Here is a 68,971-nt window from a genome sequence, read left to right on the forward strand (position 1 = left end):
GGGAGCCGCCGGGCGGTGGTGGCTCACGCCTATAATTCCAGCACTCTGGGAGGCAGAGGCAGGCGGATCTCTGAGTTCGAGGTCAGCCTGGTCTACAGAGTGAGTTCCAGGACAGCCAGGGCTACACAGAGAAACCCTGTCTCGAAAAAAAACAAATCCAAACAAACAAACAAACAAAAAAAAAACACAAAAAATGTGGGAGCCTCCCTTGTTAGTCTAATTAGATTCAAAACAACAGAAACAAACCAGGCTGGTGAGAGCACTTAATGGCTGACAGAGTTTTGCATCATGCCTGATGACCTGGGTTCGATCCCTGGGGGCCCATACGCTGGAGGATAGAACTGAGCCTAAGTTGTCTTCTGAGAGCCATGTGGCCCCCATTCCACTTTCATGCTTCTGAGCATACATGCAAGATTTTATATATGTGTGTGCATTATGTATATATTTGTATGTATGTATGTGTGTGTGTATATATATTTCACTGAAGCGGAAAAATTTGTTTTGGGATTCAAAGTCAGATGGCTCCTTTGTTTTGGGATTTGGATGAGGCTGGACCCCTTGGCATTCATGACAGATAAAAAGTAAGAAAAGAGAGTGTGTTGGGATAAGCTACATCCTTCCAAAGGCACTACCTGCTAAAAGCCCATTAAGCTATGATCCCATTTCCCTGTGTAGCTCTGGCTATCCTGGAACTCTCTGTGCACCAGGTTGGCCTCCAACTCAGAGATCCGCTAGCCTCAGCATCGGTGATGTGGATTAACTCTTAAGGACATTAGCACTCTCAATGGCACTACCAACTACGGGCGAAACCTTCCACCCTGGCGCCTCTCGTCAGATCCAAGCCTCACCTGACCAAGATGTCTGGCCTTGAGTCCCGCCTCAGATGGAGTGTCCCTCTTTAGGAAGAAAGGGATATTGGACCTGGAGTGGTGCCCTGGGCTAGAGATAGGGGGCAAGCAGCTTCAGCCAGGCTAGGAGCTGCCACAGAAGGGCTTTGAGAAAGTAGCCACTTCACAGGGTCAGGAGATCAATATTCCTGTCCCAGCAGAAGCTGTCTTCTCTCTTGGACAGTATTGGCAGCCATGCTGACTTTTTACCTATCACTGCGCCCACCGTGGCTAAGTGGTGGATGGCTTGCTGGCGTGTGTGTGTGTGTGTGTGTGTGTGTGTGTGTGTGTGTGTGTGGACCCCCGGTGGGAAGTCCAGTGGGACCCAAAGCTGCACTCTTGGTCTTCCATTCCAGCAGAGCAGGGTCAAAAGACAAGACTCAGCCCTTTCTCCAAAACCTGGAGGTGTGCCGGAGTAAGCCAGCCAGCCGAGACTCTCCTGCCCTGTGAGCCCTGGCCCCTGCTCTGACTCTCACCAGCTGTCTATCTGTCTGATCCTGGTTGTTTATAGGGTACTGCCTAATTCCCAGGCGTCCAGGAAGCCTGGGTGGTAGTAGACATGCAAACAAACCCAGGGACTAATTTCTCAATAAGCTTTTTGCTCTTTCTCCATCACACATTTAACTGTAAGAATTTTTTTTTTTTGCTTTTTTTTTTTTTTTTTTTTTTTTTTTTTTGGATTTGGTTTTTTTGAGACAGGGTTTCTCTGTGTAGCCTTGGCTGTCCTGGAACTCACTCTGTAGACCAGACTGGCCTCGAACTCAGAAATCCACCTGCCTCTTGATTATAAAACTTATTGCAACTTGATTATAAAAATTCTTACAGTTGGCCGGGCGGTGGTGGCGCACTCCTGTAATCCCAGCACTTGGGAGGCAGAGGCAGGCGGGTTTTTGAGTTCGAGGCTAGCCTGATCTACAGAGTGAGTTCCAGGACAGCCAGGACTACACAGAGAAACCCTGTCTCGAAAAAAACAAAAACAAAAACAAAAAACAAACAAACAGAAAGTGGTCACTACGAGATCAGTGACCTAGGTAGTGATGGAGGTCCCTCCCTGTGACCATGAGCCCTGCCTGTGTAGGGGGCACTTTCCCCATTGTGGACTTTCCTCTGAATGTGAAGATCATTGTGGGGAGCTAGGCAACCCCATAGCTCTGAATCGCTGTGAACTCTAAGCTTAGAACCCCTCTGTGGCCAACAGCAGTCAGGTCCAGGTAGCCAGCATGGAGAGGCCACTTGTGTGACGCTGTTTCTAGGGAGACATGAACCAACATTCATTCACCCAAGAGAGTGAAGCAACGATACAACAAAGTTATAATATCACCAAAGTCCAGACTGGTGAACCAATGAGTTTATCAGGATTTCTTACAGGAGTATGGCTACAGGTTGCTTACAAGGTCATAGATGACAAAAAGACAATTGTGTGTGCTGAAAGCCTGCCCTAACACAGAGGACAACTCATGAAAGTTGGAACACTGGAGTTCTGATCACAACTTACAGGCAATTTTATAGATGGGAGAGTCTCCTCCTCTCCTCAGAAGCCCTTACTGTTAATACAATATCGGCAGGGGAGGGGCTTTATGAATCTGGTAAGTTTCAAGGACTTCCTGAGACTTGTGGGTGGTTTCCTTCCTGAGTCTTAAGGAACCTTCCTACAGGATAGATTGTTTTCATGTGGAGGGAATTGCCATACAACTCTCTACCCCTTCTTCTAGTTCTTACATTCTTTCTGCTCCATTTGTCATGATGTTGACTGAACCTCCAAAGGAGTCACATAGTTGTTCACCTAAGACTGAGCATCGTGCCACTAGGCTCCAGCAGCAGCCCATTGTTTCTGGGAACTTCACTCATGGTTAGGAGTCTCTGGGGTACACTTTACAAAAAAAAAGTTTTACAGAGGCCAGTGAAATGATTCAGGAATAATTTATGTTCTTACTAATAATAAATGTTCTTACTACTAAGCATGATGACCTGAATTTCATCCCCAGGACCCACATTGTAGAAAGAGAAGTAACTTACCAGTTTTTCTCTTACCTCCACCACACACACACACCACAATTCATGTAATCTAAAAAATTAGCAAAAGATGTTTCCCTCTGGGGGCTGGTGAGATGGCTCAGCAGTTAAGAGCACTGACTACTCTTCCAGAGGCCCTGAGTTCAAATCCCAGCAACCACATGGTGGTTCACAACCATCTGTAATGAGATCTGACACCCTCTTCTGGTGTATCTGAAGACAGCTACAGTGTATTTACATATAATAATAAATAAATGTTTAAAAAAGAGTTTCTCGGGTCTGGAGAGATGGCTCAGTGGTTAAGAGCACTGACTGCTCTTCTGAAGGTCCTGAGTTCAAGTCCCAGCAACCACATAGTGGCTCACAACCATCTGTAATGAGATCTGACGCCCTCTGCTGGGGTGTCCAAAGACAGCTACAGTGTACTTACATATAATAATAAATACATCTTTTAAAAAAAAGTTTCCCTCTGAGGCTGGCAGCAGCAACGACCCACAGCGAGTAGGCACATGTGTTTACACGGTATTCTGACAGGCACAGTGCATCCATTTAACAAAACAACAGCAGTTCTTTTCCTACTGGAGTCTCTGACCTCTCCAGCCCCAGGATTTTTTATCCTAACACTACCAAACATGAACTCCCTCCAGTAGCACAGGCATAAATGGAATCAGGAATGTTGTTGGCTGCACCGGAAACACTAAGTGCCACTATTGCGTCTGCATCCACACCTTCCTTGGCGTTTTGATCATGTAGCATACAGGGACCACAGCCAAACAGGACTGTGGATGACAAATCTGCCCTCACAGCCTGCACAGCACCTTCTACCTCTTTAGGTATGTGTTGTTTTTAGCAATAGGGTCTTTTCTTCTAGTTATAGCAATGGCCTTATCATTTTGGGGGCTTCTGAGGCTTCCTCTCTGGCCAACAGTTCATAGAGCTGTAGACCACCTCTGCCACTGGGTTTTTCTGGGGTTTTGTTTGTTTTAAGTTTATTACGTATACAGCATTCTGTCTGCATGTATGTCTGCAGGCCAGAAGAGGGCACCAGATCACATTATAAACAGTTATGAGCCACCATGTGGTTGCTGGGAATTGAACTCAGGACCTCTGGAAGAGCAGTCAGTGCTCTTTTATTTTTTTTTTATTTTTTTTTTTAAAGATTTATTTATTGTTATATGTGAGTACACTGTAGCTGTCTTCAGACACACCAGAAGAGGGCATCAGATCTCATTACAGATGGTTGTAAGCCACCATGTGGTTGCTGGGATTTGAACTCAAGACCTTCGGAAGAATAGTCGGTGCTCTTAACCACTGAGCCATCTCTCCAGCCCCCTCTTTTATTTTTTAAAAAGATTTATTTTATTATATGTAAGTACACTAGCTGTCTTCAGGCACACCAGAAGAGTGCATCTGATCTTCTTACAGATGGTTGTGAGCCACCATGTGGTTGCTGGGATTTGAACTCAGGACCTCTGGAAGAGCAGTCAGTGCTCTTAACCTCTGAGCCATCTCTCCAGCCTGGCATCAGGGATGTTTATTTAATAACCTTACTTGGCTGTGGTGGCGCACACCTGTAATCCCAGCACTCTGGGAGGCAGAGGCAGGCGGATTTCTGAGTTCGAGGCCAGCCTGGTCTACAGAGTGAGTTCCAGGACAGCCAGGGCTACACAGAGAAACCCTGTCTCGAAAAAAACCAAATCCAAAAACCAAAAAAAAAAAAAAAAAAAAAAAAAAAGATTGGGCTGGAGAGATGGCTCAAAAGTTAAGAGCACTGACTGCTCCTCCAGAGGTCCTGAGTTCAAATCCCAGCAACCACATGGTGGCTCACAACCATCCATAATGAAATCTGATGTCCTCTTCTGGTGTATCTAAAGACTAAAGACAGCCACAGTGTACTTACATATACTAATGTAAAAAAAAAAAAAAGATTTATTGCCGGGCGGTGGTGGCATGCCTGTAAACCCAGCACTCTGGGAGCAGAGGCAGGTGGATTTCTGAGTTCGAGGCCAGCCTAGTCTACAGAGTGAGTTTCAGTTCCAGTTTCAGAGAAACCCTGTCTCGAAAAAAAACCAAATCCAAAAAAAAAAACCAACAACAACTTAAAAAAAAGGATTTATTTATTTAGTATATCTAAGTACACTGCCGCTGTCCTCAGACACTCCAGAAGAGGGTGTCAGACCTCATTACAGATGGTTGTGAGCCACCGTGTGGCTGCTGGGATTTGTGCTCAGGACCTTCGTCAGAATAGCAGTTGGTGCTCTTAATCGCTGAGCCATCTCTCCAGCCCTCAACCAGTGTTTTAATTCTCCTTTAAACACAGACCCATCAGGCCCAGGGAACTGGGCACCAAGTACCTCCTAATTCTCTTAATAACACCTGTCCTTCCTTCCTTATCTCCCAAGGAACCTGATGTTTATAGGAACCTCAGCAGGCCATAATCAAGTGTCCCAAATGGCTCCCGTGAGCCAGTCCACCAGGGACTGATTTTTCTTAGGTTATACAGATGAAGCTGTCTGCCTCTCTATGCTGGCCGGATTTATGACAAACAACACAAGCTTAAGTCGTCTGAGAGGAGAGAAAATCCATTGAGAAAATGCTCCAAAATGCCGGCAGTAGGCAGGTCTGTAGGATCTCCCTCTCCTCCCTCTCCTCCCTCTCCTCCCTCTCCTCCCTCTCCTCCCTCTCCTCCCTCCTTTCCCTTCCCTCCCTTCCCTTCTCTCCCTTCCCTTCTCCTTCTCCCCCTCCCTCTCCCTCTATGGCCTCCCTCTCCTCTCCCTCCTCTCCTCTCCCTCTCTCTTGTTTTTGTTGTTTTACAAGATAGGCTTCCTTTGTGTAGCTCTGGCTATCTTGGACTGAGCTCTGTTCCAAGCTGTTTGGCTACCCTCAAACTCACAGAGATCCACCTGCCTCTGCCTCCCTAGTGCAGGGATCAAAGTTGTACCCAGCTGCAGCTGCCACCCACTGCCACCAGGGCATCCTGTTAATTAGTGATTGATGGGGTGACAATTAGTCATTGTGGGTGGTGCTCTGTCTGAACTGTCGGTCCTGGAGAGGAATGGGAGGGGTGAGGTGGGAGTGGGTTTGGGAGCACCCTTATAGAAGCAGGGTAAGGGGGGATGGGGTAGCGGGTTTGCAGAGCAGAAACCAGGAAAGGGCATAACATTTGAAATATAGATAAATAATCCAATTAAAAAAAATCAGGATGGCCAGGCGGTGGCGCACTCCTGTAATCCCAGCACTTGGGAGGCAGAGGCAGGTGGATTTCTGAGTTCGAGGCCAGCCTGGTCTACAGAGTGAGTTCCAGGACAGCCAGGGCTACACAGAGAAACCATGTCTCGAAAAAACCAAAAACAAAAAAGCAAACAAACAAACAAATCAGGATGAGCAAGCCACTCCAAGGAAGCCAGTAAGCAGCACCCTCCATGGCTGCTCCCCAGTGCCTGGCTCCTGGTTCCTCCTGCCCTGCTTGAGTTCCTGGCCTGACTTCCTTTGGTGATGAACATTGATATGGAAGTGTAAACCGACTTAACCCTTTCCTCCCCAACTCACTTTAGCCCTGGTGTTCTTTTGGGTGTTGCTGTTGTTGTTGTTGTTTTGTTTTATTTCAAGATAGGGTTTCTCTCTGTAGCCCCAGCTGTCCTAGAACTCACTCTGTAGACCAGGCTGGCCTCGAACTCAGAAATCTGCCTGCCTCTGCCTCCCGAGTGCTGGGATTACAGGCGTGCGCCACAGGCACAGGGGTTCTGGGTGTTCCTGTTGCAGTGACAGAAACCCTAACCGGACACTCCACACCCTACAGCCTCATGAGCCAGGCTGCTACTGAGCTTTCCCCGGTTTGTTTCAGGCTCTTTCCACTCGAGCCTTTGAGAGACCAAGAACTGTTTTGACTCCCACTCCGTCCTGCATTAGGCTACTTCACTGTTGCCTCAGTCGGCGTGCCTAGCCAGGATCTTCCATGCTTTCTGTGTGTTGCAGGTTGACAGGATCTCAATTCATCATCCGATTGGTCCCGTAAGCTCCAACTGTTGGTGTTCTGTCTAAGCTCCACCCCACACCTACCTGGCAACAGCCAGGTATGCCCCGCCCCTAGACCTGGCCCACTATAAAAGGGGCTGCTTGCCCCTCCTCTCTCTCTCTCTTTGCTCTCTCTTAGCTCTCTTCCATCCCACTCTCACCTCTCTGCCCCTTGGGCTCTCCTCCCCTCCCCTCTCTCCACGTGGTCATGGCCGACCTCCACTCCACTTCTCTACTCTCTACTCTCTTTCTCTCTCTGCCTTTCTCTACCACTAGTTCCCATCCTCTACCCTGAATAAACTCTATTCTATACCATGCCTGTGTGTGTGTGGTCCCTCAGGGGGAAGAGGTGCCTGGACAAGGGCCTGCCTGGGCACCCCCTTCCCCCACACTGCCGTGCCACACTCCCTTAACCCCCAATCCTCTCTTTTAAAGCCCCTTCACCAACTTTTTGTTTGTTTGTTTTTGTTTTTTGGATTTGTGTTTTTCCGAGACAGGGTTTCTCTGTGTAGTCCTGGCTGTCCTGGAACTCACTCTGTAGACCAGGCTGGCCTCGAACTCAGAAATCCACCTGCCTCTGCCTCCCAGAGTGCTGGGATCACAGGCGTGCGCCACCACCGCCCGGCTTTTTTTTTTTTTTTTAAGTTCCACCTTTTTGGATCCTAGTAAAGGCTCTTTAGCATAAAGTAATCTTTCTTTCTTTCACCGTTAGTCCTCTGGCTGTAAGCATTAGGCCAACAGCCTAATCTCACTCACCACGACTTCTGGCTTTATTTTTCACACATCTGAAGCCAGTGTAGACGTTAATGACTGCCTGTCCTTCTGCTGTGACTCCCTTCTGGGAAGGCAGCTGAGCCTCAGTTGAATGTCCATAGCAGCGATCACATGACTGCCACCAGGGCCGTCGCCTCTTGTATGTGCTACTTTCAGGGACTTTAATATATTTCTTTAACTCCTTCAGCTGTTTCGGGGACATCTCTGTACTCAAGGAGGCACGCCACCCCGTACCAAGTAGAGGATGGTGGCTGTCTTTGGATTCCCTCCACAGACATCTCATCCTCAGCTCGTGAGGCCTTATTTAAACTTCCTCTCATCATCACGGGGTGTGTGTGACCACCACTACAGCGAGGAGGTACCCCACCCCAGACCACACAGGGAGAGGTGGCCCCGTCAGGATTTCCCCTGGGGATGCTCCGTCTTCACAGGGACCAGACTGGACCGGCTTCAATTGTCTCAGCATCCGGTGCAGGGGCCACACACCAGTCCTCTCAGCTCATATTTGCCCAGGCATGTACTGTCCAGGCCTCATTTTTGTTGTGGGACACTATTCTTGGGGTGACACGAAGAAACATCTACTCCCCCTGAACAGGGAACCCATGACAAGTCAAATTAATACCACCGAAATACATCTTGGAAAACCACTGGGTTTGTAGGAGTCACCGATAACTGTGGCTGACACAGCAGCGTCAATAAAAGCCTGCCCCAGCATGGGCGGTGACTCACAAAAGCTGGAGCCATAGACCTCTTAAAAGCAGTTTGACAGCTCAGAATCTCCTCCTCCCCTCCTCCTCTTCCCCCCTTCCCTCTCCCCCCCCCCCCACTGCTTATTTGATCTTAGGGAGGGAGGGAGTTTTGTGAATCTGATATATCTCTGGGTCTTCCTGTGCCTTAAGGAGCCTTACTGTAAAACTTCCTGAGTTTTAGGGAGCCTCCAGAAAGTTGCAACTCGGGAAATTGTTACACACAATGCTACTTAACTCCTCCCACCCCCCACTTCCCTCCCAGTTCAGTTTCCTCCTTACTGGAATGAGCCCACAACACCCTCGGCACACCCTCCACATGTGAAGTTCAAATAGGATAATGGATATGAAGAAATCTTGTAAAATGGTGTATTAAAAGCAGAGGGGATTTCTTTTTCTTTTTCTTTCTTTCTTCTTTTTTTTTTGTTTTTTTGTTTTTTTGTTTTTTGTTTTTTGTTTTTGTTTTAGGACATCACAGGGCTCCTATGACTAACCTGATGCTCTGTCTCCAAAGCAATGGGAGGGGACCCAGGCAAGGAAGCCAGCCTTCCCAGACTGCAGCAGAGTCACCAGGAGTCCAGAGAGAAGAGAAGGCTGCAAGGATGGAGGAAAGAGGCCAGGAGCTGCCCACACAGGACACCTGCTCAGGTCACAAGCGTAGCCACCTTTCTCCCCCGAGGCCACCTTTCTCCCCTGAGACCTTAACGGCCCCCCAAGAAGGGAGCGGGGTCTCTCTGGAGCGCCAGTGTTGGGGAAGTTGATTAAGCTGAAGAAACTGAGGGTCTGTAGCTTAGTGGGGGATCCTGGGAGCAGTTTGGTACAGAAGGGAAGAAGAGGTTAGAGATCTAGCCATGGTGAAGGAAGCCTCAAAAGGAGACGGGGTCAACCAGTTAGGGAAGAAACCTGTGTCTGTCCACGCATCAGGCTTTCTGCCACCCATCAGGTAGGCTACTGGCTCACCCTATTTTAGTGTTTGTAAAAAGTAGGGTCTTAGCCATATGGGGTGACTTGTGCCTGTAAATCCCAGCACTGGGGAGGCTGAGGCAGGAGGATTAGGAGCTCAAGATAAGTTATACAGAGAGTCTGAGGCCAGCCTTTGACAACCAGGTCTCAAAAGCCAACAAATGAAAACAAACCTCAAACAGCCAAACCAACCAGAACAGCAATTGTGTTCTGCTAATACTGACCGTAATCTTCAGCACAGTAGCCTTGCCAGTAAGCACACCTGGAATCTTTAACACCAACCTTTGTGGTAGGTACAGCCAGTGTCGTCAGTCCCCCCCCCCCACCGCACTTTATTCCAGAGGCCTTGTTTATGGCAAATGAAAGCTCTCAGAACAATGGACTTGCCGTTTCTAGAGCACTGGGCATTGTGGGACAGGGAAGGGCCCTCAGCACTCCAGGCTCCAGAGCCTGCTTTTGGTAATCCCTACATCTAGATCACCTTTAACATTCTGCAGTAAACTGTTAGATGTGGGATCATCTGCCTACAATCCCAGAAATTCAGGGAGGAAGAGGAGGATCAGGAACTCAAGGCCAGTTTCAGCTCCATAGCAAGTTCTGAGCTACCCTGTCTTCCTCTCCCCAACCCCAAAATCAAACCCACAAGAAATTCCTAGGTCCAGCCAGGTGTGGTGGTACACACCTGTAATCCCAGCACTTGGGAGGCAGAGGCAGGTGGATTTCTGAGTTCCAGGCCAGCCTGGTCTACAGAGGGAGTTCCAGGACAGCCAGAGCTACACAGAGAAACCCTGTCTCAAAAAACCTAAGTCCTGTGGACTTGACTTCCTACACATAACACTTAGAAACCAGAACAAAGTTCAAGCTGTAATGTTAAGGAAAAAGATAAAGTTTTCCTAGGGTCCATAGTGGTTTTATTTCTAGAAAATGAAGAGCAATCGTATTTTCATTAAAATTAAAACATTTGTTTTATTTATGCATATCAATCCATAGGTGTACAGTGTTCATGGAGGCCAGAAGGTGTCAGATCCCCTGGGACTGGATTTACAGATGTTGTGAGCTGCCACAGGGAGCTGAGAATTGAACTCTGTTCCTCTGGAAGAGCAGCCAGTGCTCTTAACCCCTGAGCCATCTCTCCAACACTGAAAAAAAATTAATGATGTGGGGGCACTGGAAAGTTGGATCTGCAGTTAAAGTCCTTTTTATTCTTGCAGAAGACCTGGTTTCTGTTCCCAGCAACCATGTGGTGCCTCACATCAGTAGCTTTAGTCCTAGGGAAATCAGAGCCCCCTTCTGACATGTGTGGACACCAGGCATGCATGTAGCACACACACACATGCAGGCAAAATATACATAAGAAATAATATAATCTTTAAAAAAAAAGGATTTGGGAGTAGGGACTGGGGAGATAGCTCAGTTGATAAACTACTATCTTTGCAAGCATGGGTACCTGAGTTTGATCCCCAGTATCCTCCACAGCTGAGCATTGTGGCATACATACCCTCAGTGCGAGGGAGATGGAGACGGCAGGGCCCTGGGCATCACTGGCTAATTAGCCTGGACTACATTGGCAAGTCCCAGATTAGTAAGATAACCTCTCAAAAAACAAAACAAAACAAAAAAAACCATAGACAGTACTTGGGGAACAACATCCTTGTTTGACCCCTGACCTACACACACACACACACACACACACACACTGCACACATACACACTGCACACAAATACACACACCAAAATTTGGGATGAAGTTGTCATCGGCAGCTCATAACTATTAATAAGTTTTTCATGCTTCTAACTGTCCTGAAAAAGGAAAACTTAGCGATGTCAGTTTTTGTTGTTGTTGAAAGTTCATGTAGTATCAGAACTACAGGACATTTCTAAACAGGGCATTTCTGATAATCCAGAGCGGAGCGGCACAAGCCGCTTTCAGAAGTGTCCCCTAGGGGGCGGTGCTGTTCCTGTTAAGAGCCAGTGTCTGGTATGCTGCTGTTCAACTTTCTGGTTTCCATGCTGGGGATGAACGTAGGACTTCGAGTGTGCTTTGAGGCAAGCACCCCATTACTGAGCCATGTTCCCCCAGCAACGTTTTACCTTCCATATTGTTTTATATCAGGATGCAGACTTCAGACTCCCTTTCACTGCGCGTGAGGTTGATTGTCCCGCGTCGTCCCATCATGCTCTTAGCATTCTGGTTCTTTGGCTGATGCAAACAGGCTTTGATGAAGGACAACTCTGTCATTTTGTTCTTGTGAAATCAGTTGGCCAGAAGGGATTAAGTGGCTTGGCTGGGTCAGAGTTTAGACCTTTAGAGTGCTGATAGTTATTGCATGTCTCTAAACGGCCTGGCACAAGACACTCATAAACCCACAGTCTTACAGTCAGCACGCTGGAAGCCACAATAGAAGCCAATTCTGGAAGGTCTTCTTCAGGGCCCTCTGGGGGTGAATCTCTCTGCAGGCCACATTTGAGGTAGGGTCTCTCAAATGAAGCAGTGGGGGATTCAGCCACTCACACCACAGCTACTCAGGCCACCATGTGGGAGGGAGAAAGCCAGGAAAGCCTGTTGCCAGCGGAGCTAAGCTGGATAGTGACATTTTGCTTGCTTGTTTGTTTGTTTGTTTGGTGATGCTGGGGATTGAACCCAGGGCCTTGCTAAGCGCATGCTGTAACACTTAGGTGGACATTTGCCTTACATTTCAAGACAAAGGCATCCTTTGGGGCTGGACATGGTAGAGCACGCCTTTAGTTCCAGCACTAAGAGGAAGCAGCAGCAGACAGACCCTCAGAGAGTTCAGGTCTAGCCTGGTTGGCAAAGTGACTTCTAGGCTAGCCTAGTCTACCTATTGAAATTCCCTCCCCTCTCTCAAAATAAAGCAAGATAAAATAAACAAAAGCAACTTTATACTTTTGTTTGTTTGTTTGTTTGTTTTTTTGTTTTTCAAGACAGGGTTTCTCTGTGTAGCCCTGGCTGTCCGGGAACTCACTCTATAGACCAGGCTGGCCTCGAACTCAGAAATCCACCTGCCTCTGCCTCCCAAGTGCTGGGATCAAAACTGTGTGCTACCACTGCCCGGGAAGAACCTGTCTCAAAACACCAAAACAAACAAATACGTGATTGTGGCCTCTGTTCTAAAAGTCACAGAGCATCACCGTGATTCCGGTCCACTTTTTTCCATTTCTCTCTGGCGTTGCCACCCTTCCCTCCCTGGTTCCACTGGTCAGCCCTTTCTGCCCCTGAAATTCGGATTTCTCTTGGGAGGGTGGGGCAGAACTCCATGGCTGGACAGAAGCTCTGGCTCTTCACCTCTGGAAGGCTCCACCAGATGGTGACAGTGTTGGCCTTGGTCAGTGTTGCTTAGATGGTGACCTCGGACTGAAGTTCTGCCTCCAACCTTTAAAGGCCTCCACAGGCTTGGGGATGTAGGCTGGAGGTGTCCCCTCCTGGCCGGGCATACTAGTTCACTCCATCTGCTGCTACCCTTCTCAGCCACCTCAGTGCCAAGTGATTGCTTGGGTCTTTTCTTCTCAATGATGGCCACATGCTGCCTCCGGGGCCCCTCACCAGACCCAGAGTGGCTCCCAGTCAGCCAGGCAAACAGTCATTGGCTCCTCCAGGCTCGCGGCTCCAGCCAACACCTGGGCTTTGCTAAAGTCTGTCAAGTTTCTTGACTCACCTCGCATTACTCAGGGACAACCCCTGCAGACTGCACACATGGCAAGCCAGTAACTGGAGTCCGGGTGTAGCTGGGGCAGGGTGACCTACCTCGTTGAGAACAGCAGATCCTTTTGAGTGACTTCAGGGAACTCTTTTCTCATCTGTAAACTGGAAGTTGGGGCAACGAGGTGGGGAAAGAATTAATTACTGCTGGTTTATGGTCTTTCGTGCCTGTAATCTCAGCATCTGGGAGGCAGGAGTTCAAGGTAATCCTTGCCTAAACATGGAGTTTGAGGTTAGCCTGGGCTATCTGAGACGCTGTTTCAAAACAAATGGAAAACAAAACCAAACCCCAAATCATAAAAGGGAGGGAGAGGCTCTTTTTGCTCTCCGCCCTCCCACACTCTAACCTTTCTGCCCCTGGGGCTCTTCCCCTCTCCACGTGGTCATGGCCAGCTTCCACTCTCTCACTCTCTCTATTCTCTCTCTCTATTCTCTCTCTCTCTCTACCTCTCTCTACCACTAACTCCCATCCCCTACTCTGAATAAACTCTATTCTATACCTACCAAAAAAAAAGGGAGGGAGAGACAGAGAGACACACAGAGAGAATTGTACACAGGGCCTTCAGTTTTCTCCTCTACAGAACAGAAAAATAATCTCTCTGCTCTGAAACTGAGTAAAACATTTACTTTGAGGTCGAAAGGACCTTAGGAGGCGCTGGGTTCCCAACTTAACCGACAGCTAATGAACCGACTTTTGTGTCACCTTTAAGCCAGGTTTGGGGTGAGAGGATAAGGCATAGTCTACTGTGTAGCCCAGGCCATACTCAGCTCGTGACTCTCCGGCCTCAGCTCGCCGGTTTGCTCTCACTCCGCCCCCAAAGCCGGAGGTTCCGAGCCGTGGAAGTGCGGAAAGGCTTTTCTCAGGGTAAAGTGATGGTTGGCCCCTTGGAATCCACGTGCTAGCCGGCTGGCTGGGCGGCTCCAGCACGGTTCGCAACCAGTTGGGGACCGAGGGGCGGAGAAGGTAGTGACGTCAAAGCCGCGGCCCATTCTTCTTAAAGGAGCCGGCTCACACCGCGTGTTGCAGTTTCCGTTAGTCCAAACACCGAGTTAACGTGGAAGGCTTAGAGGCGAGGCGGGCGATGGGGTGCTGACCTGGGGCCGAAACAGCGCTGCCTGCACGCACTCGGCACCGGGAAAGCCAGCGGCACAAGTTTTAACTTGAGTCCGGTTCATTTTCTGTAAAATGGGGGCACCTACGTCAGTAATAACCTACTATGAAAAGTTTTGGTAGAGGCCATTCTGGCCTCCATTGGGAGCTCTATGCCAGACAAGGTTACAAAGATCGTCTCGAAAAAAAAATAATAAAAACTTTTCAGTTTTAAACGTGGTAACAGTCTAAGATCTGTTGCGAAACACTGGTTTTCTTCCCTGCTCTACGCTCTGTGTTTTCCCGGAGTCCTCGGCCCAAAGAGGTCCTGCATATTTACCCAGCGCCCCACCTCGCCTGGCCCAGGTTGCAAGTTGGGTAACACCGCTGTCCTGCAGTTCATGGAGCGTTCCGGGGTTGCAACCCCGTTTCATCATCCGTAAATGAAGAGGATGGTAGTTCCTCAACACGCTCGCCATAAACTGTAAACTCCCGCCACGAAGCTAAGTGGGTAATGTTTGCTATTGCTGTCCCATAGTCTGACGACCTTGAAAAATAGACCCTCTAGGCGGCTGCCTTGTAAAGGACGCGGGGCAGCAATACCCAAGAGGTCTGGAAAGTTCCAGCGATCGCAGGTCCGGACTCCCCGGGTGGCGCTCCTACGGGGCGCGGGCCGAGAAGAGCTACTGGAGCCAGGAGCAAGCGCCGTCCGGTCGGCGACCTTGACCTGCGGGCTACCAGGAGCGCGGGGCCGCGGGGACCCGCCCACGCGGCCGCGCGGCGCAAGGGCGGGACTCGGGTGGAAGGGGGAGGGCCGCGAGTGGGCGGACCTCGTTGCACTCCGTGCGCGCGGCCGGTCGGCCACGGGGCGGGGCTTAGCCTTCTGGGGGCGGGGCCAGCCCCACCGCTCTCCCGGGCGGCCGCTGTGCGAAGCGGGCACGCGCGGACCCTGCACCGGCCGCGGAGCCGCTATGGGCCCGCCAGGCCCCTGGCGTGGCGCGGCGCAAGAACCGGCTCGGAGCCAGGTGGGCGGGCCGGGACTGGAGTGGGTTCTCCGAGGGTCCCGGCTGGGAGGCGAATCGAGGCTGCGGGAAGGGGTGGGCCTCTCCGTGAACCCCATTGCTGGGCTTGGGCATGGAGTGCGGCCGAGTCTCGGGAAAGGGTTTGTTGCTGGGTCTTTGCTTCCGTTTTCGCGGCTTGTATTTAAGAGAGAGAAAGCAGAGAGAGAATGTCCTCCCATCCAGGCCGCATGGCCTGTCCTGTCTGGCCCCGGGCAGGCAGTGTGGGGGAGGACCAGCAATCTTGGGAAGGAAGATGGACCGTCCTCCCTATCAGCAGATTTGTTTACACGTTTCTCTCTTCGCCCGACCCGACCTCTCCTCGCCCGGGGCGCTCATGTGTCCGCCCAGATGTTGGGTGGAAGGGCTCAGGTGCTTTGGTCTTTCGGCCTCTGTGGTCCGGAGGAACCTAGTAAGCATGTGGCTGAGGAAATAAATGGCCATCACTGTCTTTGGCCAACGGCTATTCTAGCTTCTTTCCAAACGTATGACGTAACCTTGAAGGTCAGGGCAACCCTTGAGCCTTAGTTTCCCCTCGGCAAAGTGAGCACATTTCTAGATTTCAAAGATTATAGAGGCAGCCTCTGGATGAGCCCTGAGTGCGCTGTTGTTGAAGTCCCAGAACACCTCACCTCATGCTTGCCCCCACCACTCCCAGGCCTTTCTTGTCAGGGGTTAATTAAGCTCGCTTTGACTGTGGTGTGTTTTCAGGATTGAAACTCCCGAGATGGATGATCAGGATCCTGGGGGCATTAGCCCCCTTCAGCAAATGGTGGCCTCAGGAGCTGGGGCTGTGGTCACCTCCCTCTTCAGTAAGACCTGGGGAGATGGGGTGTGGGCAGCTGGGGGGTTAATGTGGGCTAGAGGTTGGAGGCAATCTGGTTCTGATGAGGAAGAGCGTGAGTGGTGTCCTGAAGGCACCTTCAGACCTACCTCCTTCCCCAGTGACACCCCTGGATGTGGTGAAGGTCCGCCTTCAGTCTCAGAGACCCTCGGCAGCCAGCGGTGAGTACCAGAACCTGGAGTCTGACCGGAGCGAGTGAGGGGAGCTGCCAGACAGAATAAGGATCCTCCCAGAAATGGGGTTCCGGTGGGGGAGGTGGCACTCCTGACCACCAGGGCTGATTTGTGTTTCAGAACTGACAACTCCCTCCAGATTCTGGAGTCTCTCCTATACCAAATGTGAGTGCTCCAAGCCCCAGGTCCCTGGGAGGGCCCAGGGAAGAAGTTTTGAGTGTCCCTAGAGTCCCCAGGGTACCCACGGTCATAGACAGTACCTACTCTGAGGCCCCATTAGCTTCCTGCCCCACACAGGTAGCCACATAGTCACCCAGCAGTGTCACCCAGCAAGGCTTCAGGCCCTCCCATCCTAATGTCCGTTCCCTTTCCCAGCACCCTCTGCTCTGCAATCCCCAGGGAAGTGCCTCCTGTACTGCAATGGGGTCCTGGAGCCCCTGTACCTCTGCCCAAATGGTACCCGCTGTGCCACCTGGTTTCAGGATCCCACTCGGTTCACCGGCACCTTGGTAAGGAGCAGCATCAGTGTGTCCCTGAGGGACTCGATCTGGCAAGGCTGCGATGTGAGGACTAAAGACAACTGGGGAGGCCATTCCTTCAGAAAGCTTTTTGGTCAAAACCAGGACCTAGTAGCTTAATATACACTAGTTGGGTGCTTTACTGCTGAATCGCACCCGGTCTCTCCTTGAGGTTTTGTTTTCTTGGTTTTTTGTTTGCTTGCTTTTTTTGGATTTGGTTTTTCGAGACAGGGTTTCTCTGTATAGCCCTGGCTGTCCTGGAACTCACTCTGTAGACCAGGCTGGCCTCGAACTCAGAAATCCTCCTGCCTCTGCCTCCCAGAGTGCTGGGATTACAGGCGTGGGCCACCACAGCCTGGCTTGGTGGTGTTTTTTGTTTGTTTCTGTTTGTGTTTTGGGGGTGGTGGGGGATAGGGTTCTTCAATGTAACAGACCAGGCTGGCCTCAAATTCCTGGCGATCCACCTGCCTCCGCCTCCCGAGTGCTGGGACTAAAGATGTGCAGCACCAACATCCAGGCCCCCCCTTAAGGTTTTTTTTTTTTTTGGATTTGATTTTTTCGAGACAGGGTTTCTCTGTATAGCCCTGGCTGTCCTGGAACTCACTCTGTAGACCAGGCTGGCCTACAGAGAACTCAGAAATCCGCCTGTCTCTGCCTCCCAGAGGGCTGGGATTACAAGTGTGTGCCACCACTCGGCTCCTCCTTAAGGTTTGAGGGGTGACTAGGAGTCCACCTAGAACCAAACGGGGGGGGGGGGTGCTGTGTATGTAGAGCTAAGTGGCTCTTCTCAGACTGGGCAGAGGCTGGGCCAGCCCACCGCATACCTTCTCACGTCTGTCTTCTGTGCCCTGGGCTCCTGCTGGCTTGCTCAGGATGCCTTTGTGAAGATCGCGAGGCATGAGGGCACTAGGACCCTGTGGAGCGGCCTCCCAGCCACCTTGTGAGTATTCCAGTCTTGGGGTGTTTCCTTCCTGAGACTCCTATTGGCCTGGTGGGGAAGGAGGTGCTTGGAAGGTTTGGGAGCCCTTAAGTGGTCTTCCCGCTCTGTTCTTACTCCCAGGGTGATGACTGTACCAGCTACCGCCCTCTACTTCACTGCTTATGACCAACTCAGGACTTTCCTATGTGGTCAGTCCTTGACCTCTGACCTCTACGCACCCATGGTGGCTGGTGCCCTCGCCCGAAGTAAGCACAGCTGGCCCTTGACCTTCCTCTGTCCCTCCTGGCGCCCAGGCCCAGCCTCGGCTAGCCTGGGAGCGCGGGAGTATGTTAAACTCTCAGACCCTGGGGCAAGAGCTGGGTTTTAATGCATGGCATCTGCAGCCTGACTGATCTCCTTCCACTGTCTTACCAACCCTCTCCTCCCCAGTGGGCACTGTGACCGTGGTCAGCCCCTTGGAGCTTGTGCGGACCAAGCTGCAGGCTCAGCACGTGTCTTACCGCGAACTGGCTACCCGCGTGCAGGCTGCGGTGGCTCAGGGAGGCTGGCGCTCACTGTGGCTGGGCTGGGGTCCCACAGCTCTTCGAGACGTACCCTTCTCAGGTAGGCACCCGGGTCAGGGCCTGAGGTAATGTTTAGCCAAGTCCCTCCTTTGTTACTAAAATGGCTGTGAAGTCACATCACTTTCCTGAGCCCTGGGTCCCTCATTGTATAAGGACGGGTCTAGCAGGGACCTAGGGTTTCCTGAGCTAAGTTCTGAGGAGGTTCAGAGCAGGCAAAGCCTGCACCTGGGATGGCGTGACTGTGGGTAGTGGGAAGTCTGGAGCCCACCTCCCGGCTCCCCCACTTAACGAGTGTACATCTACTTCCCAAGCTCTGTACTGGTTCAACTATGAGCTGGTGAAGAGCTGGCTGGGTGGACTAAGACCGAAAGAGCAGACATCGGTGGGCGTCAGCTTCGTGGCTGGTGGCATCTCAGGAATGGTGAGTTGACTGCATTGTAAGGCCACCAGAGGTGTCCCACAGGACTCTGTGTGAGAGTCAGTAGAGATGCCCAGAAGGTCTCCACATAGCAGGGCCTGCCAGGGAGCCTGCCTGCTCCCCTCAGCTGCCCTTGAGAAGCCTCAGTCCCTCTGAAGGCCTGGGAATGGAGCTGAGCCCTCTCCTCACCTGACCAGGTAGCTGCTACCCTTACCCTACCCTTTGATGTGGTGAAGACACAGCGACAAATGTCACTGGGAGCTGTGGAGGCTGTGAGGGGTAAGCTGGGGCTAGTGAGGGGGGAAGGTAAGCTGGGGCTGGGGGGGGAGGGCAGGCAGGGGCTGGGGGGGAGGGGAGGGTAGGCAGGGGCTAGTGGGGGGGCGGGGATAGGCAGGGGCTAGTGGGGGGGGAGGGTAGGCAGGGGCCTGACCTAAGTCCTACTGAGCCAGGCCTTGAATCTGTAGTGAAGCCACCGAGAGTTGACTCTACCTGGCTCCTGCTTCGGAGAATCCAGGCTGAATCTGGTACCAGGGGACTCTTTGCAGGTGAGTGTCATGCACTACATACATGACATCTGTCCCTGTTGTATATGTAAGGGAACCTGGACCCCTAACCATGGTCTGTCTTCCTGTCACAGGCTTCCTCCCCAGGATCATCAAGGCTGCACCCTCCTGCGCCATCATGATCAGCACTTATGAGTTTGGCAAAAGCTTCTTTCAGAGGCTAAACCAGGAGCAGCCTCTAGGCCGCTGAAAGCTGGGAGCAGCCACCCCTTACACAGTGGGGACAGGAGACTGAGCCAAGTGCCTTCCCTCCCAGTCTGTCCCCCAGGTCTCCTCAGACCTGGATCCCTGCTGTTCCCCCTCCTAGAATTGCCCGCGCTCTCCCACCTCCGAGTTCAAGACCAAATCTGACGATCACCCTTCTTTGTATCCATCCCCTCTATGTTATAGCCTGGCCCCGAGGAGCCGAGAGCTCGGGCCAGGCAGGATTCTCAGCCCCATTCGTTTCTTGTCTAAAAATGATGATCTCTCTGCATTGCTGTGGCTGCGGTGTCTTGGAGGGGGGGGGGTCCCCAGTCAGGGTGGCCCACACCTGTTATTCAGCACTTGGGAGGCTGAAGCAGGAGGAGTGCCTCAAATACCAGGCCAGCTGGGACTACACAGCCAAGTCCGGCTTCACAAAAAACAACAAGCTGGCATCTCCAGGCGTGGTGGCACACACCTTTAATCCCTCCCAGCACCAGAGAGTTGATGGCATGCAGATCCCAAGCCTGCCTGGTCTACATAGTGAGCGCCAGGCCAGCCAGAGACCCTGTCTTAAAAGCTTCCCTCCTTAGGGGGTACCCAGACGGATGGGGGTGACAGGGTGTCTGTGTGGTAGTAAGGTCCTTTCATATGGGGCCATCTCCCCTGGGGCAAGCCAAGGTGGCGTCACTGGGGCAGGGCCACTTGCCAGCTCTGGCATAGCTGATGGGGCTACAGTTTCGGGCTACTGTGGAGTCGGGCAGGCCAATGGCAGGCATATAACCCACTGAGGCCTGCCCTCAGAGCACTGCGAGTGATTAAGGAAATGTTAGAGGGTCAGATCCAGAAAGCACCTGCAGATCTACAGAAGCACCCTCCTGCCACGCCCATACCCTTAATTCTGGCCCCGTGTGGTCCCACTGGGCACCTCCTCCTGTCATGGTTACCTTGGTTAAGAGGCCTGTCATGGAGCCCTGCCCAACTCTCCAACAGATGAAACCACTTAAGTCCTCTGGTTTTTATTTGCCTAATCTCTCCCCACATAGGTACCAAGGAAGGGGGACTTCAGAGGGTACACAGGGTTAGACCAGAGGCAGGGCAGCAGGAATGCCAGGGCTGGACCACCTGCTCCTGAGGCAAATGTGGAAGAGCAAAAGGAACCAGGCAGCCTTCAGAGCCACCAGAACTCAGCGGCTTCCTCAGGGGACTGACCAGCTTGTAACCTGGGTGTCCCTCCTGGCCCCACCACTTCCCCGCACAGCTCCCGCCTCCTTGGCAGGAAGCTGAGGTGGGAAAGAGGCTTGGGTGGTCTTTCCCTAGAGACCCGAGGCTAGGCGGGTGATGTTCTTGAAGGGCAGCCTGGGTTGGGGGACTCAAACGGTGGCAGTTGTCCATGGCCCCTGGCGGGTGGGGCTGGCTCTACCCTTGCTGCTCCTCAGCTGGGGCTGAGCGCCGGGCTGCCCTCCGGGCTGTCGCTCACCAGGCATTCGTTGGATTTGAAGCTCGCCAGGGACTTGCAGCTGGGGATGGAGGCCAGGGAGCCGCAGAGGCCCAGCATGGAGGGCGTGGGGTCCTTCCCTGGGGAGAGAGGGCGGGTCAGGCCAGGCCAAGCAGGCTGCGTGTATGTGGGGAGGAGGCCCTCGGTGGTGGGCAGAAAGGGGGCGACTCAGGTCACCCCCAGGAGACATGGCCTCTTCTGGAGCATCTGCCATTTTTAATTAAACCTTCCTTACACAGGACTTGAATTGAACATTCCTTGCACAGGGCTTGAGACACCATGTCATAAACCATCAGTTTATGTCTCTGTCTCCCCCTGAGGTGCAGCCCCTCTTTGTCCATTTATTAAGTACACAGTGAACATTTGCTCTGCTTCACACTCTGGGGATACAGAGGATGGACAAGAAGACACGGTCCCTGCCCTTGTGGGGCTCACAGTCTGATGGGGGAGACATACACGGTCACAAGCACAGTGCGGTGGGTTACACGTCCAAAGCCTGCCTCGTCTCAGAGTTACCTGATACAGTATAATATATCTATATATTAAAAAAAAAAAAAAAGGAGGTCCAGGCATGGGGGCAACTAGGAAGGCAGAAGCCGAGGTGGACCAGGGGAGGGTCAACACAAGTGCATGCGTTGAAGTCCTGGACATTCACTCGGAGGGAGCCACTAATTGGGTTCTGAGCTTCCTGGCAGCCAAAGAAAAGGGGAGACATTGGTCAGGCAGGCAGTTGACAGTGTGCGTGTGGGAAGAGCAAACTGGGCTGAGAAATCCCCGAGGGTGAGGCCTGTGAGGGTGTCATGACACTGAAAAGCCTCTCCATACATGCATGCTGGAGGTTCTTTTTACCAATATCCCTATTTTACAGATGGAAATATGGGTCAGCAAAGTGCAAAGACTGACCAAGTGTACAGGTAGCTTGAGCTGCAGCCCAAGTTTAAACTTTTTTTTGAAACCCCAAGCTCATTGGTGTATATAGGAACGAGAGAGAATAAGGGGTCCAGCCTCAGCCTGACTGGGAGTCCTGTCCCTTTTCTGAATGGGTCGGGTGTGCTCACCGATGGGGCCCCAGGGTTCGTCTCTCTTGCCCTCTCCCAGGCGCTGGGAGTCTGAGCTCAGGCTGGCCTCTGCAGACAGCGGCTCTGTGCTCATGAAGCTGTGTCTACAGCAGAACAGAAAAGTGTGCTGGGGAGTGACCCGCAGCTCCAGGCCCCGCTTCCTGGGACTGGGGTGGGGGGACAGGACTTGGTTGAGGCTTACCTCCGATAGAGCTTGGAGTTGCCGGCACCCTCGGGCCTATTGAGTGTGCTCAGGGACGGCCACTGGTTGACCAGGGGTGTGGTGAACTCCTTGGAACCCTGGGCCAGGGGGGCATGGTCACCCGGGATCAGACCTGTCCTGGGAGGGGGAGGGGGATCAGGCCTGGCTGGGAGAGGGAAGCAAGACTCAGCAAAGGTGGGGCCAGGGCTTAGAAAAGGAAACTTGAGTGGTAAAAATGGGGATCTCGGCTGCTCAGGGACGGTGGCAGGTGTCTGGAATTACGGCCCTAGGATCTTTGAGGTAAGAGGCTCCCAAGTCTGAGGCCTGCTCCTTACTAAGGCCGTGTTTGTGGTGGCCAGGATTACTGCACTCATGATGGAGTCCTTTAGGAGTCAGTTGGGATGATGTAGGGGGGAGAGTGGAAGGGGTGGATACTCTTGAAGGGTTGGGGTTTGTGCTAACTAGCTGGGTCAGGTTCAGGGAAGAAATGTTCCAGTTTGGGCGGGGTGGGGTGGGGGATGGTGTCACTGGGTGATGCCTATCAGAGGTCTGAACAATAGGGGTGGCACACGATGCAACTGAAGGCTAAGGTCCTGTGATGAATGGCTGGTGTCTCTAGCTGCTGGGTATTGGGAGCTGCGGGGAGCAGGTAATGTTTGGCAACCACGGGATACTGGGAAAGGGGATGGGATGGGTGGGCTGATGCGAACTGGATGTCAGTCAGGAAAGCGAGCCCATCCAATGGAGTCATGTTGGGGTTCCCAGGGGTCGGGGCGGGAGGCGGGCTCACAGCTGCTCCTGCAGCTCCAGGATCACGCCTTCCAGCTCCCGCTTCTCCCGCTGATTTTGGGCCGCTGCCTCCTCCAGCTGCAGCTGCAGCCGCCTGTTCTCCGCCTCCAGGTCCTTCAGCTGCGACTCGCGCAGACGCACCAGCTCCTCCAGGTATCCCTGCGGGGCGCCGGCTCAGCCCGGACGCCCAAAAGGGCTCCCGGCTGGAGTCCCAGCCCCTCTCCCCGGCCCTGCCCCCACCGCGCCCAGCTCCCCGCGCCTCGCCCCGCGCACCTTCTGTGCGTAGACAATGCGAAACTTCTGTTCCATCTTGTGCCACTTGTTGTACCAACTGTCTTCATCGGTGACGAGAGGCAGGTAGGGGTGCTCCGGGGAGTTGTCCTCGCTGGTGCTGCTCTCTGCACTGTGCCTCTCCTCCTCATCCGTCAGGTAGTCGTAGCTTAGGAGCGGGAGCAGTGGGTGGGGCCGGCTCCGCCCCGCCTCGCCCCACTAGCACCCCAACTCTGACCCTTGGGCAGTGACACCAGGATGACACTCAGCGCCCCTCTGCTACCCATCTCCTCACCCACCGCAATAACCAGGCTGCTCACCTTTGGGTGAATTTTAGGTAGGGCGTGTAATCGATGACCACCGGCGTCTTCCCGTCCAGAACTTCGCCCTTTAGACAGAAGCTGGGACAGAAGAGCCACAGGGGTCGGGGGAGGGAATGAGGGGCGTTGGACAGTTGTGGGTGAGAAAGCCCCCTTCACCACCGCCAAGCAGACCCCACCTGAAGTCGATGGCGCTGAGGCCAATCAGCATCCCAGTGAGGACAGTGGCTTCCTCCCGCAGCATGATGGCTCCGGAGTCGTAGAACCGTCTGCAGAGAGAAGAAAGCTGAGACTCCAGGGGGCCTCCTCCACCCAGGATTTCTCTGTCTGGCTCACTTATTACAGACGTTTCCCGGAGGGAAGAGACTCCTTCCAGCTCACGACCTCACTGGAACTAGCACCTGACCCCGCCCCTATTACAATGCCTGTTTCCTAACAAGAAACACTCTTCTGTTCTCCAGGCCAAGCAACGCCTATCAAAGCACTGGGTCACCTCAATCCTTTAAGTCAAGGAGTAAATCTTAGTTGTAGTGCTTGCCACACATACAGTAACTGAGGTCTCCAAAAGACAGTTTACTCTGAAATAAAGTGGACTAAGGATAGAATGCATTATAAAAAATATCACATGGGGGGAGGCCCCCAGTAGCTCCCCCCACCACGGGCACATTCTGCCCTGTGATCTCCAGTCCTCAGGACCCAACTTCTCCGCAAGCCCCACTCTAAGCACCAAAGCTTTGCACACTGGGACCCAAGAACAGAGTGACTGCCTTTGTTTGCAGAGCTGGCAGGGATATGCGTTGTAGGTCATGGCGTAAGGCCAAGTAAAATGGCATGTGACTGAGGCCTCTGTAGTCCAGTTACCGTGTCATCTGGGGAAATCCAACTATCACTGCATGCCGGAACTTGTAGTCCAGGTATTGAAGCTTACTGTGGGGACTTAAGGCTTAGGCCATGAATGTGCATGCTGCTGTCTGAAAGGTCTGACCTGGTAGTTCGGTTGTCCCGCAGAGCTGTGGTGATGTATTCTGACATACGCTTCTCCATCAGAGCCACCCGGATCCACGCCCGGCCCTGAAAAGCATGGTCACCTGTAATTGTCCCAGAGGGACCTCTATGTCCCTCTGGGATGATCGCCATTCTGAGTGCTGTAGGCCCCTATGTCGGGAGCAGGGATCAGGAGGGTCGACCCCACCCCCACCCCCACCCCACCCCTCATCACGGACCCGTCACGGCCCCTCACCTTGGCTCGAGCTGTGCTAATGTTCTCCATGTTCTCGATGCTGCTCACGCAGTTGTTGGGCACTTTGCTGCAGGCCAGCCGGATATAGTCCCAGAAGCCCCGTTGTCCATCTGAGCTGAACCAGCTCACTGGACCTGCTGGGGCACAAGCTGAGCCAGGGCAGGGAGGGGACTCAGCCATAGCAGGGAGTTTGGAAGAGGCCCATGTCACAAATCACTTGCCTGCATAAGCCTGAGCCACTGTACACACATGCAGAGCCTCCCCCGCATGCCAGCAGAGAGAAGGCTGCACAGCCACAGAGCTGTGGGCACACGACCCTCCCCAGTCTCCCAACACCATGCTTTAGTTTCTATGTACAGCCCAGAATGGAGCCCTGGACCAGGGATGGGGTTTAGGAATCCATAGAGGATATTAGAGCCGGGGATGGCAGCTGGAAGCCACAGGCTGGGGTTGGAAGGGGTAGGTGATGGCCTACCTTTAAATCGGTGGCTGAGGATCTGCTCTAAGATGGCTGCGAAATTAACAAACTCCTCAGATGAATCATCAATGGGTTCTGCTGTGTACTTCTCAAGCAAGGTTTTCACAGAGAACCTAGGGTTGGGGGAGGGGAGGCGGAGGGAGGATCAAACAGGGTAGTAGAGGAGGAAGGGAGTCAGAGGAACAGGCGGAGAAAGGGTCATGAGGGGTGTGATGGGGCGGGAGGGGGGGGGCAGGGAGGTGAAACTAGACAGAAGAAGGTTCCAGGCTGATGAGATGCGAGGAGGGTGGCAGAAAGACAAGAGCTAGGGGACAGTCCCTAGACCCTTTGTCCCTCCCACCCTTCCGAGTGGCATTTGTCAAACGTGTGAACTGAGGGTCAACCAGGCATCAGAAGCCAGTTTGGACCCATGCTCCCAGTCTTCCAATATTGTTGGAATGAGCTCTCATCGCTTTGGGGGGTGTCTGAGGGGGGTCACCTGTACCAGACTGTGTGAGCTGCACACAGGAATGTAGGCATGCGATCGTGACCAGGTGGACACCGGGCTCTGGGGCATCCCTCCTCCTGGCTCTTCTAGCGAGCCCCACCCACACACCAGCTGCCCAGAGCTAGGCAGTGTGGAGCTTGGGGTGTGGGGGCAGAACACAGGGTGTGGGTCTGACTCTGACGCACATTGGGTGGGAAGGAACTCTGGCAGCAGGTCCCTTCCTCAGGAAGGGAGGTAGCCAGAGGAGGCAGGTGAGGCGTTGGAGCCAAGCAGTCCCCACGGCCTCTGCAGCTCTGCTTCAGCCCCCGGCTCCCTTCACAATCCTTATGCTAGAGTCTCCTTTGCCACCTATGCAGTGGAGCGGAACAGCGAGAGGATGCGCAGCTCCTAACATCTCATTACTGCTCTCCTGGAGACAGAGCAGGAGCCGGGTGCTCTGGGAGACAGGAGGGACTTGTGTCTGTGCTTTTATTCTATCCATATTTAACCAAGCTATGCACTGTGCCCAGAACTATATTTCATATGCATGCCCTCACCACAGCCCCGGGAGATAAATCCTCCTATGACTATTCGCCCCATATTACAGACAGGGAGGGTAAGGCTCCAGAGACAGGCTGATCAGTCTGCGACTTAGGAGGCGGCAAGCATTTGGCCCATTCTGCTCCTTCTGCTCTGTCTTACGGCTTCCTAGTGGCTGTTCTAATTACTGAGGCTTGACCAGTGGGCCTTCCCAGTGGATAAAAGCACATGCCCCTCAGCCCACTGACTGGAGTTCAACCCCAGGACCGACACGATGGAAGGGGAGAGAACACTCTTGTCAGCTGTCCTGTGACTTCCACACTCACACACAAATAAACTGATAAATAAACATAATCTTTAAAATAAAAAAAAGTGGTAGTCAGGCATGATGGCACATGCTTTATCTGATCCCAGCACTCAAGAGACAGAGGCAGGAGGATCATTGTAAGTCCAGGCCTGCTTGGCCTACGTAGTGTATTCCAGGACAGCCAGGACTACATAGAAAGACCCTGTCTTAAATAAATACATATATACGTACGTACATAAATCAAACATACAAACAAGTACTGAAGCTCTGAGTGACCTCTGCCCTCTGCCTTCTGCTATCTACTTTAAAAGCCTCCAGGCATGAAGCACTGGCTACTAAGGCTCTCAAGAAAACAGCACAAGCAGGAGGCCCTCCCCATCGCCTTCCTTTGGGCTTACCAGGGGATAGAGCCTGAGAGCAGACAGGTCAATGTTAGACTGTACTAGGGAGAAGCAGGCTGCTGGATTCAAAGCCTCTTTTCTCTGGTACAAATAGAAATACCAGCACTTGCCTCTTTCAGCTTTGGTTCAGATCCCAGACAAGGGTGGGCGAAGGTGAGAGTGTATTGATTCCTGGGCACAGGCCAGGTGAGGAAGAAAGGCTGGCTGGGTTAGGAAGGAGCCTGCGACTGGGAAAAGGCCATTTGTTCCGCACACCACCAATTTGTGGTCATCTGGGTCAGACTTCAGAGGAGGCCTGGGGCTTGGTGAGCAGGGCAGCCATCTGCTGTCTGTCTTTGGGGGGCTGAAAGCTGGTCAGAGCCTCTAGGAACCCCACGGTGTGGACCAGGTTAGGAGGAGGATAGCTGCTGGGGTTACCATGGAGACAGGGAGGCCAGGACCCAGGGGAGCCCGCAGCCTGCTAAAGGGAGCTGCTGGGAGCTGGAGGACAACCACGTGACAGTAATGAGGCAGCAGGGTCCCTTGGGATTTGGAAAATTTGTCATGCCCCCAAGCCCCTAAACTATCCATTGTCCCCCACTCTGAGCTACTTCAAAGTCCCTTGAACCTCTCTTTCTCAGGTTGGATGGCTCTTTCTCCTTTCCCCACACACTCTAAGGCCCAGTTGTCCTAGCAGGCAAGAGAAAGATGCACCTAGATTGCCAAGAGCCAAGAGAGGGACCAGAAGAGTGCCATCGAAATAGAGCTGTTTCTATGTGCCCGGCACTGGTATCTAACGTGACACACCACGACACATTCTTTGGTGTGGCTTTTACACCTAAGATGCAAAACCTAAGAAAAAGCACCAAAGGTTCAGAGCATGGATGAGAGATTGCCACAGGACTGCCCAGCTAAGCACTGAAGCCAAAGCTTGATCCCAGGGTTGTATGGGCCCAAGGGCATAAATCTCTTGACACCACACTGGCAGGTTTAGAATACGAAGGCAGAAACGGCATGTGCTCCCAGCTAAGTCACAGGTGCACATTTACAGGGGTGATGTGCACAGGCTCTCGAGACACTGGGGAATGGATGTTCTGACACAGAGGCGACACGGCTCGGTATGTGTCCAGAATCCAAAGGAACCCTGGGTAATGGGGGACTGGGCATCAGGTGGGCATGATTTCTGGGAGAAGGAACAGGGCCAAGGTTTATGTGCATGCAAGTGGTACTGGCAAGAAAGGACAACTCAGTCCTGCACCCAGGAGCACTAGGAGTCAAGACGCAGCAGAGCCGGTTGGACTTCGAGGCTGCAGGTGGAGAAGGCAGCTGGCATGGAGATCCCAGAGGGAGCGGCAAGGACAGGTGGGGGATTGGGGGAGAGCCTGCACAGCTGGTGGCGTTCTGGCCTCAGGGCAGGGCAAGCAGGGTGAGTCACTGCAGGCTTGAAGTGGGAAGGATTACTTCCTGGTGTCCAAGAAATAGGAGAAATTTCCTAGGCCTGCAACAGCCCCACCCTCAGGGATTTAGGGATTGGGCTCCCAGTCTTGGACTCCCAGTCTGCAATTAGGCCTTGGCTGCTCCCGACAATGGGGTAGTGCCCTCGACCTTCATTGGATGGGTTCAGAGCCTTTGTGCACAGTTGGTCCTGCCACAGGCTGCTGCTACCCAGAAACAACATCCTTGCTTTACAGAGGATTTGAGTATAGGAAAGTCTCTCAGGAAGGCTCCACTCTGAGGCCTAGCAGCCAGGGGTGGCAAGAGGGGACTTGGAGGACATCCACCCCCCAACCCCATTGAGTTCCCTATGCCCACCCTGCCCCCACTGCCAGGAAGAGAGCCAGCCATACTCCCTCCTCCCCCTCTCATACACAATGTCACTTCCTGGTTCTCACAGGAAACTGCAGTGCCAATTAAACTCTCTTCATCCTTCCAAACCCCAGGCCGGGTATAGGCCTGGCTTTGCCAAGAAGAATAAGGACCATCATTACAGCCCGCCTCCCGGTCCCGGGCCTGGGAAGGAGAGCGCGTTCCTCCCTGCCCTGCCTTTTCTCAGTGGCTGCAGAGCATCCTCATGGGCATGCTCAACCCTTAGATTTCTCAGCCTGCTCCAACCCCTCTAACCACCCCACCCCGACCGCCAGCGGCGCCCACCTGCACACGGTGATCAGGTTCCTGCGCTCCACGATCACGTTGCGGGAAGATGCTTTCTTGGAGGGCAGCCCCAGAGCCATGGTGGTCTGGACAAAGCTTGCTTCCATCCAGATGTGCGGCCACTGCTGCCGCCGCCCGCTGCCCCCCACCCCACCCGGCGCCCCGGCCCGCCTCGCAGGATCACCGCTGGGCCCTCTGCCCCTGGGGGCCCTTCGTCCTCTTCACTGCCATCCCTCGGCCTCGACGCCTAAGGCCTGCCCCTTCGCTCCCTCCCACGGCAACGATTCGGGAGCAAAACAAGGCCGGGGAGGGAGCTCTCCGAGGTGCTGAGCCGGGGCTCGTCACCCCCCTCCCCCAGTCGCCCGTTCCCCCTCCTCGGCCGGTGACGTCAGGGCCATAAGGCCCCGCCCCTGCAGCCAGGGACCAATCCGCAAAGGGCGCAGGGTTTGGGGGAAGGGAAGGACTGAGGCCCTTGAGAGAGCGGAGGGGGTCCCCCGGAGAGACAACGGAGATTGTGTAGAGAAGGGCCCTTTTCTCCACCCCCATACTCAAGGCTGGGGATCCTCGCCTGGCGTCTCAGCGTTGACGCTTCTTTCCCTTGTTTCTGGCCAGAAGTCGGTGCTGTCTGTCTCAGATTTCTCATTGTACCCAGAAGAATGGAGAGACCGTCAGCTCCTGCATCCTATCCCAGCCCTGCCTCCTATCCATTCATCCCAGGCTTGTCAGACCACTTTCAGAGACTGCTGGTGACCTTAAGGTGCTAACCCTTCAGAAATTAAAGGCAGCCCCAGAAGCTGCCTCTTCTGTCAATCTCTGCGGGGGTTGCATTCGTCTGCGATAGCCAAGCAAGCCAGTCTCTCCACGCGTGGAGGATGGGGAATTCAGCAAACCAGTTTGAGTCCAGACCTTGGAACCACTCAGGATAGGGATTTGGGGTTACTGGCAGTCAGGCGTCCTGGACTCCATGGGGTTTCTTAGCAGCAGCCGCCCCACCCCACCAGTAGATTTAAGGATCAACCCTTTGGCAGCCTGCGTTGACAGGGGGTCGGTCAAAATGGTTCGCTTTTAGCTGGGCAGGACTTGAAGACATAGTTTGGCTTCTGCGCTGCCCTTGGCTTCCAGGTTGCTCTTCATGTCCCTGGTAAACCACTTCCAGGATTTGAACATCGTCCGTGTTCAATTGGGTCGCTCCTCTTAATGTGGAATGTGAGACTATACATTATGGATATCAATGACTTATCAGATCTGATTTGCACTATTTTTTCCCATTCTGTGGCTTGTCTTTTAAAATTGTCCATACTGTCATTTTTTTACCACGTTTAAAAAAAAAAGATTTATTTATTTTTTATTTATATGAGTATACTGAATTGGATCCCATTGCAGATGATTGTGAGCTGCCATGTGGTTGCTGGGAATTGGACTTAGGACCTCTGGCAGAGCAGTCAGTTCTCTTAACTGGTGAGCCATCTCTCCAGCGTCCCGTCCCCATACTGTCATTTGATACTCAAAAAACCCTTGAATTTCCACGAAAGTGTCCAAGCTGGCCTCTCTTGTTGTCTGTATCTTTGGTGTCAAATCTTAGAAATCACCACCTTTGTATGTTTGTTTTTGTTGTTTGCTTGATTTGTTTTGTCGTGTTTGGTTTGGTTTGGTTTGGAGATTCACAGGCTCCGGCTATGTAGCTCTAGCTAGCCTGTAATTGGTGGGACCAGACTGTTCTCAGATTCACTGAGATCCTCCCACCTCTGCCTTCTGAGAGCTGGAATGCACCACCATGCCCAGCTTCTTTTTTACGTTTTGAGATAGTCTTCTGTGAGGCTGGGCTGGAACTTGATCCGAAGCCAGGGATAATCTTGAGCTCTGGATCCTAGTGTCTCTGCCATGCCCGGCTGCCTTTTCTTTTCTGTTTTCAGTGTTGAGGATTAAGCCCAGGGTCTGTGGGTTCTAACCCAGTGCTCTACCACTGAATAGCACCCCAGATGCCCTGTTTTCTTTGACGTGTAAAGGCTTGCATTTGATTCACTTTAAGTTAGTTTTGGATATAGTATCAGGTCCATTGATCGGTTTTGTCATACACACACAAAGTGGTTTGACCATATACCTAAGAGTCAGAGACCAAGCTCCCTATTCGATCTACCCCACTGGTCTATATGCCTAGTTTAGGTCTGTTGTAGATTTTGATAAATGAAGATTTCTAGGAAGGTATTTTTCCTTGTTCTGTGGTTTGAACACAGGGCCTCACATATCTAGACAGGTACCGTACCACTGAGTTATAACCCAGCTCTGTAGTTTGGAGATCAGGAAGCATGACCTGTTCTTTGCCATATCCTGACTTATAACAGCTTCCTTTCTTTTCAGTATAGAGTTATCTCCTATGTGTTCAACAATATCACATTCCCAGTGTTAGATTTTATAGGACTGAAGAATATATTCTTCAGTTCTATAAATATATACATAATTCTATAAATACATACAGGAAGAAGTGACTACTTCCTCCTCCTCTTCATTCTTTTTTCTCTTCCTCGTCTTCTTCCTCCTTTTTGTGAGACAAGGCCTCACTATGTAACCCTGGCTGTTTTGGAACTGTATATAGACCAGGCTGGCCTCGAACTCAGAAATCCACTGTCCCCTGCCTCCTGAGTGCTGGGATTAAAGGTATATGACACCACACATAGCCAGTGATTACTACTTTCGACATTAGGAGACTGTTTTCTCTTGTGTGTTATTTCAGTGTGTGTCTATGAAATGTGTATCCATTCTTTCATGAGGATAATCTTATGTATAAGACGGGGTGGAGTTAAGAAGGCAGGGAGCACATTGTGTGTCTCAGTAGAGGGGATATAAATACAGGAAACTGGTTCCTGGAGGCAGGGGTGGGACACAGAAAGAGCATTGAGAAGAGGATGCTGAGACAACTCAAGAGTAGTAGCAGTTGGCAGCCAGGCAGGACTGGGGACCAGAGGAGCCCTGGGAGCCTGCATGGCTGAGCCTCTCAGGGGAAGCTTCCTGCTCAAAGCCATCTCCAACGGCTCTAAGAGCAGAGAGAGAAGCACAAGGCTAGACACTATGTCCAGTGGTAGCACAACTTCCAAAACAGAACAAACAGGGCTAACAAACTAAACCAACTCCCCTCCCCACCCCTCCGCCCCAGTCTCCTTCCACATCTCCTTTCAGCAGAATCGTAGAGAAAGCAAGCGATGGAGTCTGGGGACCAGGTGGCAGAGTCAACCCAGCTGGACACCAGGGAGAGCTGGACAGAAAGGTAAGTACCTAGGGGAGGCAAGTTCTGCCCTCCCCACTCTGCCTCCAAGGAGCTTTCTGTACCTGCTGGAGCAAGAACAATTCCGTGATACTCTCCTTTGCGACATGAGGCTGCTCAGGTGCCTTGGCTAAGGCAACCATGAGTGCCAAAGTCTCAATAGCAATGGCACCTCTGGAGCTGATACTCTCCATTTCTTCAGAGTCCTATAACTCAATTGCAATCCTTAGGTCAAGGGGGAGAGGAAAATTAATATTCAGAGAGAATATGGAACACAAAACTATTTTTTTTCTTTTTTTCTTTTTTGTTTTTTTTTTGAGACAGGGTTTCTCTGTGTAGCCTTGGCTGTCCTGGAGCTCACTCTATAGACTAAGCTGGCCTTGAACTCAGAAATCCGCCTGCCTCTGCCTCCCAAGTGCTGGGATTAAAGGCGTGTACCACCACTACCCGGCCACAAAACTATTTTTTAAAAAGCATGCACCAGACTTACTGTGCAAACAAGAGGACCTGTGTCTAGCTCTCTGACACTCATGTAAAAAGACAGGCTAACAGCCCGTGCCTGTAATTCCAGTCTGGTACAGGCAGGGGAAATGGAGACAGGATGTCTCCCATGGCTTGCTAGACAGCGAGTCTCGTGGAAATGGCAAACTCTGAATTCAGTGAGAGATTTTATTAGGGTTTTTTTTTTTTTAAGATTTATTTATTTATGCTCTCTTCAGACACACCAGAAGAGGGCATCGGATCCCGTTACAGATGGTTGTGAGCCACCATGTGGTTGCTGGGAATTGAACTCAGGACCTCGGGAAGAACAGTCAGTGCTCTTAACCACTGAGCCATCTCTCCAGCCCCTTATTAGGGTTTTAATGCGATGAAGAGACACTATGACCACGCAACTAAAGAAAAACATTTAATTAGGACTGGCTTAAGGTTTCAGAGTTTCAGTCCATTATCATCACAGCAGGAAGCATGGCAGTACACAGGCAGACATTGGTGCTGAAGAAGGAGCCGAGATTTCTACACCTTGATCTGCAGGGGAGCAGAATCAGACTGTCCGTCCACCCCACTGGGCATAGTTTGAGTATTATGAGCCCTCAAAGCCCTCCTCCTAATAACATACTTCCTTCAACACATCCACACTTCCCCCAATAAGGCCACCCCTCCTAACAGTGGCACTCCCTAGGACCAACAAAACCATTAGGCCATTCCTATTCAAACCACTGCAGAGAAACTGTCTCAAGAAAAGAAAGAAAGCTGGGTATGGTGGCACACACCTGTAATCTTAGTACTTGGGAGGCAGAGGCAGGCTGCTCTGTACGAGAAATCCTGTCTTGAAAAACAAACAAACAAACAAACAAACAAACAAACAAAGCCGGGCGGTGGTGGCTCACACCTGTAATCCCAGCACTCTGGGAGGCAGAGGCAGGCAGATTTCTGAGTTCGAGGCCAGCCTGGTCTACAGAGTGAGTTCCAGGACAGCCAGGGCTATACAGAGAAACCCTGTCTCGAAAAAACCAAATCCAAAAAGACCAAAAAAAAAAAAGAAAAGAAAAGAAAAAAAAGAAAAAAGAAAAAAAGACAAAAAAAAAAAAGAAAAAGAAAAAGAAAAACAAACAAAAAAGCAGGACTAGATGAGGACATCCGTCGTCTCTGCACTCACACATGCATGACACCACCCCATCCCATATACCACACGACCCCATAAAACACACACACACAAAAAGACATATTCCCAGAGGTTCTACAATCCTTGGTTTATTTATGTTGTTTTGGGGTTTTTTGTTATTTTTTTTAAAAGATTTATTTATTGTATGTATATGAGTAAGTACACTGTAACTGTACAGATGGTTGTGAGCCAACATGTGGTTGCTAGGATTTGAATTCAGGACCTTCAGAAGAGCAGTCAGTGCTCTTAACTGCTGAGCCATTTCTCCAGCCCCTGTTTTGTTTTGTTTTTATGTCTTCCTGGTTTTGCTTCTTGGAGACAGGATCTTACATAGTCCAGGCTGGCCTCCAATTATAGTTCTCATGCCTCAGCCTCCCAAATACAGGAATTAAGGTCGTGGACCACTGTGCCTGGTGCGTAGCAATCTGTTTTCTTCCTTCCTTCCTTCCTTCCTTCCTTCCTTCCTTCCTTCCTTCCTTCCTTCCTTCCTTCCTTTCATCCTTCCTTCCTTCCTCCTTTCTTTCTTTCTTTCTTTCTTTCTTTCTTTCTTTCTTTCTTTCTTCTTTCTTTCTTTCTTTCTTTCTTTCTTTCTTTCTTTCTTTCTTTCTAATGGCCAGAGTGGATATTTACTTATATATTTCCTCTATTGTACTAGTTATTTTTATTACACTCTTAGCTAGCACATTTATTTATTTATTTATTTAATTTTATTTTTTTGGTTTTTTGGATTTGGTTTTTTCGAGACAGGGTTTCTCTGTATAGCCCTGGCTATCCTGGAACTCACTCTGTAGACCAGGCTGGCCTCAAACTCAGAAATCTGCCTGCCTCTGCCTCCCAGAGTGCTGGGATTACAAGCGTGCGCAACCACCGCCCGGCTATATTTATTTTTCAAATTGGATAGCTAGGGTTTTTTTTGTTGTTGTTGTTTGCTTTTTAGAGTCAGGGTTTTTCTGTGTAGCTTTGGCTATCCTGGAGCTCAGTCTGTAGACCGGGCTGGCCAGGAACTCACAGAGATCGACCCTCTTGCCTCCCAATTCTGGAATCAAAGGCTTGTACCACCCATGGCCTGACTGGGTAGCTAGATCTTCGTGCTTGCAGAATTTGAATTCTCATGGCCAGTGACATGGATTTATAAAACCAGACAGGCACTCCCTCCAGAGGGTCAGGCCTCAAATCCAAACAGAAACTGCCTGTTACCCCCACAACTATGCCTCTATGGCACTAGTAGGCACATCTTGCAGGCAGCTTGGTATTATAGCATCGCATTGGAGTCTCACACTGTCACTGAAATCTTTTCTCTGCCAGTGTCCTGAATAACACTTTCTATCACTCTTTTATTTATTTATTTGTTTGTTTGTTTGTTTTGTTTTGTTTTTTTGGATTTTTTTTTCGAGACAGGGTTTCTCTGTGTAGCCCTGGCTGTCCTGGAACTCACTCTGTAGACCAGGCTGGCCTCAAACTCAGAAATCCACCTGCCTCTGATTCCCAGAGTGGTGGGATTACAGGCGTGCACCACCACCGCCTGGCTCAGATTGATTTCTCTAGACCATGCAACCATCCTGTCTTTTGCCAATAGGATCTAGTTATGACATGATAACTCACAGTCTTAACTTGTTTTGTGATGCTCTCTGGTTCTTCTCTTCTTCCTGTCACAGTCCTGGGTGCTCCTAACATAACTGTGCAAGTAAATGCTTGCCTTTGACTCCTTGACTCAGATGCTACTTTTAGGAGGAAACCCAAATAATAGCATTTGACACTAAAGTCGTCCTCAGGAGCAGACCCCAGCACAGAATTATGGATTGGATCACGCAGCACTCATATGGCAGCTCCATGTGGCAGAATTCCATTGGCACGGTAAACGGGATGCTAATGCCGTTGAGGTAGGGCCTTCCTGAAGGCAGGCGACCCTCTGAGACCGACATCTCCTAGGTTATTAACTTCAGAAGGACTTTTGGCTTTACAGACAGTGGAGAAAGCTATTGAAAACCAATTTGTTACCTATATAGATTATTCCTTACCTCTGCATCTGCTAATTTTTAATACTACTCACTCGCCTACAGGTTTATTATGGCAAAAGGCTCCTCTGATGTGGATTCATTTGAGGGTGTCTTCAAGGCATAATATTTTGCCATATTTTGAGGCGGTGACCCAAGTAATTATGCTTGGTAGAAAGCAGGCGCTAACTTATTTTGACAAAGAATCAGATGTTATTATACAACCTTACAGTGTAAATCAGGATGAATGGCTAAAACAGCATAGCACGGACTGGTTGCTAGCTCAAATAGGCTTTGAAGGGTGTATAGATAATCATTATCCTCAAGACAAATTGATAAAGTTTTTAAATATACATGAGGTTGTATTTCCTAAAATGACATCTCTACGGCCGTTACATAACGCCCTTTTAATTTTCACAGACGGCTCGTCCAAAGGAAAAGCTGGATATCGTATTAACAATCAACAGGTGGTCGTAGAGACGCCTGGGCTGTCTACTCAGTTATCAGAGCTAACAGCGGTATTGTGTGTTTTTCAATCTGTAAATAGTACGTTTAATCTTTTTACTGATAGTGCCTATGTTACATTTTCTATACCACAATTAGAAACCTGTGACACGTTTAATTTTAATACGCCAGCTAGATCCTTGTTTTCACAATTACAAGGTATCATTCTTGCTAGGAAAAATCCTTTTTATATCGGTCACATCAGAGCCCACTCAGGCCTTCCTGGACCTCTAGCTCAAGGTAATGAGTGCATTGACAAAGCGCTTATAGGTCAAGCTTTGACACTTACACCCATAGAATTGACAAAACGTGATCATGATAAATTTCATCTTTCTAGTCATACGTTGAGACTCCGTCATAAGATCACAAAGGAACAAGCTGGAATGATTGTAAAACAATGCCCTAATCGTCTCACTTTAGCACCAGTGCCCCACTTAGGGGTTAATCCACGTGGTCTTATGCCCAATCAAATTTGACAAATAGATGTAACTCACTATACAGAATTTGAGAAATTAAAATTTATACATGTTTACATTGATACGTGCTCGAGATTCATTTTTGCCTCCCTACATACGGGAGAAGCCTCTAAAAATGTAATTGATCATTGTTTACAAGCCTTTAATACCATGAGATTACCCAAAGTCATTAAGACAGACAATAGACCAGCCTACACTGGTAAGAACTTTATCTCATTTTACAAAGAATTTAATATAAAACTTAAAACTAGAATTCCTTATAATCCAATGGGACAAGGAATTGTGGAGCGTGCTCATCGCACCCTTAAAAACTGGCTTATTAAAACTAAGAAGGGGAATCTATATCCTCCTAGGTCCCCTAAATCACATCTTGCCTTTGTTTTATTTGTTTTAAGTTTTCTCCAAACGGATGCTAAAGGTCAGTCTACAGCAGACGACACTGGCACCCAGCTACTTCCAATTCCTACGCCATGGTTAAGTGGCGGGATCCTTTAAATAATACATGGAAGGGCCCAGACCCCGTTTTAATCTGGGGGAGGGGGTCCGTCTGCATTTTCTCTCAAGAAGAAGACGGAGCGCGTTGGCTACCAGAGAGATTAGTAAGACAGGTAAACACCCCCTAAACTGTTGATAAGTATAATTAATTCAAAAGTCTGTTTCTAAGCCGCTTCCCACTTACTTGGGAAAGTAAAGTTCCTTTGTGTTCTTACAAATTAAGTTGCAAGCCAGGCCTCTGGCCTGAGGACACTGAATTTCAATTAAACTAAAACCGTTTTGAGCTTCCAATACTAACCAAACAGGTTGTTTCTCTTAATCTCCTTTTATATTTCAAGCAGATAACGCTCAGAAGATAAACTCCTTCAGCGATGGCCCCAGGTTGAGGATGGGTAGTTATTACAGCCAGCCAGCGCTCATCAACAGAACATTTACTCTGCCAGTGGAATCCTCAGAAAAGAGGCTACATGGTATTCGGAACTATGCATGTTTGTTTATATAACAAACATGGACATCAGTTGAGGTGCGAGGCGAGGCACTACAGGGGAAAAAGAAAAAAATCCTGTCTCCGAATTTCCCTGAAAAGCACGCCCAGCTACATGGGGGTTTGACATCGAAAGACTGTCCTTGAATTAAAAAAGGCAGTCTATTCCCCCCCACCCCCGAAAAAGATGTCCTTAACGTTTAAGGGGGTTGGGCCTCTACTTTCCCTCACTGGTCAAGGCCCGTCATCCATTAGATAAACTTACTTATATCCACTGAGTTGTTAAAATTGAATAATTAAGGGGGAATTGTCTCTTCCCCCACAACTAAGCTGGCTGGCAACTCCCAACTCTTCCGATGGCTACCTCCAGCCTTTGTTCCTGTGAACAACAAGGCGCCTCACCTCAACTACTGACACCACCCCAAGGCGGTTTTCACCTGACTCACCAGTCTGAAGGCAGGCGACCTGCTGAGACCTAGAGACAAAGAAAATTCATAGCCCCGCCTTTGATGTGACCGACTTCTGGGAGGGGTGGTCGATTCCCCAATGACTATATAACTTGCCTTAAAAATATTAAAGTCAGTCTTGACCGGAATTACCGCCTTGACTCAAATCTTTTTCGCCTTAACCTCAAAATTCTCTTTCAGGCAACCCAGTTCACATGTAGCCGCTGGCGGTCTACACCTTCCCGTAGTGAACTGTATTGTGATAGAGGCAACACCTACTATGCAATTGCTCTAATATTTGAGTATAAGGTGTAACCAGTGGTTATAAAATGGAAAAAAAAAAACAGGGCACAGTAAGGTGGTCCATTCCTATAACCTCAGCATTCAGGAAAAAAGAGGATCTTGGGTTTCATAGTGAAAACTTGTCTTTAAAATAGATCACAGAAGCTGAGCAGTACTGGCGTACACCTTTAATTCCAGCACTTGGGAGGCAGAGGCAGGTGGATCTCTGAGTCTACAGAGTGAGTTCCAGGACAACCAGGGCTACACAGAGAAAGCCTGTCTCAAAAAAAACAAAAACAAAAACAAACAAAAAAATCAGAGTTAGTTGACTGCTATTAGATGCTATCAAAATGTAAACAGAGATAGGAAGTTTCTCAATCAATTATAAACTTGGGATATAAAAGCCAGAAGTCTTCTATAACAAAATTTAAGGAAACACATTATATCTCCTGCAACCTATGAGAGCTGAATGTGCTGAAAATCGATCCTATAATCTGATTTGGAAACTATGAGACCCGGGGAGCTCACAGTCTGCTAGGAGCAAACTCTACTCTGAGACCTGGTACAGGACTGTAAATTCTGATACCTGAGGAAGACTTCTTTCTTCCCAATGGTTAGAGCCAAAGAAGTAGCCCCTCCTCCTTGGTCTACCTCAATGCCTGACCCTGGCTCCACAGCTCTCGGCCAGTTACTATGGTCAAGACTTATCATGGACGAGGTATTGAAGAACTTCCTTAGATGTGGGAACACAAGCTTCAGGGGCTGACTAATATCCCAGCAGACATCAGAAGAGCCTGCTTGGGTAGGGCCTTTGGTAGTACTGGGCTGTAACACTAGGCTGAATAAAAAAGAGTTGATTGATATGGGAATGCAGCTCTATATCCAAGCTTAGACATAACATTTTAAAGGCTTGAAGAGGACTCCTGAAACCTGCTGTTGAATGTCACTGGGTAGCACGGTCAAAACACTGGTGTTAGTTAACGAGTTGGGACTTCTGCAGGGGATGGAGACGATGGGCACAGAGAGGTGGACATGCACCACAGAACTCATATCATGTAAGACCAGGAACCACTGCTGTTCACCTTGCTTCTCACAAGGACCCAGAAATACGCCCTCCAATGAAGTCAAGTCAAGTGTGCAAGGTGGTGTGGAGCAACTGATAGCCTCAGCTCTGTGGTGGTTGTCCTCTGCAGGCCACACTGGCTGGGTGTGGAGGCTGCTCAGGCCCTGACTTCCCGAAGTCAGTGGTTACCACAGGAATTCAGAACAGAGACCAGAAAATGTGTGGTAATCAAAACACACAATCATTCATTTACCAGCATGTCTAAGAAGTTACGACATTCTTGGACAGGTAGACAGCCGAGGAAGATGTTGCTTCTCTTATATAACCCAAAGTAGGCAAGCAAGAGGGAGCAAAAGGCTGATAGCAATCACCAATCAAAGGCAAATCACAATCCTTACCTGGTGGCCAGGACCAAGTCATGTTTCAGATACACAGCCTACTGATCAAAGAGGAAGCTGGTTAGCTAGTTCCCTTCTGGAATCTTCCAATACTATAAACGTTGTTAACACCACACTCCTCCTCCTCCTCCTCCTCCTCCTCCTCCTCCTCCTCCTCCTCCTCTTCCTCCTCTTCCTCCTCCTCCTCCTCCTCCTCCTCCTCCTCCTCCTCCTCCTCTTCTTCTTCTTCTTCTTCTTCTTCTTCTTCTTCTTCTTCTTCTTCTTCTTCTTCTTCTTCTTCTTCTTCCTTTTGGTTTTTTGAATTTGGTTTTTTCGAGACAGGGTTTCTCTGTGTAGCCCTGCCTGTCCTGGAACTCACTCTATAGACCAGGCTGGCCTCAAACTCAGAAATCCACCTGTCTCTGCCTCCCAGAGTGCTGGGATTACAGGCGTGCGCCACCACCACTGCTCAGCTCACACTCTTCTTCTAAGGTGCAATTAAGCATTTATCTGAACTGATGTTCACTGGGTAGGGAGATTATCCAGATCTTATAAGGCTTTGTGTATAGAATCTGAGACTGAGGGACCAACATGCCATCTTGGACACTTAGCAGAGTGGGACATATTACAGAAGGCAATGACCAGAGGACACATGGCCACAGACTCACCTGATGGACGATTCTTTGGTCCTTGAACATAATTGGAATTGATGTACCTAGTAGCTACCACAAACCTCTCATCTGTTTCTTGAAATAAGAGTAAAGAAAAGGGGGGGCTGCCAACATAGTTCAAGGGGCTTGCTGTCAAGCTGGACAACCTGAGTTCAAGTCCCAGAACCCTCATGCTGTAAATTATCTTCTGATCCCACATGTGCATGGTGACATGCTCATGCACCCTGTACACAAATATATATATATCTATACACACACATATATGTATACCAAATTATATACATATGTGTGTGTGTGTGTAATTTGTTTTTTTTTTTCCAAGACAGGGTTTCTCTGTATAGCCCTGGCTGTCCTGGAACTCACTCTGTAGACCAGGCTGGCCTCGAACTCAGAAATCCGCCTGCCTCTGCCTCCCAGAGTGCTAGGATTACAGGTGTGTGCCACCACCGCCTGGCCCAGCATATAATTTTGTTTTGTTTTGTTTTGTTTTGTTTTTTTGTTGTTTTTTTGTTGTTTTTTTTTTGAGACAGGGTTTCTCTGTGTAGTCCTGGCTGTCCTGGAACTCACTCTGTAGACCAGGCTGGCCTCGAACTCAGAAATCCTCCTGCCTCTGCCTCCCAAGTGCTGGGATTACAGGCGTGTGCCACCATGCCTGGCCTAGCATATAATTTTAAAATTTTTAAAAAAAGTAGTAGGAAAGGTCATATGGGAAGACAACCCCTCCTGCTGAAAGAGTAAGTCAGAAATAACTCCTTGTCCCACATGGAAGGCAGTGATTGTCGTGACTCTAAGGGATTCAGAAATGGTGGTACCTAAAAGGTCTCTGTTTACCTGGTCCATCCAGTTTCAATCCCTGCAGATGAGGTGGACACAGCCATGCAGCATGCCTGCTGAACCACCAAGCCAGAGGCACAGCAAGTGGGTGTTGATTTGGTGATGGAAGCTCCAAAGCCCTTCTCTTTCCCTGGGGAGAGACCACTTCCCCTGGGGGCCTTCCTGCTTTCTGATGCAGGTATACCATGGGACATCTTCCTCATGCACTGTATTGATGATGAGCAAACTGAACCTGGGCTGCGGGAGACCTTCCAGATGCTCTCAAGAAGCCTCTGCTTGCTAGAGGGGGGGGAAGTAATGCTGCAAAGAATCACGGGTCCTGCAATTTGTAGGGTCCGATGGGCTGACTTTCTACCATTAAGGAAGGTTAGCAGATTCCTTAAGGTCTCTGTGCTAGAACAGGCAATACTGAAAACATAGCTCCTGCCTATTTACTGGGTAATTCAGAGGCCCCAAATAAGAGGGGTTTTCAGCTCTAGGCTAAGATGTAATTTCCCTGCCTCATGAGTCCTTATAACTCAGCAAACACTGCCTAGCTTTGACTCATACTGATTCTTCAGGGAGTCTCTGGGAAGTCCATAAGGCTCTGGAATGAGGCCATACCATCTGCAGTGAGAGGGTACTAAAAAAAAATCTGGTGTGGCCAAGATGTAATGGGCCATGCCTGTAAGCCTCATGACTACTGGGTGAGGGGAGTAAGGCAGGAAGATTGTGAGCTGCAGGCTGGTCTGAGCTACACAACAACATCCTGACTCAGAAAGAAAGAAACAAACAGACCTGATCCACCTGATATGCTTCTGAGACTCAATCACTGTCATGATGGCCGGAGTTGCCCACAATGAGCTGTGTTCTTCAGAAACAAGAAGTCACAAGGTCTGGTAGTTCCAGCAGTAACTCCGGATGATGGAGATGTCGCACCCAACATGAGACCTCAATAAGTGCGAAAAGCACAGGCAAATTACTTGAGCAGGGAGGCAGACCCCAGACCACCCCCTGCTGGACCCGCTCCTCCCCTTCAACTCTGACTCAGGCTGATTGTGGATTCTCTGTTAGCAGCTGATGCAGAGGGAAAGCCTCAGGTCTTCTTTACACACAAAAGGCTCAAAGAGTTGGTGTGGATCTCAGTTGCCCTCAAAGGCACTGGCGAGGAGACCCCCCTCCCCCGGGGGGGAGGGACTGGACTTCAAGCAATAGAACCTGGTTATCGGCACAGGGCAGAAGGACAAAGTGATCTAAGCCAAAGACAGTCAGATGACAAACTACAAGCAGTCGTTGATGGCTTGTCGATTGGGAAGGAACAAGACTGGAGACTGGAAACAGAACTTTGTGTGAGGAAAGCAAGCAGCTGGATGGATGGATGGATGGATGGATGGATGGATGGATGGACAGACGGACAGACGGGCAGGCAGATGGATGGATGGACAGATGGATGGATGGATGGATGGATGGATAGATGGATGGATGGGTGGATGGGTGGGTGGATAGATGGATGGATGGATGGACAGATGAACAGACAGACAGATGAATGGATGGATGGATGGATGGATCGATGGATGGACGGACGAATGGATGGGTGGGCAGGCAGATGGATGGATGGATGGATGGATGGATGGATGGATGGACAGATGGACGGGCAGGCAGATGGACAGATGGATGGGTGGATGGATGGGTGGGTGGGTGGGTGGATGGATAGATGGATGGATGGACAGATGAACAGACAGACAGATGAATGGACGGATGGATGGATGGATGGATGGATGGATGGATGGATGGATGGACAGACGAATGGATGGGTGGGCAGGCAGATGGATGGATGGATGGATGGATGGATGGATGGACAGATGGATGGGCAGGCAGATGGACAAATGGATGGGTGGATGGATGGGTGGGTGGGTGGGTGGATGGATAGATGGATGGATGGACAGATGAACAGACAGACAGACAGATGAATGGGTGGGTGGATAGATGGATGGATGGATGGATGGACGGACAGACGGACGGACAGATGGGTGGGCAGGCAGATGGATGGATGGATGGATGGATGGATGGATGGATGGATGGGTGGGCAGGCAGATGGATGGATGGATGGATGGATGGGTGGATGGATGGATGAGTGGGTGGATGGATGAATGGATGGATGGATTAGAGTTAGCATGGAGTCTGAAGACACCAGTGTGTGTCTGTATATCAGACACCAGTACCCTCCAGGAAGAATTCTATGCAGAAGGGACATAAAGCAAGCATGGGGACAAGATAGCTTGGCTGGTAAATGCTATCTGGCATCTAGCAGCTTGTCTGATTCATCCATGGGACTCTGAATAGCATCATGGTGGACTGGCTCACTTAATCACAAAGGAGATGTGACAGTTGACATGTGACTTCAGGGTTCACTGGTTCCCATTGTTTTTGGTTTTTGAGACAGCCAGTCTTGGCCTCAAACCTGCTCTGTAGCTGAGTTGCTGAATTCCTGATCCTCCTGCCTCCACTTGAGGCCTAAATGACAAGCACATACCACACACCTAGCTCTTCCTAAACGTCACTGCTTTGTTTTATTTTGTGTGAGGGTGTGAATAGAGACACACACTGTCCTGGTGTAGATGAGGAGATCACAGGACAGGAGTTGTGAGTCACTTCTTTCCTGCTACCTTGTGGGATCCAGGAATCCAACAGGCATCAGGCTTACTCACAAGCGCCTTTTCCTGCTGAGTCATCTCATCTCTCATCACATATGCATATATGCGTGTGTGTGTGTGTGTGTGTGTGTGTGTGTATGTGTACTCTATCTATCTATCTATCTATCTATCTATCTATCTATCTATCTATCTATCTATCCCACTAAGCCACCTCATCAGCCCCTTCACTGTGTGTGTTTTTTGCTTGTTTGTTTGTTTGGTTTGTTTTTTGAATTTGTTTTTTTTCGAGACAGGGTTTCTCTGTGTAGCCCTGGCTATCCTGGAGCTCACTCTGTAGACCAGGCTGGCCTCGAACTCAGAAATCTGCCTGCCTCTGCCTCCCAGAGTGCTAGGATTACAGGTGTGCGCCACCACCGCCCTGCTCATTGTGTGTTTTTTGGTTGTTGTTGATGATGATGTAGTTTTGTTTTTGGTTTGAGACAGGGTTTCTCTGTGTAGCTTTGGCTGTCCTGGAACTTACTCTGTAGAGCAGGCTGGTCTTAAACTCAGAGATCTGTCTGCCTCTGCCTCCAGAGTACTGGGAATCAAAGTGTTCACCACCACTGCCCTGCTTCTCACAGTGGTTTGTTTTGTTTTGTTTTTCAGAGATAAGGGTTTCTCTGTGTAGCCCTGGCTGTTCTGGAACTTACTCTGTAGACCAGACTGGCCTCAAACTCAGATATCCACCTGCCTCTGCCTCCCAAGTGCTGGGATTACCAGCTTTTTTTTTTCCTCACTGTGGTTTTGATTCACCTTTCCTAACATCTAATGCTGCCAGATCTCTTCCCATGCACATATTGGCCCTATGAGGAGATGTGTAGAAACTCTATTCAGTTCTTTTTGACCATTCCTTAGCTGGGCTGTATTTTCCTGCAATCAATGTGTTTGAGTTTTTTAATTTATTTTTTATTTTATGTGTGTGAGTGTTTTGCCTGCATGTACACCCACAGAGACCAGAAGAGGCCTCTGGATCCCACGGAGGTGGTGCTACAGGCGGTTGGGAGTTGCCATGGAGAGGATGCGAATGGAACCTGAGTCCTCCGGAAGCGCAGCCAGTCCTGACCGCTGAGCCATCTCCCCAGCTCCGCGGCTACTTTTTGTACTAATTTTTGCTAGTTGATTAAACAAGCCTCTGAATTAAAATAATTTATGTAAAGGCCATTTTAGATTTTCTGCCTATATTGAGACATTGACAAATGCTAGGCTTGTTTCTCCCTCCCTAAGTGGCAGACTCTTTTGTCCACCTGTCCCTGCACGGGGAGGAAGCATTTCAACAGCAAGTGGACGGTTGCTATAGGCCACACCAGATGGGCGTTACCAGGCAATAGAGGTCCAATTCTAACCTTAGTTTATTCAATGTTAATCATTAATGCGTGGCTACTTTTGCCAGTGTTCTTTCTGTTTCTCAGACAAATATGAGATTTTATTCTTTGTGCGGAGTATTGCACGTGTGGGTTTTTTTTTTTTTTTTTTTGTTTTTTGTTTTTTGGATTTGGTTTTTGTTGAGACAGGGTTTCTCTGTGTAGCCCTGGCTGTCCTGGAACTCACTCTGTAGACCAGGCTGGCCTCGAACTCAGAAATCCGCCTGCCTCTGCCTCCCAGAGTGCTGGGATTACAGGCATGTGCCACCACCGCCCGGCCGTGTGGGTTTTTCTAATGTCATCCAATTGTATTTCTCAGGAGTATCGAATGGACTGAGCTGGGCCAAGGGAGAAATAAGAAAAGAAGTCGAGGGAGGCACTGCTCTGTGGTCTACCCATCATCCGCCTATCAAGAGCAACTGCTTCATTGGCATGACATCATTTCACTCATCTGGCGACTGGTTAGGCCTGCACAGAATCCACAGAGCAGGCAGGCAAGCCAGGCTCTCTGGGGCAGGAGCTGATGTCACAGCTGCCCACAGCAGAGTTTCTTCTTCAGGGGGGAAGCCTTTTCACTGATGGGGTGTGGAACATCCAGAACATAGAGGGTTAACTCACTTTGCTTCAAATCAGCTGGCTGTAGATGTTAACCACATCTGCAGGGCATCTTCCTGGCAATCCTGAGAGGGGGTAAGACTGACAAACTGAACTGGATTCCAGAACCAAGAGCTCAGACACAGCAAACCGACCATGACTCCACTCCAGTGGGACTCGCCGGATGCTTCTCTCAGGATCTGACTAAGGTTATGAGGGGTGCGAAGCAGCCAGGAACCCTCCTTTCATGTGGTTGTATTAATAAACTACCACCAATGTAATCATTAGAATGTTTTATTAGCATATACTAATTATGTGTAAGGCTGGGCTTTAACATGACATTTTCATACGTGATGTATTTTTCTCCCTAGTACTGGCCAGGCCCAAGCCGGCTTAGCATCTGCGATCATCGTGCATTTGGGGCGGTGTGGCCATACGCTTCATAATATCTTTTAATTGTATTCTCTCCCTGTTTCCTCCTACTGCCTCCTCCACTGATCCCCTTCTTTCTTTCTTCTTTCTTTTTTTTTTTTTTTTTTTTTTTTTGGTTTTTCAAGACAGGGTTTCTCTGTATAGCCCTGGCTGTCCTGGAACTCACTCTGTAGACCAGGCTGGCCTCGAACTCAGAAATCCGTCTGCCTCTGCCTCCCAAGTGCTGGGATTAAAGGCATGCTCCATCCCCTTCGTTCTATTGGTACCCTATTTACTGTGTGTATGTGTGTCAGAGAGACAGAGAGACAGACAGAGACAGAGAGAGACAGAGAGAGAGACAGAGAGAGACAGAGAGAGAGATCACTGAGATCCAATGGGTTTCATGAGGGCTGCTTCCAAAGGCATGGCTAAGAACAGGAGTTTGGGCACCTTGTCAATGGAAGCAACCCTGAAGAAAATGCCTCCCCTCCCCCACCAACCTTTGGCTGTATATAAATTGTGTATAAATCTTCAGGGAGGTATAGGGCCTCGTGAACCACTTCCACTTCCCTGCCACAGGATGGCTGTAGTCTCAGTCTTATGCAGCCCTTGTGCTGGGAATCCCAGCTGCTGCAAACTCAGTGCAACAGCCACACCTCATCTGAGAGTCAGGGCTCCACACTGCCTACCCCTCTCTGGATTTTACATCCTTTCTGCCATTTCCCCTTGGTGTTCCCTGAGCCTGGACAGAGAGATGCAGATGTCCCACTTAGAACCTGGCATCCAGTGACCGTTTACTCTTGGTACTTGGACCAGTTATAATTCTCTGAAATCATACCAATACAATTTATGGTTGTTGAAGGGGAGCCAGTTTGCTGGCTCAGGCTTGTCAGAGTGTCCACTGTAGAAATGTTCCTGGCTTTCAAGCCTCCACTTTATACACAGTTGATCCCTAAAGATCCCCACCAATGAAGGAGTCTACATATTATTTGGAATTTTTCTACGTGGAGGATTCTCTCTCCTCTCCAGTTATTTATTTACCCAATCTTTTAAATATGTCATGATAGACTTGTGGATATTTATTGAGTAGTTTTGGTTAAAATATTTTTGTGTTTGTTTGTTTTTGAGGCAGGGTCTCATTTTATAGCTTTGGCTGACCTAGAACTCACAGAGATCCACCTTCCTCTGCCTCTCAAGTACTGAGATTAAAAGTGTGCACCACCATGCCTGGCTTTTGTATAATTTACCTGTTTGTTTATTTGTTTGTCTGTTTGTTTTGAGATATGTTGTATTGCTAGTTGTCTTAGTTAGGGTTTCCATTGCTGTGAAGAGACACCATGACCAAGGCAACTCTTACAAAGACAAACATTTAACTGATGCTGGCTCACAGTTTCAGAAATTAGTCCACTGTCATCGGCAGGAAGCATGGCAGCATCCAGGCAGACATTATGCTAGAGAGAGGAGGAGTTGAGAGTTCTACATCTTGATCTGACTACATCCAGTACAAACTGACTCCTCCATACTGGTCAGAGCTTCAAAGCCAACCCCTACAATGATACACTCCTCCAACAGGGCCACACCCCCTAAGAGTGCCACTTCCCGTGGGCCAAGCGTATTCAAACCACCACAGTAGCTTTTCTATTGATGTGCCAGAACATCAGGACCAAGACAAGTTATAAAGGAAAGCCTTTAGCTGGACTTAGGGTTTCAAAGGCTTAGAGTCCATGAGGGCAGAAAAAAGGCGTAGCAGCAGAGACGGCTGAGAGCTCGGACACGTCACAAGTTAGAGAGACGATACTTGGAATGGCGTCAGGCTTTCGAGGCTCATGGCCCACCCCATGATATCCTTCCTTCAATAAGGCCTTGCCCCTAACTCTCTCCAAACAGCTCCACTAACTGGGGACCAAGTATTCAAACATACCAGCCTATGGGGGTGGGGCATTCTCATTCAAATACCTGTTATTCGCCACTTTTCTATTGTTCTGTTTCCTTACATGGAAGGTCACTTACAAAAGCCAGAGAGCTTTTCTGTCCATCAGTCCTATTGCTTCAACTTTCTCCAGTCTCTCATCTACAAAACCAGCTTCCTCTGTGCTGCCTGCTATGTTGTTTCTGTTTTGTGGGATGGAGTGCTACCTGGTGCTGGAGTAGAAAATAACGCCAATTGTGATCACTAAATTGAGATCGATTGGCTACCTTCTTTTTGTTATTTTATCTTCAGTTTTATTGCTCAGCCTGTGCTCATTACAGCTACTGAGAACTGCCCTGTCTCTTTTTCCGATCTCCTAGATGACAGCCCTGAGTGGCGTTCTTCAGGCTCCAGCCATTTTTTTCCCCTGACAGGAAGCAGGGTTTTTCACTGACTTAGAACTTGGCAAGAAGGCTGTGTTGGGAGGCCAGCAAGCCCCATGAATCCGCCTCTCTCTGTCTCCCCATGCCAGGATTACAAACACACACCACCATTCCCATCTTTTTAAGAAACATGGATTCTGGATCTCAAACTCAGGACCTTGTGCTTGCAAGACAAACACTTTACCAACTGAGCCATTCATTGTTCTGAGTCATTATTACTTTGCTGCATATTCTACAAACACGAATTGAGCATTCCCTACTGTGTGGCAGCCTATGACAATCATACAAACCTACGAAAGAAAGGAAGGAACAGCTGGGCGGTAGTGGTGCACGCCTGTAATCCCAGCACTCTAGGAGGCAGAGGCAGGTGGATTTCTGAGTTCGAGGCCAGCCTGGTCTACAGAGTGAGTTCCAGGACAGCCAGGGCTACACAGAGAAACCCTGTCTCAACGAAACCAAATCCAAAAACAAAAAACAAAACAAAAAACAAAAACAAAAACAACCCCCCTCCCAAAAAAAAGAAAGGAAGGAACAATGAAGAAGAGAGAAATTCTTGGGTAGAGGGCGGGAAGGTAAACACTGACCTAGCGACATCGACAGGAAATGACAAGCTCCCATTATGGCCAGAAGGTCCTCCGGGTACATGGATGTCAGTGGGCATTGGCAGTGCCGGAGAAGGGTGGGATTGGTCCATATTCTTGCCGGTGCTAGCTTGAGTCACTTGGGTGGAGCACTCAGCTGAGAAAGGACACTGTAGAAGGCCGTGTTATGAAAGAGCAGAGGGGAACGAGAAGATAAGTCAGGAAAGATGCACTTGAGAAAGCGATGTGGGGAGGCGATAAGAGGAAACTGAGAATGCTGAAAAGATGGAGATGAAAATATGGGAGTCCCAGAGCAGACATTTTCCCTAAGAGGTGAGCACCGCCTGTGCCAAATGCTATACAAAGAATGAGGAACTGGGCAGTGTGAGTGTGTGCAGGACCTGGTGGTGACTAGGTTATACATGGCGTGGGGAGAAAGGGGTGAAGCCGGCAGCGTCATCAGAAGCGAGCAAGTTCAGAGAGCGTCTTTATGAGGCGCTGGGCTATGAACAGAGCAGAACATTGTTTCCACGGGATAGACCGGACCTTCTTTGTGGGCTTCTTTAGGGGCAGTAAACAGCAGGAGCCCCCTGGAGGCCGGGTGGTGTAATTACCAAGGAGTTTTCGAGGTTGGGGGAGGGGAGGGCATTTATTCGCATCAATAGTTCCTGTTAAAATTTAATTTGAGAGGAGAGCTTTTCAATTCCACTCCCTTGAACTTGATTTCTTGTCCACTTTTTTAAACCAATCATAGATTTTTCTTTTTTTCTTTTCTGTCTTCTTTTCTTTTCTTTCTTTCTTTTTTTTTTCTTTTTCTTTTTGAGACAGGGTCTATCTCGATGTAGCCCTAGCTGCCCTGAAACTGCATGTATGTAGACGTGTAAGAGTGTCAGAAGTCCCGGAACTGGAGTTGCAGACAGGTGTGAGCTGCCGTGTGGGTGCCGGGAATTGAACCCTGGTCCTGGTGCTCTTAACCGCTTTCTCTCCAGACTCCATCCTCACTTTCTTTTGTTTTTTATGTTTAAGTTTTATTTATTTTATGTATATGAGTACATCATTGCTGTCTTCAGACACCCCAGAAGAGGACATCAGATCCCATTCCAGATAGTTGTGAGTCACCATATGGTTGCTGGGAATTAAACTCAGGACCTTTGGAAGAGCGGTCGGTGCTCTTAACCGCTGAGCCATCTCTCCACCCCATCCTGACTTTATTTTTTTCTCTAGGGATATAGAATTCACTCGTTCCTGGCGCTTTCATTTCCTCCGTGTGGGAATAGGTTAGAGAGGACCTTTGGGTGCCGGCATCGCTGGTGGGAGCCATGGCCTCCAGCAGGGAAGAGCCCTGGGTGAGTGGGCATCCGTGGGGTCTGCTCCCCTAGGACTGGGTTGGGCTGGGCAGAGGCAGAGTCTGTCTGGACGGAGCAGGTCGCGGTAGTCCTTGACGGCTGTGCTCCGGGCTCTCCCATCTGCGAAGGGAAAGGGAGCCTCCCGGCTGTTGCGCACAGGGCTGTTGAGCTGTGCCCTGTGGCTGCCTGAACACCTTAGTAAGCTGTTCGCAGCTCTGCTGAATCACAGGAGGGAATCCCTGTTCACTCTGGGGGCTTGCCACCAAAATGTTGCAGGACTTTGTGTCGAGGAGGTCCCCGGGGCTCTGGGCTTCTATGTGTTTACCCGGCTCTCCCTACGATCCCAGCCCTTAGCTTGGCTTTCGTGGTTTTGGACCTCTTTGAGGTCCCTCGCACTTATCAGCAGGAGTAAAGTAGACGTTTATCCTGGACGGATAAAGGAACCAATTCCCTTCGCAGAGGGGAAGCTGAGCACGCTTCCGGCCAGTTTCCAGAGTTTAAGGTGACGCACAGGAGGGATGCCATCCCCTGCGGTCTTCTGCCAGGCTGTCCCCAGACAAAGCATTTTGCCTCTGAAACTGGACACCTCAAGAGATCGGGTAGCTAGCCGGGTGTAGTGGAGCACGCCTGTACTCCCAGCACTCTGGGAGGCAGAGGCAGGCGGATTTCTGAGTTCGAGGCCAGCATGGTCTACAGAGTGAGCTCCAGGACAGCCAGGGCTACACAGAGAAACCCTGTCTCGAAACAAACAAAAACAAAAACGAAAAAAAAAAAAAGAGAGAGAGATTGGGTAGCTGACAGGATTGGGACCCCAAAGAGGAACACCCCCTGTCACTATCCTGCTTCCCACCAAGGTAGCCTACCTCCCCCAGCTTCCCTGGCCGAGAACCAGGAATTGCAATGAGCCAGGGAAGGCCCTGCCTGAGGCCTCAGCTCTGATTGGCTGCCCTGAGGTCTGTTCAAACACAAACAAGCTGAGAGCCTGAAGGGAGGGGAGTTTGGACCCGCAGGCCTCGGTTTCTCTCTGCCCTTCGCCCTCCCAGGGGCAGCTGAGTCACCTAGCCCAGTCGATTGCTCTCTCCTTCCACACAGAGAGGAGGAGGCACGCGGACGGAAGGAACGGAGCTAAGGTTTCACCTGGGAGGGTTCTGGAAACTCTGTTAAGGTCGAATAGCTAGTGGAAAGGCAAGCTGGCTCAAAGCCAATGTGTTAAGCATTTTCCCCTAGACATGCCCAGGGCAGGGAGCACACACCCATAGCCTTGGACTCTGTGACTCTGCCATCAGCTGTCAGGTCGAGGGCCTCAAACATCTGGCTCAGCAGATAGGCGGGATCAAGTGGGGCTGCAGCTGTTCCGAAGGGAGGGGCTGTCCCTCCTATTAGGGTGTAACCCTTTTCTAAGGAGAACTCAGGTTTTCTCACCAGTCCAGGCAGTGAGAGAATTTTCTCTGCAAGGAAGGGGTCCTTATGGACTGGGAGGGGAGGCCTGGACAGACAGGAAACCTAGGGGATTTCAGGGAAGGGTGGGGACAGGAGAGAGAAGGTATCCAGCACTGCCTCTCCCACAGATTCTCACTAGAAAGGGAGCCATATCAGACACATATCTTTTTGCCAGCCTCCAAGGCCCACACAGGTCCTCAGGTGAGCAGCATCTGTCTCCCTCACAGATGTTCACTAGGAAATCGGTGTATCAGACGCACATCCTTTGCCAGACTCTGGGGCCCAGTCACCACTGATGTCAATACCAGCTTCTATTTTGGCTTAATTTTTTTTCTCTCTCTCTTTCATATATGTGTGTGTGTGTATGTGTGTGTGTATCTCTCATATATATATATATATATATATGAGAGAGAAATTATATATATATATATATATTCACCTGTGTGTGTGTGTGTGTGTGTGTTTCACTTTGAATAGCAAGGGAGTTTAAGTTCTGTTGTTTTGAAGCAGGGCGCTAGGTAACTGGACTGTCCTGAAACTCTATGTAGACCAGGCTAGCCTCCAATTCACAGAGACCCACCTGCCTTTACCCACTGAGTGCTGGCATTAAGTGCGTGCACTACCACACCTGGCTACCTTTTGTTAAAGACAAAGAAGGTCTCCCGTATTGTAGGCTGGCCTCAAATTCTCTACATAGCCAAGGAAGAAGATGAACGTCTGCTGCTCCTGTGTGGGCCACCAGGTTGGGCTGATGAAGTGCATGGGGTGGGCCCCAGGGTGTGGTACGTGTCACACAAACACTGAGCTACTCTCCAGCTGCTTGTTTTGTGGTTTTGTTTTTTTAACATTATTATTTTTTTAATATTATTTACTTAGCTAGTAGTGGTGCACACCTGTAATCCCAGCACTCTGGGAGGCAGAGGCAGGCGGATTTCTGAATTCAAGGCCAGTCTGGTCTACAGAGTGAGTTCCAGGACAGCCAGGGCTACACAGAGAAACCCTGTCTTGAACAAACCAAATCCAAAAAGCCAAAAAAAAAAATTATTTACTCTATGTGTGTGTGTGTGTGTGTGTGTATGTGCGTGTGTGGGTGTGCATGCGCATGCCACAGCACACATGTAAAAACTAAAGTGCCACCCTAGGGAGAGGGAGAGGGTTCCCTCCTTGTGGGTCCCAGGTATCAAGAGAAACTCAGGTCATAGGCTTGGCAGTAGGGGGTCTGTCTTTCTCAGCAAGCTGGCTCTTCTGTTCGCCCTAGCCACCCTTTTGGTTTTAAATAAACCTTCAACAGGTGGTAAGCACCTCCTCTTCACCATGGGGTTCCTGTCACACTGGGAGAGTTGCCTACCGGCCAGAATGCCTTGTCTGACAACCCTTCTCTCTGCTCTGGACAGCAACCTCCTTAAGGCAGAGAGGGCCACCATGATTTGGGGGGGGGGAGGGAAAGGGGGGACTGGGCGGGGAGGGGGATGCAGTTCCTGCTTGGTCACACTTAGTGTTATTCCTACTGTGTCCAGGGAGGATAGGTGAGCCCAACAGGCCTGAGGATCCAGAAGAGGGGCACTGGGACCAAGTCTCAAGGGTGCAGAATGGATCTGGCTTAGCTGACCGTGAACCCCGAGGAGGGAAGATACTTAGACAGGGCAGGCCTGCATGGGGACAGTTTCACTCAGGAGGCCAGCCTGGGAGGAAGAATTGGAGTTAACTCTGTGGTTGAAGCCCCACGGAATAGCTGGCGGATCTGGGTGGTAGGGAGTGTAGGGTCCTCCAGAGCTCACAGGGGAACCCGCTTCCTTGCAGCGAGGCCCTCCTGCAAGGGACCAGGGTACCGCCCCCCCGCCCCCCCCCAGCATTCCTTCCTCCTCATCCCCGCCCGGTTTCCCTAGGCGTCCTGATCTGCGGGTTCTTGCACACGTGGGCTACCCTCCAGCAGACCTTGGATCCGGACTCGGAGAAGTGTACAGAAGAGATCTACAGAAGAGGGTCTACGGCTTACTGGCACTCGCAGCAGGTGCCAGCGGCCCAGGCTTTGTTCCCGCCCTGCCCCGCTGGGGTTCCAGGCCGCCCTCAATGCAGAACGCAGAGGCTTCTGCTCCGCTGCAGCCCGGCCCCAGTCTATCTCAGGAGCCTGTCACCTTCGCGTGTCCTACCAACTTAAGAGCGACTTCCAGGAGGGTTTTCTCTCCCTGCCCACAGTCGAAGTTTTAGCCCTTCCTTCCTGTGGGCCAATGCGGTTCCAGCGCACAGCTGGTGAACAGCTGGACCCGAGGAAGTCACTGTGCCTCTCTGTGCCCAGTGTTCTTCAAGCATTGGGAATATTGGGTTCATTAGCACACAGTAGGTGCCGAACGACTAAATGAAGGGACAGAAACCGCTTCTGGTCTCGCACCTTAAAGCCCTGGAGGTCTCTGGGGATTTCCCAGGCACCCTAGGCTGTTTTAGCCATCTGCTTACTGGCCTTGGGGACATCACACTGTTCCTTTCAGCTCTGGTCTGAGGCGGGAGCTGCCTGTGGGTGTTTTACTCAAACTAGCTTTCCTAGAAGCCAAGGTAATAACGGAAACAGTTCTCTCACTGAAAAGGAAAAACCCCTATCTCTCCTCGTGAAGTTCACACCTTGTCCAAGGCTTAGGTCCGGGAGGAATGTAATTCAGGATTCCATCTGACCTCTCACCCACTGATCTGTCTGAAGGCTAACTGAATCTTTCCAGAACAACCATGTATCATGTTGATCCAGTTAGAGGCTACCGGCTTGGCATGAGTGAGAACTGGGAATGGAATTGCCCAGGCATGGCACCAACAGGCTGTGGGTGATCTCTTTTCTGGCTTGAACTTGTATCCTGATAAAGCTGAGCGTGCGCAGACTGCCTGCTAGGTAGAGAGACATGAAGGGCTTTCCAGATGGGTCAGTTTGCTAAACCTTAGCCACCTTAGGTAAGTTCCTCAGGTCACTGTAGATACCAATTACTCTCTGAACCCCACGTCCCATTTGCTATGTGGGAATAAGAACGGCTCTAAACCAGTGGTTCTCAACCTGGGGGTCTCCGTCTTTTCTCAGGGGTTGCCTGAGAACACAAATATTTGCATTATGATTCATAACAGTAGCAAAATTACACCTATGAAGTTGCAGCAAAATAATTTTATGGTTTGGGGTCACCACAGCGTGGGAACTGTTATTAAAGGATCTAAGCATTAGGAAGTTGAGAACCACTTGCTCTAGACTGCAGTTTCTGAAAGTCGGCCATTAAGTCATTATTCAATAAAATTCACAACTTTTCTTTCTTTCTTTCTTTTTTTTTTTTTTTTTTTTTTTTGGAGATGTCCTCACTTTGTACCCTAGTGCCCTCTGGTCCTGGTTCCTGTCATTCGTCATTCTGTCATTGATCATCCTCCTGCCTCAGCATCCTGAATAGTTAGGACTACATTTTTTTTTTCCAAAACAGGGTTTCTCTGTGTTCTCTGTGTAGTCCTGGCTATCCTGGAACTCACTTTGTAGACCAGGCTGGCCTCAAACTCAGAAATCTGCCTGCCTCTGCCTCCCAAGTGCTGGGATTAAAGGCGTGCGCCACCACCGCATGGCTTCATGTGTGTGTTCTCAATTGCTCCCTGCCTATTCTTTTAAAATTTGTTTTAACACAGGGTCTACTATGCACCTCTGCTGGTCCAGAACTCACTGTAGACCAGGTTGGCCTTGACCTTGAAGTTCCTCCCATTCTGCTTTCCAAGTGCTGGCATTAAAGGTGTACACTATCACGTGGGGCTTACTTTTACATTTTTATTTATTATTGTTGAGGGGGTAGGAGGTGCCCCTGCCATGGAATGTGTGTGGAGGCCAGAGGAAAATTTTGTGGAGTTGGTTCTCCTGCTGATACGTGGGTTCCAGGGATTGCTTTTCCCCACTAAGCCATCCTGCCAACCCCTTCACCTCATGTTTGTTGAGACAGGGTATCTCACTGAACCAGTACTCACAGCTGACTAGGCTTGTGGGCCTTCAAATTTCGAGCATCTGTCTCCCAAGGCTGCTGCTGGCCTAAACTCAGGCCCTGAGCCATCTCCCCAGCTCAGACCTCTGTTTTACTGGTAGAAGATAATAGTCAACAAATTATTAAACAAGAAAATGATTCACTGGTCGGATGATTTGGTGGGCGTAGTGGGGGATAGTGACAGGGCACAGAACCCTGGACATGACAGTTCCAAGAATGGAGACATCACCATCCTGCCTCCCTTCAAGTTAACTACAGCCATGAAGCTAAGTCTCAGTCCCAGAAGATGTCCTTAAAAAGAGGGTACATTAGCCGGGTGTGGTGGCGCACACCTGTAATCCCAGCACTTGGGAGGCAGAGGCAGATGGATTTCTGAGTTCGAGGCCAGCCTGGTCTACAGAGTGAATTCCAGGACAGCCAGGACTACACAGAGAAACCCTGTCTCAAAAAACGGAAAAAAAGGGCTGGTGAGGTGGCTCAGCGGTTAAAAGCACCGACTGCTCTTCTGAAGGTCCTGAGTTCAAATCCCAGCACCCACATGGTGGCTCACAACCATCCGTAATGAGATCTGACGCCCTCTTCTGGTGTGTCTGAGGACAGCTACAGTGTACTTACATATGATAATAAATAAATCTTTTAAAAAAAAAAAAAAGAGGATACATTAGCCGGGGGTGGTGGCGCACGCCTGTAATCCCAGTACTCTGGGAGGCAGAGACAGGCAGATTTCTGAGTTTGAGGCCAGCCTGGTCTACAGAGTGAGTTCCAGGACAGCCAGGACTACACAGAGAAACCCTGTCTCGAAAAAACCAAATCCCAAAAACAAAAAACAAACAAAAAACAAAAAACAAAAAACAAAAAAAAAAAAGAGGGTACATTGCTGGGTGGTGGTGGCCACGCCTTTAATCCCAGCACTTGGGAGGTAGAGGCAGGCGGATTTCTGAGTTCGAGGCCAGCCTGGTCTATAGAGTGAGTTCCAGGACAGCCAGGGCTATACAGAGAAACCCTGTCTTGGGGGGGGGGGGGAAAGGGTGCATGTTTTTCTTTTACCCCTGTTGGTAGGCATGCAGAAGTGACAAGTGAAGCCCAAGCAGCCATACAGGACCAGAAGGGAGAAGCTACTTGCTAATGATGACAAGTGACAGGAAGTCCTGCAGAGCACCATTGCATTCTGGGACGTCCCTCCTCCAGACTTGTGTATTAGAGGGAAATAAACTTCTATCTTGTTTAAGCCACAAAGATTTTCAGGGTTTGCTCATTTTCAACCCATTTTGGTTTTCCTTGACATAATGACAGACTGGCACAGGGTTGTGTCCAAGTGAGTAGTCAAAAAGAAGGGTACCGTTGACCTGAGGCCTGAATGGTGAGTCAGAGCCTGTGTTTGACACAGGAGTGGCATCATGATTGGCATTTCTAAGAGGCCATTCTGACTGGCTTCTGGCAACCAAAGTATAGGAACCGGGGAAGTGTGAGGCCGCTTGGGAGACCCCTGGACTGATTGGAAATATGAACGCTTAGGGAGACCAGTAGCGTTAGAGGCAAGGAGGAATGCTGAGGAGGGGACAGGGAACGGGGCTAGAGGAGGCCAAGGGTGCCTTCTTGCTTGTTTAAGAAGTGATCAGAAGTAAATGAACCCTCCGCTATGACATTCAGATGACCTTTCTTAAACACTATGGTCTCAAATATGCTTTGGCAGTGTGACAGGGGGCCCAGTCCTGCCCAGATTTCATTCAAATCCACAAAGACAAGGATGGGTCTCCAGACAAATCTGGAGACCCAGCGTCGGGGAGGCCGCGGAGAGAGGATCAAGAGCTTGAAGCTTGTGGAGTAAGACGATGTCTCAGAAAACACTAACAAACCAGCAGAGCCTAGGCTGTCTCTGGTCCCTGGCGCAGGGAGTCGCTTGGCCCAGCACATCTGGGCTGAGTTCCTCCCTGCCTCCATCCCAGGGCAGAGCCAGGAGCAGGAGTGTTGATCCTTGAAAGTCACAGCTTATGGTTCAGTGGATTTGGGACTGAGGGCGAAGGGTGGCTCAGGACAAGCAGAGGAATGTGAAAAGTCCAGAAATCAAAAGAACAGAGAAGATCCCCAAAAGAGCGTGTATCCAATGACGAGAGTCTAGAATGGGTCAGGGTCTCCTCAAGCAGATCCTGTGTTCTCTGAGCCGGTCTGAGCCAGCCAAGCTCTCTCCTGTCCCCTTGGGAAAGCAGTAGCTCCCCACCCCCACAGCTCACTGGACTCTGAAGAGCAAACCCACTTGTGTATGTTCTGAAAAGACTATCCACACAGACCTGGCTCTGCTGGCCTGGCTAAAATCCTCCTCTTTCTTCTCAGGCCCAAGGCCCAGCAAAAGAGAGACCCAGAGCTCTGACGGAATAGAAAGAATGGCCTTTCCGGTCCCTTTGTCACTCCCCACCCCTCTCCTTGCTCCCTCAGGAAAGGGGGAGCCGTGTGTGTGTGTGTGTGTGTGTGTGTGTGTGTGTGTGTGTGCATTTCCTGTCAGATTCTGTGACCTCCACTGAGACTCTGTCAGTTTTTCACCTCTGGTCGTGTGTGTGTGTGTGTGTGTGTGTGTGTGTGTGTGTGTGTGTGTGTGTGTGCGTGCGCTCGCTCGCAAGCACGTGCGTCTGCCCGTGGCGTGTTATTTCACCTCCTCCCTGGTCTAGTCCCTCCCAAGTGTCATTGTCATCCTGTCTGAGTCTCATCTGTGTCCTCTCCTGTCTCATCCTGTTTGGTGTCCTCCTGCTGCCTGTCCTGATCCACCCCCTCCCCCACCTGACGCCCCCCACCTCTCACCCTACCCCCCCACCCCATACATATCTAGATTCCTAGCTCATTTTCTCCCTAAGGAACTTCTTCAGGGCTAGGCTCAGATTACTCCCTGGGGACAACTAGTACCTCCCCAGTGACTTTTCTCTCTAGTCCCCACTCATTACCACATCTCTTGTCACCATACTCGTGTACATTATGGGATGCTATCATCTGCCCCGCTAGATAGGAGTCCCTAAGGATGGATGATTTGAGGACCCCAGCTCAGGACCCCACCTACCCAGGAGATGTTCCATCCTCAGTAGCATCTTGACCCAGCCCCAGTCTGCATCCCAAGGGGACTATGACTCCCACCTATTGGTCACTCTACTCGGTCCCAAGGGTTCAGAGAGGAAAGGGATGAGCTCGCTGTGAGGGTGGTCACACTGCAAACTGGTAGAACTTCCTGCCCCAGCAGTTCAGTGAAGCTGGGTTGTGAGAGTCTGTGGAGTACGGACTTCCACAGAAGCCAGTGGTTCTCCCAGGCCACCCTGGACACAGCTTGTCCCCACCTAACTACAGCTCTGGCTCCAGCTTGATTTATTAGGACACCTGCTTGCTTTGGTTGCCACTTCAAACCCCGTCCTTCTTTCCTTTAGTCTTGCCTCCATCCCATGGGCAGCTGAGACTGTCCCTCGGGGCAGTGTGGCTTGACGGAGGACTCAGAGCAGCATGGCACGAGGGAGTGGATGTGACATGGTTAAGGGACTCCATCTTCAGTGGTTACGGCCGCACACCAACACCCCACTCTTCCTCCTCACTCCATACAAGATTCAGCTCACCTAACTGCCACTAAGTCCCTGGTCCTGTCTGGTCACGCAGACAGGGAGGTCTGAGCCAGGAGGCTTCCTGTGAGAGGGCTACAGTGGGCTGAGGAATGGGGCACAGTTGGTAGGGTGTTACCTGACATTCCCAAAGCCCTGGGTTCGATCCTTACCACTGTATAAAGTGGGCATGGTACCGCACACCCATTAGTTCAGAACTCAGGGTCAGAAGGTCAGGGTCATCCTCCGCTTCATAGCAAGTTTGAGACACCTTGAACTACATGAGATCCTATTTCTCTATGAAGCCCTAGCTGTCCTGGAACTTACTCTGCAGACCAGGCTGACCTCAAACTCACAGAAATCCACCTGCCTCTGTCTCCCAAATGATAAGATTAAGGCATGTGCCACCTGGTTATTTATTTATTTATTTATTTATTTATTTATTTATTTATTTATTTATTGTGACAGGGTCTCTCTACAAATCAGTGGCTCTCCTGGAATTCAATTTGTAGACCTGCCAGCCTTGAACTCATAGAAGTCCACCTGCTGTCAGGTAGTGGTGACTCACACCTTTAATCCCAGCATTTGGGAGGCAGAGGCAGGCATATTTCTGAGTTCGAGGCCAGCCTAGTCTACAGAGTGAGTTCCAGGACAGCCAAGGCTATAGAGAGAAAACCTGTATTGAAAAAAAAAAAAAAAAAAGAAGTCCACCTGCCACCTGCCTCTCAAGTGCTGGGATTAAAGGCATGTACCACGACACCTGAGGGAAAGTTAAAAAATAAAAATAAAAATAAAAAATAAGAAAGGAGAGAGGAAGCCAGGCGATGGTGGCGCACGCCTGTAATCCCAGCACTCTGGGAGGCAGAGGCAGGCGGATTTTTGAGTTTGAGGCCAGCCTGGTCTACAGAGTGAACTCCAGGATAGCCAGGGCTAACCCTGTCTCGGAAAAACCAAATCTAAAAAAGAAAGAAAGAAAGGAGAGAGAGAGAGAGAGAGAGGAGAAGGAGGGAGGGAGGGAAGGAGGGAGGAAAAGAGGGAGGGAGGGAGGGAAGGAGGGAGGGAGGGACCAACCAAAGAAGCCTGGTCAGTGGTGCTCAGCTCACGGTCTGGTCATCTCGCTTAGGGAAAGCATGTGGTGTCTCTGTCACTTGAAGAGCTGCTTCTGCATCGCACGGCAGCAGCTGAACACCCAGCACAGGCTCTGCAGCCAAGGCCTGCTACCCTAGAGGATTCTGCCCTCACCCACTGTCCCTTTAGCTTTGCTGGGACTCAGCCATGGCGAGCTAGTGAGGGAGAGCAGTCAATGTGTTCCTTTTGCCCATCTCTTAATTTTTCTATTGTTGTAGCCTGAACTGGGGCAGGGAGTGGGGGAGTTCTTGAAAGCTCACTCTCTCCTTCACACTCTCCCTCTCTCCTCATACAGCTCAGGCAAACCTTGAACCCCCTATGTATGTAACAGAGGATGACCTTGAACTTCTGATCCTCCAACTTTTGAGCTCTGGGATACCCCCACACACACACACTGTTGGAATTACGAGTGAGCAGTGCCACACCCAGTTTTATGTGTGGCTGGGGATTAAAGCAGGGCTTCATGCATGTTGGACAAGCACTCTGCCATCCCAGCTTCATCCTCAGCCCTGGGAAGTTTCTCATCATAGAAGAGGAAATCCAGGCTCTGAGAGACCAGGAGGCTGCCCTGGTCCCATAGTCAGTATCCAACTTGGTCTGCTCTAAACCATTTCATTCCCACCCTGTGGAACTCATCTGTCAGTCAGAGATAGGTGCCCTGGCCAGGGCACCCCCCAAGAGGAGAGAACAGTCCTGTTGGAGCTGTCAGGGGAGGTGTATGCGGGGGCCAAGAATGCTGGCACTCTCTGCCTAGGGGCCTGGGTTGGGCTGCCACAGAGGAGCCAGTGTGCCCAGACATTGGTGCTTTGTGAGCAGAGGCTCGTGTGGGGACAGTTGTTTTCTTGACCTGACATTGTTTCAGGTTGACTTGTCAGTGTCCTAGACCCTAAAGGCCAGCTCTCAGGAGCCAGTGGGGTCTTTGGGAGACGGTAGCTAAAGTCCTGTAGTCAGGGGCGAGAAGAGAGGACTCATGGGGTCCCATAAGTTCCAGGCAGGTCCCCTGGGAGGTTGCCAAGGAAAAGCCAGTCTTGCAGGAGGACAATGTTAGGACAGAAAAGATGTCTTGAGACTTGGGTCCAGAGAAGACCCGTCCAGAGTGAAGAGTGGACAGAGGCCAGGCGGACATGTCCAGGGCCCAGCACCCTCCTGTCAGAGACCTGGGAGTTCTGAGAACTCAGCAGTGTAGCCCCAGTCCACAAAGGCAGATCCAGAGGAATCGCCAGGGGCCAGAAGGACCCAAAGGCCTCGGGGACTGGCCAGGCTGGGTGGGGTGGGCCTGATGCACAGCTGTCCAGATGTGGGTGAGAGATAACTCTGTTTATGGGGCACCCGGTAGGAGCAGGGCAAGGGGGTGGGGTGGGAAGGGGCTCCCGGCTGTGGGACGGGCAGATTAGGAGGCAAGGGCGTGAGTCAGGGGTTTGGGAGCCTCCCCCAGGGCACCTGCCGATGCTGTTAGAGCAGTCGGGAGCTCAGCCAGTCACAGAGGGCACCAGCCAAGGCAGGCAGGACTTCACGAAGGACCCCTGAGGCTCCTGAGCAGGTGGGCAGGGCAGGGGTGGGGTGGGGTGGCTGGGTGGTCCTTTGGTATCTGTCCTGAGGGCTTGTGAAGGTGGTCAGCTTAAATCTGTGTGCAAGGGGTATGCTCTCTGACCTCCAGGTGGGTGGAATGGTAGTGTGTCCATGCGCATGTAGTGCCCCGGCGCACCTGTGGCAGGGTGAGGGGGCGATTTTCACACCAAGAGGTGTGTGTAGCTGGAGTGCGTCTGGGGAGCAAAGTTGAGACCTTCCACCAGGGGTAGGTCCCCCCTGCTTTCTACCTATCGGCCCCATGAGCCCTGTGGACTCAGGCCTCATATCCTCCAGATGTGGGGCATCCCCACCACTGACCTGGGAGACCATATGTCAGCCAGCATTGATTCCTATGTGGGGCATTCCTAGGGGTCAACTTGGGGGTTTGGCACTGTCCCCAGCCCATAGACCTTTGGAAGGGAAGAGGAGAGTGCATCTCTACTGAGGCTAATTCTGTAGGAACTGGAAGAGAATCAGGGAGGGATGAAGATCACGAGCCTGACTGAGCTGGTCATCAGTGGCAGGCAGGCGTGATGACAGACTGTTGGCACCGGACGTGTGTTTTCAGTGTGAACTCCATCAGCACAGTGGGTCTATCATGTGGGAATCATTCTTCCCAGCTCTATGTTACAGATGGGAGAAACCCTGAGGCTTGGGTATTCTGTCACCTTCCTTAGTCCACAAAGCTAGTGAACGAGGCAGCCGGGATTACATAAGCTCGGGGAGTCTGACTACGGAGGCCATGTCTGAACTTTTAACTCCCAACCAGCTAAGAACTATTTTCTTCTCTGGGAGGCAGTTCAGGGCAGTGGGGAGAGAGGCTTGTGGCGTTGAAAGCCAGAGGTTTGATCCTGCCTCTGATCCATCCAGTGCCCCTGAAGTAGGTGAACTCTTCTGAATCTTGGCTTTGTCAAATGTCACCACGAACATTTACTGGTTCCACTGGTCTGGGGACTGGGAGAGAGGGGCACCACAGTTGCTTATTTTTAAGTGTGGGGTTGATGGCAAAAAAGTGGTACTGTGCCACCAGGGAGCTGTCTCTGTCATCTGTCCCTGTCCCCGTGTCTTCTCAGCTGGGCTCCACCCCCTGGGCTCCAGATGGCCCACTCGTCCCTTATCTGTCCTGGCTGGCAGCTGGTCCTCCAGGTGTTTGGGGTGCTTCTAAACTCAGAGCACAGAAGACTCGGGGGCCCAGGCTCTTATCAGGTCCAGGCAGAGTGGGGCAGAGCTAAGAATGTAGGACCAGCAGGCAGCGACCTGGGCCTGGGGCACCCTGGGGCACCTCCAAGGCTCAGCTGGACTCCTGGTCTCTTCTGATCATTTTACTCTCTCTGACTGAGTTCCCAGAGGTTGGCATCTGACAGATGGGTGACAGAGTTAAACACCTGAGAGCTTCCGAAGGCTATTGGTCCAGGCAGGGTCAGGGAGGCAGCCCAGGACTCCGGATCCCTGGCTATGCCATGCTGTCCTTCAGGAGAGAGACTCAAGGCGCCAGTCCCAGCCCACAGTGGGATTTTGGTATCTCGGGATCTGAGGCCCAGCCAGAAAGCAGTGTGGACGTGTCCAGAGAAGGAAAGAAGAAAAATAAAGATAGACTGGAGAAACTGGGTGCGAACCTTGGGGAAAGGAAGAAGGAGACAGAGAGCAGAAAAGGCAAAGGCAAAAATACCCAGGGCTACCAAGGGCAAAGCCCAGAGAGTTGTCCCGTTCTCAGGAACAGTGCATGGTGCTCACTTGCCACTCCCCAGGCCTTGATGACAACTTGCTCTCTCGGAACCCAGACAGCCCTCTGTATGGTTCTTTCCAAATGTAGGCTCTGCCCTGGATCACGCCCCCTCCATGCCTCCACCCTCCACCCTCCACCTTTTGCCTCTGACCCTTTGGCTTTTTTTTTTTTTTTTTTTTTTTTTTGGTTTTTTGGATTTGGTTTTTTTGAGACAGGGTTTCTCTGTGTAGCCCTGGCTGTCCTGGAACTCACTCTGTAGACCAGGCTGGCCTCGAACTCAGAAATCCACTTGCCTCTGCCTCCCAGAGTGCTGGGATTACAGGTGTGCGCCACCACCACCCCAACTCTGGCCTTTTATCTTCTGCTCCCCGTACCTTGTCCCTGGCCTTCCACTCACTTGTCCCTGCTCCTCTGTCCTCCTCCCCTCCGCCCTTCTGTCGTAGTCCACTCCTCACCACTAGGCTGTCCCTCTTTACTTAGGTCTTGAGACCTACACTGTGCCCTGTACCTATGTCCCAGTTTTTCGTCTCTGCAGTATCTAGCACAAGTAACCTCCTAAATTCCATCCATGTAGGAAACACTTAGGTCGCCTTAAGAGTAAGGACATGTGGGCTGGAGAGCTGGCTCAGCAGTTAAGAGCACTGACTGCTCTTCCGAAGGTCCTGAGTTCAAATCCCAGCAACCACACGGGAGCTCACAACCATCTGTAATGGGATCTTACGCCCTCTTCTGGTGTCTACAGTGTACTTATATGTAATAAATAAATCTTAAAAAAAAAAAAAAAAGAGTAAGGACATGCTCAGCTCAGCTCTGCTCAGTCTGTTGTACTAAGTGGCTAAGTTCCGGCTCCGGCCAGTGGAATATAACTAAGTGGTTACATTTGATGACCCTACTCAAATGCTTGTCACCCCAGGGGTCCATGTGGTAACGACAGGGCAAAGGAAGCCCTTCCACATTCAAACTGGCACACTAGATGACTGGTCCCCACATCCTAGAGTAGGGACACCTTTGTCTTGAGAAAATGTAGGCCGAGGTTCTGTGGCCTCCAGACGGATCTTGGTCATTTGAGTTGGTGATGTGGGGAAAGGTCGGCTGCTAAGTGTTGGTGATGCGGGGTCAGGTCGGCTGCTAAGTGTGGGGACCATGAGGACTGAAATGCGCAGGGACTTACATTCAAGTGTCTTCCTTTCCAAAGGACGTGTCTGACGATTGCACACAAGTTAATTAAGAAACCACGCTGGACTGGGCCAGCAACTGTCAGGGTGGTTAAAGAGGGCCTTTGACAGGAGGATATTGGAACTGAGGTAGGAGAAAGGCTAAGCTGTTGACAGAAGGTACACCCAGGAGACACTGAGTGTGCAAAGGCCCTGGAGTAGGCAAGGTCTTGGTGAGTTCTAGGAACTGGATAGAAGCCAATAGACTAAGAAGAAGGCAAACCAGAGAGACAGGGATGGAACGGAGAAGAGAACACAGGCTCAAGTCCTTCAGGATCTGTGAGCCGCTCCCAAGCACGCGGCAATGGGCCAGGCAGAAGCAGCCATCACTAGGAGAAGAGGATGTGTTGTGGAGACTTTCAGGGGAGCCAGGCTCCCTTAAGAGGGGATAGGCCATGTGCTGGGAGTTGGCTGAGTCCTCAGTGCTCAGAAAGAAAGGTTAGGTAAGGCCTGGTGGATAAAGGATGGAGCTAGACACCATTTGACTGCTCACCCCAAACATACTAAGGAGAGCTCAGCCACACTGGTGTCTCCTGTCCCTCAGCCCCTGCCCACACGCCTTACACCTACAAACTTCATTTCTTCCTCCACTGCCTCTACCTGATCCATCTCATGCCCCTGGGGCTCTTCTGGCTCTAAAAGTCAGCTTCTTTAGGGGGACCCAGAAGCAACAGGAGGCCAACTGAGGTATGTGACGTTACTGTGCCTCATTCAGTCTGCATCTCTCTTCCAGGGACCTGAGGTGCAGGTTATGCTGGGGGCCCAGAGAGCAGAGGACAAGTGGACACTGAGGACAGCATCATGGGGGACATGCCGGTAAGTGTGCCCTGATCCATGCAGGGCACTGGGAGCCACTCTGGGCTTCTCCTCAGGGGACTTGGGAAGCCACCTAATCCAGCCTTGATGGGCTTTCCTCACAGGACCACGAGGAAGTACTGGAGATCCCAGATCAAGACAGCGAAGAAGAACTGGAGCATGTAATAGAACAGATAGCATATAGAGACCTAGACATCTCTGTGACCGAGATGCAGGAGCCGGAAGGTGAGACCCACCCCAGTAGGGACCCAGTCCTTCCCTCTCAACAGCTCCAGCCCCAGCCCTGGGGCCAGTTCTCCCCACAATCCTGAAATGATTGAAGGATAAACAATGTTCTGTTTGAAATGATCACAGGAGATGCCTGGGAGGGTGAGGGTGGGGCTGGGCCCCTTTCACATGTGACAGGGCAGCCAGGTATGTCTGGGACAAGGGCACAGACCCAGCTGTTACCCTGTCTGTCCCGTACCAGCACTGAGGCCAAGCAGCAGGCCTATTGCTGGAACTTCGTTCAGTCTAGACAGCTGGAGATGCCGAGAAATGAGAGAAAGCTGTGGGGACCCCTGGGACAGAGACCCCAGGAGTCCATACCACCTTCTGTGGCCTTCACAAGGTCTTAGATGGGGGAGCCTGAGGTGGGGACTTGTTTACTGTCAACAGTGCTTAAGTGTTAGTGATTAGATTTGAAGTTAAGAGGCCCCCTTGGGGAATGAGGGTTGGGTGGGGGGATATAAGGGACTCACCCTATTTGACTGGCATGTGGTAAGAGGCAACCAGCTAGCGGCTTAGCTAAGCAGGTGGGAGAAGAACGGAGATACAGCAGGGAGGGAGGGAATGCTAAGATGGTTTCGAACACTGGGACTTGGGGCTCTCTCTTCCTATCTCAGAGGAGGGGTTGGGTTGGGGGTTCAGATCACCACAAGGAATTCCAGGTTCCTCAATAAACTTCAGGTGGAGAGTGGCGTCAAACCCAAGTTAGGCCCAGAATAGGCATGGCTATGGGGCTGGGCATTGCTCCTAGCCCAGGGGGGAGTGCAGGGAGTGGGGCTGCCTTCCCAAGGCTCCCTGACAGTAGTACGGGAGGGCTTGAGTGAGGGGCCACATCACCGGCAATGCTAACCGGCCATTGGGTTTTCAGCTCTTCCCACAGAGCAAACAGCCACAGACTACATCCCCAGCAGTACCTCCACATCGCGCCAAAGCTCCAATCAGGTGAGGACTCAGAGGCATCCTCTTTCTCCAGTTGCTTTGAGATCCATTTTGTACCACAGGGAGGGATAGAGGGAGAATCAAGCTGGAGGAAATGCCCACACACAGACAAGCAGAAAGAGCGGACATCCTGGGACATCAGTGGAAGAAAGGGGGCATGCTGACTAACAGAGCAACGGGCCCTTGCTGAGTTCCCGGGACAGATACCGCTGAGGACTAAACCAGGGCTGTCAGGCTTGGCTGGTTAGGTACTCCCTGGGCATGTATAAACCAAGTGCACACGCCCTTCTCCCAGCGTCCAAGTCCCCACTGGGCACCAGACTTCTTAGCTACTTAGGGAATTGGAACCCCAAGCTGAGACCCCAAGAATAACCACCTGGCCCAGGATACTACGAGCCATGCCCCTCAGTAGTCTTGAAGGGCTTTCCAAGTCCCTTCAGCCTCCGTCACCAGGTCCCGGTTTTCCTGCTGCTCAAGGCCCTTCATGGTCCAGAGGTCTGTGCCTCTTCTGAAACATGGTGATGGCCCGCTGAGAAGGGTGGATATGGTGCCAGGGGAGTGGGCCAGACCCACACGGGACCCTGCATATCTCCCCACGCTCTGAGCAGGAGGCCTGTCCTAAGCCTTCCAGAGCTTAGGCTTCTAAGCCTAGCTTAGAGTTCAGCGCCTCAGGATCCAGGCTCCCACTCTCTCCAGGGGCCTGGCCCTGGCGCCAGGGACTGACTTGGGCCATGGGCCTCAGGTCTATGTGGAGCTGCAGGAACTGATGATGGACCAGAGGAGCCAGGAACTACAATGGGTGGAGGCAGCGCACTGGATAGGGCTGGAGGAAAACCTTCGAGAGGATGGTGTGTGGGGTCGCCCACATCTATCTTACCTGACCTTCTGGAGCCTTCTAGAACTGCAGAAGGTCTTCTCGAAAGGTGAGTCCTCCTGGGCCCCCTGTGACTGCTGCAGAGGAGGCTTTCCGGGGCAGCCACTCCGCTCACCACTTCCTTATCTCCAGGCACCTTCCTTCTGGATCTGGCGGAGACATCCCTGGCTGGGGTGGCCAATAAGCTTCTAGACAGCTTCATCTATGAGGATCAGATTCGGCCTCAGGACCGAGATGAGCTGCTCCGGGCCCTGCTGCTCAAACGCAGGTGCTTTTGCCTGTCAGGACCTGGGCTTCACATCCTATGGGTTCCTCCTCCCTAACTCCCCTGTCCCCAAGGTCTACCCTACCTCAGCTCCAAATGGACCCCACCCCATCAGGCAAGAGAATACCTCTTCCTCCACCATAGTTCCTATA

The 68,971-nt window shown here is 50.7% G+C and overlaps 3 protein-coding genes across 13 annotated transcripts in view; 2 read left to right on the top strand and 1 right to left on the bottom strand.

Moving 5' to 3' along the window:
* Positions 1-15,096: 15,096 nt before the first annotated feature.
* Positions 15,097-19,757, top strand: Slc25a39 (solute carrier family 25 member 39). 6 transcript variants are annotated; one of them, XM_052194998.1, is made up of 12 exons: positions 15,097-15,230; positions 15,975-16,075; positions 16,209-16,268; positions 16,401-16,445; positions 16,656-16,789; positions 17,671-17,738; positions 17,859-17,983; positions 18,168-18,341; positions 18,613-18,722; positions 18,917-18,998; positions 19,169-19,264; positions 19,357-19,757. In XM_052194998.1, exons 2-12 carry the CDS (start codon positions 15,991-15,993, stop codon positions 19,470-19,472), a joined length of 1,095 nt encoding a protein of 364 aa, XP_052050958.1. In that variant the 5' UTR covers positions 15,097-15,230; positions 15,975-15,990; the 3' UTR covers positions 19,473-19,757. The 6 variants fall into 6 exon arrangements, with proteins under 6 accessions (XP_052050958.1, XP_052050960.1, XP_052050963.1 ...); XM_052195000.1 differs by having other exon boundaries at positions 16,680-16,789; XM_052195002.1 differs by having other exon boundaries at positions 15,098-15,230; positions 16,680-16,789; positions 19,184-19,264.
* Positions 19,758-20,468: 711 nt separating this feature from the next.
* Rundc3a (RUN domain containing 3A) lies at positions 20,469-29,330 on the bottom strand. 6 transcript variants are annotated; one of them, XM_052194997.1, is made up of 11 exons: positions 29,165-29,330; positions 25,318-25,433; positions 24,843-24,991; positions 24,588-24,673; positions 23,782-23,871; positions 23,603-23,683; positions 23,286-23,451; positions 23,014-23,171; positions 22,224-22,361; positions 22,022-22,125; positions 20,469-21,043 (listed from the first exon to the last, which is right to left on the bottom strand). In XM_052194997.1, the coding sequence occupies exons 1-11, from the start codon at positions 29,269-29,271 to the stop codon at positions 20,901-20,903; spliced, it is 1,338 nt and encodes a 445-aa protein (XP_052050957.1). In that variant the 5' UTR covers positions 29,272-29,330; the 3' UTR covers positions 20,469-20,900. The 6 variants fall into 6 exon arrangements, with proteins under 6 accessions (XP_052050957.1, XP_052050953.1, XP_052050952.1 ...); XM_052194993.1 differs by having other exon boundaries at positions 24,843-24,976; positions 29,165-29,317; XM_052194992.1 differs by having other exon boundaries at positions 24,843-24,979; positions 29,165-29,317.
* A 33,237-nt stretch (positions 29,331-62,567) lies between these two features.
* Slc4a1 (solute carrier family 4 member 1 (Diego blood group)) overlaps positions 62,568-68,971 on the top strand; it is a 16,283-nt gene continuing 9,879 nt past the window's right edge. Inside the window, exons 1-6 of the mRNA XM_052197255.1 lie at positions 62,568-62,689; positions 66,392-66,474; positions 66,579-66,699; positions 67,610-67,683; positions 68,423-68,603; positions 68,687-68,822. Coding sequence (XP_052053215.1) covers positions 66,460-66,474; positions 66,579-66,699; positions 67,610-67,683; positions 68,423-68,603; positions 68,687-68,822 — 527 coding nt within the window. The 5' untranslated portion in view covers positions 62,568-62,689; positions 66,392-66,459. The remainder of the gene's footprint in view (positions 62,690-66,391; positions 66,475-66,578; positions 66,700-67,609; positions 67,684-68,422; positions 68,604-68,686; positions 68,823-68,971) is intronic.

Source organism: Apodemus sylvaticus, chromosome 10 (assembly GCF_947179515.1).
Source record: "Apodemus sylvaticus chromosome 10, mApoSyl1.1, whole genome shotgun sequence".
Taxonomy (NCBI): Eukaryota; Metazoa; Chordata; class Mammalia; order Rodentia; family Muridae; genus Apodemus; species Apodemus sylvaticus.

What these genes read in the sequence shown, in the direction of transcription:
- Slc25a39 (XM_052194998.1), top strand. Translation starts at nt 15,991, where the DNA reads ATGGATGATCAGGATCCTGGGGGCATTAGCCCCCTTCAGCAAATGGTG. An exon ending in CTGGTGGCATCTCAGGAATG is followed by an intron (nt 18,723 to 18,916) that starts GTGAGTTGACTG and finishes TCACCTGACCAG; the next exon opens with GTAGCTGCTACCCTTACCCT. An exon ending in TACCAGGGGACTCTTTGCAG is followed by an intron (nt 19,265 to 19,356) that starts GTGAGTGTCATG and finishes TTCCTGTCACAG; the next exon opens with GCTTCCTCCCCAGGATCATC.
- Rundc3a (XM_052194997.1), bottom strand. Translation starts at nt 29,271, where the DNA reads ATGGAAGCAAGCTTTGTCCAGACCACCATGGCTCTGGGGCTGCCCTCC. An exon ending in CTGGAGCTGCAGGAGCAGCT is followed by an intron (nt 22,362 to 23,013) that starts GTGAGCCCGCCT and finishes TCCCCCTCCCAG; the next exon opens with GACAGGTCTGATCCCGGGTG. An exon ending in AACTCCAAGCTCTATCGGAG is followed by an intron (nt 22,126 to 22,223) that starts GTAAGCCTCAAC and finishes GTTCTGCTGTAG; the next exon opens with ACACAGCTTCATGAGCACAG.